General features: G+C 40.7%; 1 protein-coding gene across 1 annotated transcript; it reads left to right on the top strand.

The window, feature by feature from the left end:
- The first annotated feature begins 40470 nt into the window (after nucleotides 1-40470).
- On the top strand, nucleotides 40471-41787 carry LOC145045288 (uncharacterized). Its single transcript, XM_078993624.1, has 2 exons — nucleotides 40471-40681; nucleotides 41108-41787. Exons 1-2 carry the CDS (start codon nucleotides 40471-40473, stop codon nucleotides 41785-41787), a joined length of 891 nt encoding a protein of 296 aa, XP_078849750.1.
- The last annotated feature ends 30302 nt before the right edge of the window (nucleotides 41788-72089 follow it).

The raw sequence follows: 72089 nt of genomic DNA on the forward strand, positions 1-72089 counted from the left end.
TGGTGATATATGATGATTTCCTATTCCCCATTATCAAGTTCATCTTCCCATACTCCACATTCCTACTTCTTCTTAGCCCCCTTCAAATTAAAACAAATGTGAAAACCACATCCTATATCAAGGACCCAAGAACTAACATGTGATGAGTCATTAGAATGAATAGTATAAATACCTACGAAGGAGGACTTTATATTCCCATCCTTGATGTCCTACAAGTATTTTGGGCAACTTCATTTCCAATTCCCCTAATTGTTATAGTAGAAGCACGTTACCTCTTTAGGATCAGATAAGGGAGTGGTAGGACCGTCTTTACCTTTGGATCCATTTGAAGAGGATCCAACATGGGACTTTCCCTTGTGGCTCTTAGAGGGATCTTTCCTCTTCTTCCCTTTTCTATGTACTATAGCAAGGACGGGGGCAGCAATAGTCGGGGTGGAATCTACATCTTTGTCTTAAAGTCCACTTTCAGCAGTTCTCAACAAAGCTTGAAATTTGCTCAAGGTGATTTCCTCCTTGTTCATATGATAAGTCGTCTTCAACTGATCATAACAAGGGGGTAAATACTGGATAATAATATCAATCGCCAACTCTTCATCAAAGTTGACATTCAACTTAAGCAACCGATCCACATACATTTTCATCCTTTGTAAGTGGCCTGTGATAGACTCTTCATCTTTAATCTTGGTTTTTATCAGCAAGGCGACAATTTTGTATCTTTCATGATGCATGCCTTGATGGTACTTTTCCATCAAATCTTGGCACATGTCATAAGGGTAGTAGTCCTCGTAGAACCGTTGTAGCTCAGGAGTCATAGTGGCTACTATTATACACGACACCTTTGTTGTGTCTTTTTCGTGAGCCCTATACTCATCTATTTGTTCAGCAGAAGCTTTGGTTTAATCTATCTTTTTGAGTTATTTATCGAGAACGTATTCTATCTCATCGTATCGTAAGGCCATTTGAATGTTTTGAATCCAAACATTGAAATTGGATCCACCGAAGGTGACCCTCCAACAAATGTTTAAAAGTGAAAAGGAGCTTGATGAGTTGGAGTTCGAGTTAGAAGCGTTGTTTGAGCCAAATATCTAAAAAAGAAAAGGAAATTTTTTTATTAGATAAAGAATCCTTAATATAACACCCAAATGAAATATTAAGGCTAGGACCCAACACAATAATTCACAATTCGGAAGAGGGATGTCGTAATTCGATTTCAAATTATTTGAAGGTAGGTAAATGATGATTTACCAATTCCACCACGAAAAATGAAATGAAGAATTAGGTTTTAAATGAAATGAAATTCCTAGATTCTTTTGGTATTCATTGAACTTTTCAATAACATGTTTAATCTCGATTATTCCCTTTAAGTTTGTGACTAGGATACTGAGGATCACAAACAAAGTCTGAATAACCATGCAAATTAGCTTCGCACTCTCGATGTTATTTAACACCTAATCAATGTGTCAGTTAACCACACATGCTATATTGATCTATGGTAATTTTTGAGATACCCTTTACCACCTTTCTTAGTCTAAGTTAGTGTGTCGTGTTAACCACATACGCTCTACTAATGACTTGAAAAGGTGCAAAGTGCAATTTCATGGACTAGCATCATTTTCACATTTTTCCTAAAGTAACTAAGATTGGGAATTTATAAAAACATTTAGTTACTTTATAATATTCATTATACATATTAATGAGGAATTAATGTTCTATCCTACTCGTTCGGCTAACAACCCTCCACTAGTCAAGAGTGTGGTGGGTAAGAGTGGATACCCAATGGCGGTCATTTTACAGGCCGCTTCCTTAAACATCCCTTAGAGACCAGCTTCGTGAATGACGCCTTCTAACAATACGACTGACTCGTACTATACATATATATATATATATATATATATATATATATATATATATATATATATATGCATATTAATCTTTGAATAATATAATAGTATAAGGGTTTTATTTTAATCTTTGATAACACTAGGGCTTTAGAATGTAATATTTCAAAATTAAAACTTTTAATCAAATTTTAAATTCCAAAATTTAAGGGCAACTTTTGAGACTTTTCAAAACTTCTAGATCAAATTTTAAATAATTGAATAATCACATAATTTTGGAGATTATCTTAAAATTTTAGCATTATCTTTCAATTAGATGAGGATATTCATTACCATAATGTAAAATTCAAATTTAAACGGTTAAAACAATTTAAGGTAATGATCCTTATCTAATTTAGGCTTGAAATGCAAAAACTCTGCCATCTGATGAACCAACGCATCGAGTGAGGGCATGGACTCTGCGAGTTGGTCCAACTTGTCGAGTCCATCTTTGGACTCGTCGAGTTCATCAAGAAGTGAACAAAAAAAGATTTTGCTTCAGCTTTGGCAAAACACAATAGCATCAAATATAATAGAAAAACACTCTAATCGCTGATACCACTTATGGGTTTTGAGCATTATAACATTCCTATGGTTCACATGCAACCCTAATTTCTTTGGAATTAGGTTTTTCTCAAGTTATACATGCAAATTAATTTTCCAATGCAATAACCCTAATTCTAAGACATAAAATTGAAATCTAATCATATTAGGGTTAGAAGAATACCTTTTGTGTTAACTGCTTAATCTTGACCTTCAAGAGCTGAGTGCCTCAAGTGTTGGACCTTTAATAGAGTCACAAACACCACTTAGTAATGAATGAACAAGAGAGAGAGGTGGAAGCTACATAATTTAATCCAGGGTTTCCTTTAGGGAATTAAGTATCAATTTCAACAGCCTTGCGGTTCCTTTTATAGGTGAGGCTACTAGGGTTTTCAACTGGAAACCCAAATTCCCTTGCTTAAGCCCTAAGCAATCCACAGACACCATATGACAGGCCTTGGACGAAAACTCTACGGGCTTCCTACATATTTTCGTCCACCCATATCAATAGGATCCATTAGCCCAAACTATAGCTATTACTGATTTACATAATCAGTCCCCGTTCTTTTAATCAGTCTCTTTTGATCACTAAATTAATTTCAAATTAATTTCTGATCAATACTAATTAATTAATACAATATACTAGTAAATCATTAGATAACCTCTTTCTCCAAAACTCATCCTATCAAATTGCTATGGTGAAGGCAACCCAAAAGCGTCATGCTACTATTGGGTCAAGTACATACCTATTATAGTTATGGGCTTAGACAACTATTCCAACATAATTATTATCCATTTTGCAAGGAGTTTGAGGTATCAAGTTCTTATCTTGATGGCTAGATGTTTATATCTTTCTTTTTGGGTTAATTGTTATGTTTGAGTCATGAATTGGATGGATGTTAGGTTTAGTATGTCCTAAAGCTGTATTCTTTCGGATATGGGGTTTTCAAGGACTCTTTTAACAAAAATGTGCCAACTTTATCGATTCAAGGGCTTCATAAATTCTTTAAGTCACTTATTAAGCCCTTTTTGAGCATTGGAGCCTCCCCTAGTCATGTATGAGCACAAAGTTGGAAACTCTACGTGGTCGTCCAGCCCTAGGGTGTAACACCCAAAGTTTGGAAGGCCAAGAAAAGAAAGAAAACCTTAATTTTAAGGGAGACTCGACGAGTCCAAGGATGAACTCGGCGAGTCCGAGCGGGATCCGGGTCGAGGAGTAAGTGACCGACTCGGCGAGTCGGCCAAGGGGACTCGGTGAGTCTGGTCTGTGCGAGGAAAACCCTAAAATCTGGACTTGGAGCTTATTTAAACGTCTCATTCTCTCCCCTAGGGCTCCTTTACTGCCCCTTTCACCCAGAACATCGAACCCTAAGCCCCACTGTTGCTCATTCAAGCTTCCAAGCCATTTGTAGGGTGATTTGAAGGAAGAATAAGAAGGGGTATCATTGGAGCTTCAAGGATTGGCCTTGGATCTGAAGATTGGAGAAGTTTTCTGAGTTATTGAAGGTATTAAGCCGTTCTCTCCTTTAGATCTAGTATGGTTGTGAGTTATGGGGGTTGTCTAGCCATGATTAGTTGCCTCTTTTGAGTTAGAAGCCAGATCTGCGGTTGCTACTTCAGATCTAAGCTCATTATGGTCTTGAGAAGCATAAAGTAGCAGCCCTTGAGTTGATTATAGAGCCTCTTTACCTTAAACCCTTTTTTATGGTGTATTTTGCTTAGATCTCCTTCTTTACACATAAAGTTTGCAAATTTACGTGAGAAATAGGCTTAGGAAGGGTAGATCTACAGTTTGGAGTCCATGCATGACTCAAAATCCCTCTGCATGTAGAGGGATTTGAATGGACTCGGTGAGTCCTTTGAGTGGACTCGGCGAGTAGCATGAAGGTGAGGAGCAACTCGACGAGTGGGATGAACAGCTCGTCGAGTCAGATGAAGATTGCCTTGTACTCAGCGAGTCAAGTTGCGAAACCCCAAACCCTTCAAGTTGAGACTCGAATCAGTGAGTCGGGTGGAGACTCGGTGAGTTGGACAGGTCAGGACTCAGAAATCGGTAGACTCGGCCAGTCATGGACTTGCTAGTGATAGGCTAGGGATCTTCAGGAATTGCATGATGGAATTGCCTAATTATATGATGCCTTGTCTCTTATTGAATCCCTGATTGTTTATGGTATGACTCTTTTATGTGTGAAGTGGCTATTGAGTGAACACGCTAAGTCACATGTTGCATGGTTTAAATGATCTTAGGGTAAGGGGTTTGGTCCTACTACGCAACTCTTGTTTGAGTCCACCCATTGTGGGATGGAATCTATTAGCCTAATATTGTTTGAACTGTGGGGTATTTGATTGTATCCATGCAATGGTCATCTAGCACAAATGGAGAGTCGCGTGGCAACTAGTCGTATGGTTAGTCGTGTGGGGTCAGCCCACCAATTGTTTAATTAGATGAGGTAGTGGTGGTTTCCCCAGAATGGATGTGGTAGTTAGCAAGTCAGTGTGAAGAAGGATTAGCCACTCTTAAGAGGGTGAGGGTAGGACGAAGGTGCACTTGAAATGCTAGGAATCTAAGATCGTGGATTTCATAGGAGGATTCATCAAATTTTGTTACATTTTAGTGCCAGTCGGCTCCTCTGCACGAATGTTTCTTTGTTTGTTCTTTGTAGAACTCATATGTGATGTGGTGAATATGTCAAGTTGCATGTGAAAAAGGTTGAATAATCTCGAATTTTCGGATTTGGCCCTACTGCGCAACTCTTGTCTAAGTCCAACCGTTATAGGGATGAGTCTGTTACTAGAAGGATTATTTGTGCTTTGTTACATGTGATTGTATTCATGTAATGGCTACTTGACATTGTGAGGAGCTCTTCAGAAGCTGATGGCAGAGAAGTATGGAACCTTAGGATAGCCTAGGGAGTATATTAGTGTAGTTATTCTGATGTAGGCAAGTTCCAGGGGGTATTTATTGACTAGGTCTTAAAGGACCCGAGATAATTCTTGAGGAAAGCATGGATATGTGTGGAAGGTAGTATTGGGACCGCACTACTAAAAGCAGAAGATCTATAGTCGCTTTAAGGAAAATATCAGGGATTCTAAGGACTGTTCAGGAAAGATAGCATGGTTGGTTACCATGGTTCAAGGTAGTGGTTCCATATCTGTCAATCTTTTGGCTTGGGTTGCACAGGCGAGGATGGGTTTCGTGTTTTGTTCAAGCCCCTATGGTGATATTGATGTGGGTTGAGTGGTTCAGACCCAGATGAGTATGTTGGTTGGAATTATCGAGGGTGGTGTTATAGGTCGTGCATCGGGCCTCAATATATGTGGAAGAAGTCGTTGATATGGTCGGCTTGGAAATTGTATATAGGATTTTAGTGGCATATTTTCAAATTTGATTGTGGCTATCTATGGCAAGGATCTTTCCCTTCAGTTTTCCAAATTTGAAGGAGTAGACAGGCTTGTGACCTCTTGATTTAGGTTGGATTCTCAACTTGTGGTCTATTGGTCGTAGTGGTCGATAATTGTGTGCGCAGATGGATTTATGTGGCATGAATACCTTAACGATTAAAGCAAGGGTCGTATTCCTGGGAATGGGAAAGTCGGGTGTCAAATTTTTGTTGAGTTACAAGCAAGGGGTGTATGTTTGGATCCTAAATTGATAGTTTCCTATGCTCTGTAAGTGGTTATTATTAAAAATTCATAGGTTTTCAACTGAAATTCAGGTTTTTTTGGGGTTAGTTTGATCCGTATCTTGAGAACTATCTTGCGTATGTTATTCATTCCATGGTCAAGTATGGTGGGACCTGGTTGGGCCACTTGGGTTATGTTTTGGTTTCACCACTAGTGGGTGCTGGTTTATGTTCTAAGTGAGGGAGAATTAGGAATTCTCAAAGTCAGTGTCAATCATTAAGGAAAATTGTCAGTTTGCTATTCGGATTACTGTTATCAAATTTGTTGGGAAGATGTTGACCGGTGAACCCTTTCCAGAAGCAGGTATGTTTAGCTCCAGGTGGGTTTTTGGTCCTCTGATTTAGGTGTCAAGGTGTTCTAGACCATTATTCGTTTCATTCGTTCATCAGAAGGAATTCTCCGAAGGATCCAAGTGGTGACAGTTAAAGATCAAGGAATGTATCTCCTAGCCTCCAGTGTAGTATGTTATGTCCCATTAGTTCCTGGGTATGTTTACCCGCAATGGTGAAGTGGTATTATGATTCGTAGTAGACTCAGGTTTTGGTAACTTACAAGATCATCTTGGAGGTCTTCTCGAGATAGTGGTGTAGTGACATAATCCGTTATGTCTCAAACAAGTATGGGGTCATGTTTGCCCAATCATGAGGATGTTTTTTGTATTGATTAAGGTGGGCTTTTGATTATCTATGGTGTTTCTTTTCTCTTCGGATAAGAGTATGGGTTTCTTAAGTCTGTGTATGGGGGTTCTCCGTAGGATCTGGGCAAGAGAGCGTTGGAGCACTTGGCTCAAATTATGTGAATGGTACTTTTTAGGTTACAGTTTTCGAATTGGACCAAGAGTGCGACTGTTATCCAATCCGCGAATCGTGTGCAACTTTGTTTTCGTAAGGTTTTGCTTGGTAGCTATTTTGTGGTGGTCAGTCAGCATTGTAAGGGATTTGATTAGGTCCCTTCTAGGTAATGGAATAAGGTAGGTATCTTCAGGCCCGGAGTGTTGGGCGAATGATACGATGACGACAGTGTCGGTAGGTTATCAGGAGCATTCCAGTCATGGGCTAAGGGTAAAGGAGGGCATACCAGACTCATGTTGTGAGCTCAGAGGCAATCCATAACTATGCCGAGGACCTTGTAGTGGTATTCAAGTCCTAGGCTATGGGCCTAGTGATTATGATGGTTCATTTCTACTACTTGTAGTGCTTTCAGTATGAATGCATTAACGTGGGTCAGGTGAGTCGTAAATATTTAGGTTAGATAAGGGAAACATTAAGGATTTAGGGAAGTATCAATCAGGTATCAGAAAGTCTCGGCGGGTTGTATGCATTATAATTCCATTTATTTGCAAGTTGTTGTCAGATTTGTGATTCTCATGTTGGAAATTGCTTATGCAGTCGTATGTCATAAAGTTCTTGATGATTGTATCGAGTGGATGCCCAGGTGGGGGTGCACTGGAGCCGGTAAGGGTTGGATGTATCACAAAAGTTCATTGTTGTAATCTCGTTGCTCGTCGAAGCAGTGGTTGGTAATGGCATAGCAAAGATTCAAGGGTTGTTAATATTTTGGTTCATCATATGGTTTGGTTTTGGGTTAAGTTCGTGGTCGATGTGTTTTGAGTATCATGCTTCATGGTTCTGGTAGTGCCCAATTATGGACTGGGGGTAGATTCAAATCGACATTCATAAGTTTTAGGGAAGGTTCCGTGAGGAAGCATCATGGGTAGCCATTTTCGAATAGGCTTTTGGTGGAAACTCGTGTTAAGAATCGCGAGTTGATCCATGCAAGGTTTGTATCCATAGTGCATGGGGTTAAGAAATTTGTATGTCAAAGGCATTAGTAGGAGGTTTCAGAATTTAGCTAATGTGCTTGCACTCCAGGATGGCTCCATCTTCAAAATCACGAGCAAGTGATGAGGTTTCGGGCTCTTAGCAGTAGTGTATTGGCCCGACAGTCGAGGAAATATGTATTTTGTATCTCTTGTGTGTTTATGGAATTTTTATCATCAAAGTTTGAATGGAATGTGTGACGGATAAGTGTCATGGTTTTAGAAATTAGTTCAGTTTGGGAGGTCTGTCAGGGAGTCAGAACAATTCGATACCTAAGTTCGAATATATAAGGTTGGGTCTTTACATGGGATTATGGGTTGTTCTTCTTCAGGTTGGAAATTTCTATTTGGGTTTGATTGTTTTGGATGGCCTTAACCCGGTGTGTTAAGGAATGTTTTCGCCGCGGGATTTATTGAAGCAACTCGACGAGTTGAGGAGCCTCAACTCGGCGAGTTGACAACTGGGAAGCAAAACCTAATTTTTAGGGTGTTTCATCCTATTTAAAGGCCTTAAGTCCCTTGGCTGGCCTCCATATTAACGTCATTGTTATCAAAACCCTAAAACAATTTGTTGCCTCCATTTTCAAGCATTTGAGCCTTGGAAGGAAGTTTGGTGTCCAATTTGTGCATTACAAAGGCGTTAGAAGATCTTGAAGTTTCTAAGCTTGGACGAGAGGCCGTAATCCAAAATCATTATCCATTTTTCATGGAGTTTGAGGTATCAAGTTCTTATCGTGATGGATAGATGTTTAGATCTTCCTTTTTGGGTTAATTGTTAGGTTTAAGTCATGAGGTTGATGGATGTTGGGATTAGGACATCCCAAAGCCTTACTCTTTCAGATTTGGGGTTTTCATGGACTCTTTTGGCATAAAGGTGCCAACTTTATGGATTCAAGGGCTTCATGCATTCTTTAAGTCACTTATTAAGCCCTTTTTGAGCATTTGAGCCACTCCTAGTCATGTATGAGTATAAAGTTGGAAACTTTACATGGTCTTCCAGCCCCAGGGTATCAGATCTACAATTTGGGACTTTGTCTTTGAGTATTAAGTGGTTAATAGTTAATCCATCATGTTTTAAGTTCATGGTTTCGGCTTGGACCCATTTCGGTGGTTCCTAGCTGTAAAGTTGGAAACTTTACAATTCTAGATCTCATAATTGGTCGTGATTTGAGTTGTGAATCTCTTAGAGTCAATAATGTCAGCTGAATGTATTAAGATGTGGGTTTTTAGTGAACTCAGCGATTTTATGGATAAAGTTGGTGAGTTGGCTCGTTTTTTCCCGACTTTGCAGTTAAATGGTAAAACACGACGAGTTAAAGGAGTTACTCGGCGAGTTTGGTCAACTCGGGCCGTTGGCCTTTTGACTTTTTGAATTTTGTCTTTGACCAATTTGTTCTAAGGGGTACTTGAGGTAATCAGAAGTGTAATGAAGAAAATTATGGTCTTAGGATAAGACCCATAACAGGTTGGGCCCAATTTTGTAAATTGAGCCACTAGTAGGCCTTTGTTGATCTTTTTGTTTTGGACCTTTTGGTTAATGGAATTGGGCCTCAGTTTTGGTTCATGTTGGCTCAGGGGTAAAATGGTCATTTTACCCCAAGTATGGATGGTCGGCCTAAGAGTGAAACCAAATTGCTAATTGGGTGTTATTTTGATCTGATAGATCGGGGGTATCGTCGGGTCAGCAGCTAAGGATTATTGCAGTGAGCTTCAGTATTCGAGGTGAGTTTTCCTCATTATACTTCCGGGTCAAAGGCACCAAGTCCGACCCTTTGGATTCGATATCCTAGTATGTATGCTCTTTTTTCAGTACTGATCTATTAGATAGGTGTCCTGGTTTATAAGATGATGTTATAAGTAGTGATCTGTAGATCTGCCTATTTGCATGTAGACTTTTGATATGTTTATCTGATTTATGTCAACATGTTGTGTTGGGCTGAGGTTATATTGATCTGTTTTGTAGCCAACAAACCCAGGAGCATTCTAGATACGATATGAGGACCGGGTGGTAAGCCAGACTCGTACTGAGGGCTTGAGGGTATTCCATCCCAAGGATGACTGGACTCATTGTGTATTGGCATTCCAACCCGAGGGTTGATTGGGCCTGGGGTATTCCAACCCGATGGTTGATTGGACCTGATCTGATATTATGGATTGTGGTGATACTGGAGTGCTTTGTATGTCAGTCAACAGGCTTGGGGTATTCCAACACAATCATTGAATGGACCCAACACGTTTGGTATTCCAACCTGAGGGTTGATTGGACCAAACCTCTTATGATACGAGGTATTCCATCCCGGGGATGACTGGGCCCATTGTACACATGTCTAGTATTCCAGCTCAAGGCTTATTGGACTAGCCATGTGTATTTAAGCATGTTGTTATTTGTATACATTATCTGTTTGGGTGTTGGTACTTTGGGGGAACTCACTAAGCTTTGTGCTTATAGTTTTGGTTTATGGTTCTAGGTACTTCATCATATATTGTCAGGGTGAAGGTGTGACCGTACATATCCTTGCGTTTTTGGATTTATGATTTCTAGGATACTTTGATAATCTCAAGTTTTGAAAAATATGTTGAGAACGATTCTAGTTTTAAATAATGTTTTGGAAACAATGTGTTTTGTGAACACTTCTATATAAAAAAGGTTGTTTTGAAAATTTTAAATTTTATGAAAATTTTTGGATGTTACAAGGGCCACCACATTCATGGGATTGACGAAGGTTGCAGCCCAATTTGAGGCGAGTTGTAATGTAAGACTATGGTTGGTCTGGTAGCATTCACCTAGAGTGGAATGGATTATCTTATGTTCATGTGTCGCTCGATTATATCACCCGATGAGGATTATTGGAGCCATGATGGTGAGAAGGCTAGGATAGCTTTTATCAAATAGACACTAGGTTGAAGTCTCATTGTACAGTCGGGTGAGTAGCTATCAACTTCAACAATTGGTTGGAAATCCGATACTTCTGTAAAAATGGTGGGTCAGTACGAGACCAGGGAGACCTTAACTCGAATAAAAAATATGAATGTTCATCATTATGATTAGACTTAGATGTTTGTATGGCACTAATGATCGAGACTTGTTGTGGGAGTCACCTGTGTTTTCAAGTGAACGATCCAGTAGAAATGGATGGTCAAGAATTTTGTTTTCTAGTTGTAAGCAAGATAATGCAGAGTCTGTAACGCCTACATATTCGAGCTAGTCAACTTAAAGACAATGAGCATTAAAAATGAATTTTTGATAGAAGGTTATTTATAGTAAACAATCTTAACCATTTTATAGTATATGTCTCAAGGGTTCCGTACATATAAAGAAAGCCAAAATCCGAGTTATAACAAAGAAGCTATGACATGTTGAAGTTTCCCGACAAAGCCGGCCCGACGTTGTGTGATGTAAAATATGAGTTTATGATAAATTTAGTTTTAGCCTTATAGATCTAATCAAAAGTCTTAGTATACGTTAAATTTAGAGCGTGCATAAAAAGAACTTCCAAATCTGACTTCGTATGACGAAGTTATGCGTTTTCTAAGATTTGGGATAGTAGTGTGCAGCCCAGAGTTCGAATTTTAGATCGAGCGATTTATTGCCGACACAACCTAAATGATAATCGTAGATCTCACTAATAGGAGTTCGACGACAAAAATACAGTCGAAAACGAAGTCAAAAATTAGCCGATCGTTTAGCAGTGTAATCTTCTCATACTGTTAAATTTAAAATCAGTCAAGAATTAGCCAATGATATCAAAACAAAAGATGTAGAGCATGTTCCCACCTACATGTGGATATAAAGATCATCAAAAATGGAGTTCGTATGTGAACGTTATGGGGTGTAGAAGTCAGTAGCATGATGCAGCGAAATGGGTGACGTGGTGCAATATGAGCCATTGCTTTCTCGGCACCAGATTACGAAACATGGCACCAAATCAACATTCGGGGGTTAAAAACTTGACAAGTTTGGCTAGAAACTCAATGAGTTCACCCCTTTTTTAGCCTATGAATACCACTCAAGAGTTCCTGCATTTTTCATAAAAAAAATCCAGTCCTTCTTCTCTCTACTCACTCTTTAAATCTCCCAAAACACACCAAAAAGCCTAGGAAACTTCCCTAGAACTTGAAGTAAGCCCCAGAGCACTAGAAGGCTCCGAGAAAAAGTGTTTTTTGGTTTAGAAACCCTGCCCCTGCAGAGCCAGGTTTTTCCAACAAACCTCCCAGTTTCGTCGAAGCGAAGCGCTGTCCAAGTTGGAATCACAACCTTATCAAGTGAGTGCATAGTTAGTTTCATCTTACACATAGATATGAAATATTATTTATAATTTACATGCTATGTGTGCATATTATCTGTTTACTTGAGATATATGCTAGCTGAAATATTTAAACTTGGTTTTTAAGATCTAAGCTGTATATATGTATTTATACTTTGAGATCTATGTTGGATGAAAGATCTAAACTTCTTTCTTCTCAGATCTGAACTTTCTATTCAGATCTAAACTGTATATGTATTTTAAACCTTGATATCTACGTTGGATGAAGGATTTAAACTTGGGTTTTTAGATCTAAGTTGTATATGTATTTTATACTTTGAGATCTATGCTGGATGAAAGATCTACACTTCTTTCTTTTCAGATCTGAACTTTTTCTTCAGAACTAAACTGTTTATGTATTTTAAACCTTGATATCTAGGTTGGATGAAAGATTTAAACTTGGTTTTTCAGATCTAAGCTGTATATGTATTTTATACTTTGTGATCTATGTTGGATGAAATATCTAAACTTCTTTCTTATCATATCTGAACTTTTTTTCAGATCTAAACTATATATGTATTTTATAACTGGATATCTATGCTTGATGAAAGATTTAAACTTTGATTATCAGATCTAAGTTGTATATGTATATCTTCAGATCTATGCAGGATGAAAGATTCAGACTTTATTTTAGATCTTAATTGTATTTTTTTATCTACAAATATGTTAGGTAGAACATGTGTAGATAAGTGATGTGGGATGAAACATGATATAGATGAATATTTACAACTACGCCACAACCTGTAGATATTTTTTTGAAATACGATATACTCTAAACATCCTAGCAGTTGCCTCTATAGGATAATATCGACAATTGTGCCTAATAGAGAACATCATAATCCTGGCAACTGCGACCAATAGATGATATTGGCAGTTGTACCTAGTTGAGAACAACACAATCCTGGCAGGTGCACCTAAAGGATAATATTGGCAGCTATGACTAATAGATGACATTAGCAGTAATGGACTTCACTCGTATTCCTTAGGATAAACCTTAGGAATGAATGAATGAAGGATAGTTGATTCTTAGGTAGATCCTTAAGAATAAAGAAGATAATGGGGATGTGTAATTGGGTTGATTGTTGATGATTAAACATAATACTTATATTATTGTGGATTGAAAACCCTATGTACACACCAGGTTTCCCAACTTGACCCACTCAGTTTATTTGTATCATAGGTTTCGATACGAAGTCAAATAACACTGAGAGATTAGAGAAGATGCAAATCCCAAGTGTAAATGAATGTAAGGTCTGTTTATGCTTATGTTTCTGTATTGACGATGACATCTCAATGTTTTAAAATGAATAAAAAAACATTTCTTCAAAATTGCTTTGATAACATATTTATCATGTTTTCTAGGAACAATTTCCACAACATATTTTTTTAAAAGATACCCTAATTTTCAAAATAAAGCATAAACAAATCGGTCTTTTCTAGCAGTGAAAATGGGGATGTCACAGTTGGTATCAAAACATTCGTTTAAGCAAACTAGGAATTTGTAGGATTTCTAAAGTTAAACTTAGAATGCTAAGCGATGATTGTGAGATGAGTATCTTCTAAAATTTAGACACGAGCACTAGTTTATTTTCAGAATGATGTTTAAAATTCTTTTATGTGCTAAATGCTTTATGTTATAGCTATAGAGATGCCTTATATGCTAATATTTGATTGGATCTATGGTTTGTTGTCGACCGGATCTGGAAATTTTATGTGTTGAGATTTATAAACATTTAATTACAGTAGTAGAACTAGCATGAAACTTTTCAGAGTGATAAGGAGAATTTAAACGTCTATCATAAATAAAGATCTAAATGCACCTACTTTTGTGTATAGATCGACATGGAAAGAACCCGAAGTGGAGTCAGAAACATAGATGGGAATAAGAATCAGCATCCTCAACCCTAAAGGATTGAGCAGGCGCCAATAGTAGAAGCTGCACCTGACCCAGTCACAATGGCTGGAGTACAAGATATGATTCGATTTATGCTGGCCGAACAGAGGGAAGAAATGAGGCAACTATTAGTAAATAGCAGGGATGAACCTTCGATGCATGTTGAACAACCTGAGCTGATAGTTAAACAGTCAGAAGAAGGAAATTACAGTCACATTGTGAGTCAAGCTGGACCCCAATGGGCAAGGAGGAATGACCCAGAGAAGGGAATTGATAGAGATGAGCGTATGCATAAGAACTTCTTGGGTGCCAAGCCACCAAGTCTTTCTCGAAGCCCGAAACCAGTAGAGATTGTGGATTGGATCTCCAAAATGGAAATGGTATTTGAAAGCTGCAACTGTAACGACAAGCATAAAATCGTCTTTGCAGTCAGACAACTATAGACCAGAGTCTTAAGCCGGTGGAAGTTATTGGAAAATATGATGCCACGAGGAGAAGCCTTGAAGATGTCTTGGGAAGCGTTCGTGAAGCAGTTGAAAATGCAATACTGCTCCGAAATCGATCTGATAGATCTAAACAATGAGTTCCAGAACTTAAAGAAGGGGAGAATGAGCATCGATGACTATGCTACTGCATTCACCTAAAAGATGAAGTGGTTTCCAAATTTGGTGTGGACTGAACTCGCCAAGATAGAGAAGTCTTCTAATGGATTGTCGTCAGGCCCAACGGTCAAAATCACGAGCACGTTGAAGGCAGCCGTTAGAGCAGCAAAAAATGTTGACACCCAGTTAAGGGAAAGGGGTCTGGAGAGATCCGAGGTTAGTGAGAAAAGGAAGTTCGATGGATCGTAAAAATCCAACAAGAAGATCAATTATGGTTCAAGGTTCGAAGGAGGAGGAGGTAAGGCAAGATGGTGCGATAAGTGCAAGAAGAAACACATAAAAAAATATGGTGTGAAGGTGACATGTTTCAAATGTGGAAAGTTTAGGCATTACACCAACGAGTTTACATTCACTAAAAGGGTGTGTTACGAATGTAATGCAGAAGGGAACTTCAAGCAAGACTGCCCAAAAAGGGAAGGAGCTGTAAGGCCAAATGTACCACCAAATCCAAATGAAAAGGCATTCCAGATGATTCTTAATGAAGCAGGCGAGGATGCAAGGGATCAGGAGTGAGGATCCATATATCCAAATATTGGGATATGAAGCATCCATGCAGAAAGTATCTTGTAGTGTAGCCTATTAGGGGCATAACGTAGGTTAAACTTGAACATATGTGTAATCATTTCAAGAATTCATATAAACCTTGGTATTGTTATCTTGTGTGTTAGTTGTTATGTGATTTTCTTTTATGGTGACTTTGAAAACTGTGAGACAATACATGGGACAAGTATGAGAAGGTGTGAATGGTAGTAGAGGCATATACTACCGGAAGCATATGACTCACACTTGGATTAGGGAAAGTCACAAGGTTACCAAGGCACTAGTAATTGATTCTGTTTTGTTTAAGTCTGTTGTTACCATCGTTCTGGTAATGACTAAGTAGATGATTGTTAATACTCCCCTAGTGGTGATATCAAATCGAGTCCAAGTAAGATGACTATGTTACGTGGCTCAGAGGACCAAGATCGATTTAGCACTAACTTAAGCCAGGAGATTAAAGTAAATGATAATCCAACTAATCAATAGAAATATTGCAATCACTGTTAGAGTAAGAACTAGTAGCTAGAAGTGCTACATGCTAGAATGTGATTATATTGCATTAGAACATGAAGGAAGGAAACTTCCATTGTGAATCTGACTCAAATAAACCTGAGTTTGGGCATTATATCATATGTTGAGAGGTCATTAGAACATGACCTGTCAGTCTATTATGGTAATCGAAGGAAAGATCTTATCTTGATCATGTAAGAAGAAAAAGGAGTTTTCAATGAGAATCAAGAATGTAACTCAAAGGTTACAACTGAAAGTCCGACATAATACACGGAGCATCTGCAGGATTGAGCACCGCCTGCGGTCGAGAAGTCCAAGAGTTAGATACTCGTTTGAAGGAACAAAGAAGTTTTGATTATTAACCAGGATGAAGAGATAACGTATGGATTTGTTATACAAGCCATTTCTCGTTGATGATTCTAGGACGTAATCATCCTAAGGGGGAGATAATTGTAACATCCGCAGATTCGGGCTAGTCAATTTAAAGACAATGAGCATTCAAAATGAATTTTTGATAGAATGTTATTTAGAGTAAATAATCTTAACTAAGTTATAGTATATGTCCCAATCGTTCCGCACATATAAACAATGCCGAAATCCAAGTTATAACAAAGATATTATGACATGTCGAAGTTTCGCAACAAAACCAACACGACGTTGTGAGACATAAACAGTGAGTTTATAATAAAGTTAATTTTAGCCTTAGTGATCTAAACAAAAGTCATACTATACATTAAACCAAGAGCATTCATAAAAAGAACGTCCAAATCTGACTTTGTATGAGGAAGTTATGAATTTTCTAAGATTTGGCATTACAATGTGCAGCCCGGAGTTCGAATTTTAAATCGAGTGATTTTTAGCCGACACAACCTAAATGAGAATTGAAGATCTCATTAATAGGAGTTCAACGATAAAGAGACAATGTAACGACCCAATTTTCACGTCCAAAAATTTCATTTTTGATTAAGTGATTTGCAAAACAGTTGTAACAAAATATCATCCGATCATATCATTAGATAAAAACATGTCTCGTATCTAAAAACCGAATCGTAAAAATATAATAATGTCAGAGTACAAATCCCATAATAACTCATAATGCAGAAAACAAAGAGTGTGTGTTTGATGTGCCGCTACCGCGCCAGCTCCTTCCCCTTCGTTGAAGAGGTACCTGAAACCAAAATCGTCAACTGTAAGCACGAAGCTTAGTGAGTTCCCCCATTGTACCACATTCCATACAACCACATAGCATACATACTGCCGGACAATTCTAGGGTGCCCGACCTACCCATTACGGCCATTCTAGGGTGCCGACCTACCCATGCGGCCATTCTGGGGTGTTGTCCTACCCATCCTATCATTCTGGGGTGCCGTCCTACCCATGTCAAGCCATTTTCGGGTGCTGACCTACTTGTTGGTCCTAACAACCGAACTTGGGGACTATTCCCCTTCTACTACCGCTATAACATATAACATATCATGCCAGCGTATAAACATATCAGCACATATTATTAGACATATTTGGGGTGTCTGACCTACCCTTCAGTCCTGACAACCGAACTCTACTACTATCACATATAACATATCATGCCAGCATATAACATATCAGCTAGTATCAAACCTAGATCATATCACAAAGATAATCATCTAATCATACAACTCCTACTGGTGGCCCGACATTGTGGTCGTAGACCCTCCGATACTGGAAGTTAACTCACCTCATAGTAGCTGCTGATCTTTGCAGAAATCCTCTGATTGCTGCCGCTGCTACGCTGGAAATCCTCTGGCTATAATTCCCACAAAACACTTAGTCATACACTGCTAACTTGTTCTTAGGGTAAAATGACCATTTTACCCCTGACCAAATCAAAGTCAAAGTCAATTCTAGTTAACCTAACTCGCCGAGTTGGCTCGCCAACTCACCGAGTCCCTATCCTTCCATTTGTCCTTATACTCGTCTCTACTCATCGAGTTAGGAGATGACTCAACGATTTTTCCTTCTAAATGAACATTGACTGAATCCTCATCCTACTTGCTGAGTTGTATGAACAAATCATCGAGTTCATCTTCATCCTAAGAAGTTTTCCTTGGACTCGCCGAGTCTGCTCATGCACTTGTCGAGTCCCATGAACTTCGGAAACAATGATTTAGTCCAGAACGTTGGGTAACTCCCCGGGACCCCCTAAAACCTTTCCACACTCAACTGGGTCCTTATGACCCTCAACTGATATGGTATAGAAACCTTAGACTTGCCGAGTCCAAGAATGGACTCCTCGAGTTGGTCACATCTTCTCACTAAATCTTCGATTTCTAATGTACAATCCTTGATCAAAAGATAGATCTATGCTTCTACAATCGATCTAGCACGTAAAGTTACAACATTTATGTGCTTACATGGGACTTTGAGCTCAAAATGTCCTTAAACAAGCTCCTTCAATGCATGGGGCCTTCTTTATGTGCAAGAGCCACTCCTTTCTACCTTGTAACCTCTCTAAAGACCTAGATCTGAAGCATCAACTCCCAACCATGCTTGCAATCATGGTTGGTGATCAAAATGGCTTAGAAAAGCCCTAAAACTCCACAAAATGGGATCTATCAAAAGCACTAACAAGGCATAGACTTTATACCTCCTGAAGACTGCAAATGATGCTCAAAATCAGATCCTTCTAGCCTCCTCTTGATCCTTCAAGCTTTTCCTTCCTTCCTTGGGTCACAAAACCACCAAAATCACTCCAAATACCTTAGATTTCTTCAAGAACAGCTAGGGTTTGCTATGGGGATCTTCTGGAAGCAAGTGGGATGAAGGATGCCAAGTTAAGGTGTTTAAATAGGGTGCAAACCCTTGGGTTAGGGTTTTTGTCCGGATAGGGCCTACTCGCCGAGTCCGGGACCCGACTCGTTGAGTCCACAGCTTAAATCCCACGTCTCATCCCGCTTCTACTTGGCGAGTTGGTCCTTCAACTCACTAAGTCCAAGGCATAAATTAAAAAAATGTAAATAAATGAATACGTATAAAGAACCAGGTGCTACAAATCTCCCCCACTTATTTTAGACTTCATCCTCGAAGTCTGCTGCTCGATCCTGAAACAGCTCGGGGTAATGCGCCATCATCTCGTCCGCTGGCTCCAAAGTCCAATCCGACCCCTTCAAGTGCTACCATTGCACCTTCGCGAGTTCCATTCTTTTGTTCCTCAAATCCTTCAACTTCCGGTCGACGACTGCCACCGGTCGCTCAATGTAGTTCAGGCTGTCATCAACCTGAATGTCCTCCAAGGGTACCACTGTTGAGGCATCCACCAGGCACTTTCGCAGCTGAGAAACATGGAAATTGTTGTGTATCTGACAGAGTTCGGCTGGGAAATCCAACCTATACGCCACCTTGCCCACCCGGGCTATAACCTTGAACAGTCCAATGTACCTGGGGCCCAACTTGACCCGCTTCCTGAATCGGATAACACCTTTCCATGGCGACACCTTCAGTAGAACCATATCCCCGACCTGGAACTCCAGGTCTGATCGGCACTTATCGGCATAGCTTTTCTACCGACTCTGAGCAGTCTGAAGCTTCCTTCGGACCTGCTGAATCTTCTTTGGCGTCTTGAGCACTACCTCAATGTTCCCTATTACCCTCTGGCCAACCTCGCCCCAACATATCGGGGTCCTGCACTTCCTCCCGTATAGCATCTCGAAGGGAGGACGATCAATGCTCGCATGATAACTATTATTATAGGAGAACTATGCTAATGGAAGGTAGGTATCCCAACTACCTCCGAAGTCTAGTACGCATGCTCGCAACATATCCTCCAAGGTCTGGATGGTCGGATCGCTCTGACCATCATTTTGCGGGTGAAAGGCGGTGCTAAAATGCAGACGAGTACCCAACATGTCATGAAACTTCCACCAAAACCTGGAAGTGAACCGCACATCCCTGTCACATCCCGCTTCAGGAACCATGCTGCATTCCGCTTCATGCAGGGACACCAATAGTCCAGAAGACGATCCCTATACATCTTCGTCGCCCCGGGATGAATGAAGAATCAATATTTATATGCCTCTTCCATCAGAACCTGGCGCACACCCCCGTGGGATGGCACCCACACCCTACGGTGTAGTGTTAGTAATCCTAGGTTGTCGTATTTTAAGGAGGAAACCTGCCCCACAATCCTCTCGCTCATTCAATGTTCCTCCTTCATGGCCTCTTGTTAGGCCTCCCGAATCCGCTTCAACAGCGGAGTCACCACTGTTATCCTCGGACAGATATCCCTGATTGACACTGCCTTGCGGCTAAGCCCGTTGGCCACCACATTGGCCTTACCCGGGTGATAAAGAATCTCGCAATCATAATCCTTTACCACGTCCATCCACCGATGCTACCTCATGTTTAGATTCGGCTGATCCATGAGGTACTTCAAACTCTTATGGTCCGTGTAGATGGTACAACGAACCCCATAGAGGTAATGACACCAAATCATGAGGGCGAATACAACATCCCCTAATTCCAAATCATGTGTCGAGTAGTACGGCTCGTGAGGCTTCAGCTGCCTCGACGCGTAGGCGATGACATGCCCTCTCTGCATCAATATTGCACCCAAACCTTAGATAGACGCATCGCATTACACAACAAAATCCTCCATGCCCTATGGTAGGGCTAAGATTGGTGCCTCACACAATCTCTGTCTCAGTGTCTCGAACGCGGCCTGCTTCTCAGGCCCCCAACGAAATACCACAACCTTCCTCGTTAGCCTGGTCAGGGGTACAACTATCTTGGAGAAATCCTTGATGAATCTCCGATAGTAGCTGGCTAATCCTAGGAAACTCGAAATCTCGGATGGAGACTTCGGAACCTCCCATCTCATCACGGCCTCCACTTTGGCTGGGTCCACTGAGATCTCGTTCTGGTTGACGAGATGCCCAAGGAACTGCACCTTGTGCAACCATAACTCACACTTGGAGAACTTAGCATACAAGTTCTCCCTCCTTAAAGTCTCTAGAACCTCTCGCAGATGCTCCTCGTGCTCCTCCTGCATCTTGGAGTAAACCAAGATATCATCAATAAACACTATCATAGATCGGTCTAACATCAGCTTACACACACGGTTCATGAGGTCCATGAGCACAAAAGGAGCATTGGTGAGCCCGAAGGGCATTACCACAAACTCGTAGTGGCCATAGCACGGCCGAAATGCAGTCTTCTGTACATCCTCATCTCTGACCCTCATATGATGGTATCCTGAACGTAGATCAATCTTGGAGAACCAAGATATTCCCTGTAGCTGGTCAAAGATGTCATCAATCCTTGGGAGTGGGTAACGGTTCTTCACCGTTACCTTGTTCAGCTCCCAGTAATCTATACACATCCGATGCAACCTGTCCTTCTTCCTCACAAACATAATCGAGGCTCCCCAGGGAGAGCTGCTCGCTTTAATGAATCCCTTCTCTAACAGCTCCTGCAGCTGTGTAGACAACTCTTGCATCTCATAAGGAGCCAAACGATAGGGTGCCTTGGCTATCGGAGCCACACCAGGAACTAGGTCGATCCTGAACTCCACCTTCCTCTCCGGTCAGGGAATACATCCGTAAAGTCTCGCACTACGGGCACATCCCCCACTATCACCTTACCCGCCACCCAGGTGTCCATAACATAAGCGACATATCCTGCGCAACCCTGCTAAAGGTAATGCCTAGCTCACGCTGCTGAACATACCGCTGGTCCTTGTTGTGGCCTCTCGCCCTAAACTATCAACTCTCCCCCACTTGGGGTCCTGATCCAAACCAATTACTACGCGCAATCTATCACTGCCCCATTGGGGCTCAACCAATCCATGCCTATAATCACCTTGTTCCCTCTCAACGGAATAGGAACCAGGTCCACTAGATAACGCTCCTCAAATAATCTCAGTACACAGCCTCGGAATACCGTCGATGCTCGCACCGATCGGTCATCTGCAATCTCTACCTCTAAAGGGTAATCCAACATGCCCGAAGACTCAGGAAACTTCTTGATAAGCGCAAGAGAGACAAATGATCGGGTAGCCCCCGAATCAAATAGTACCTGAACTGGGATACTGTTCACATGGAACGATCCTAAACAGAGCACATACATAACATATCAAAATCACAGCATCGCATCATAAAGCATAATGATAAGAAATCATTCCCGTCACCACATCGGGTGCAGCACATGCCTCCTCGGTAGTCAACTAGAATGCCCTACTCCTCACCATTGGAGCCTCTGCCTTTCCCTATCGGCCATCAGTGATCCGCAGGGTTGCTGGAGCTGGCGCCTTCACTGGCGCTGATGCTGCTGACAACTGGGGGTAGTTGGCCTTCTTGTGGCCCTTCTGATTGCAGTGGAAACATAGCAACTCAGACGTCTGAATAACCGGTGCAGGGGCAGTACAATCCCTGCTGAAATGCCCCATCTTGCCGCACTTGTAGCATCCCGACGATCCCAATCTACACGCCCCTCGTAAGGCCTGCCCCATTACCTATAACGGCCCGGTCCTGACTGGCATTTCGACTTACCGTCTGATCCCTTGGGCTTCTTCCTAGAAGCCCCAGTCATCTGACCCTCCTCTATCTTTCTTTTCCTGACATGCTCCAGGTCAATCTCCTTCTCCATTTCCCTGGTAATCTTGGAATCTAGGGTAGGGCATGCAGAAAAACTAACATGCTCCCGAATGTCGGCCCCTAGCTTGTCGTGGTAGCGGGTCCTCCTCATATCCTCTTCTCCTGCATACTGAATAACCAGCAATGCCTTCTACTGGAACTTGGCGGTGATCTCTGCCACAGTCTTCGTAGTCTGTCTCATGTCCAAAAACTCCCTGGCCAGATGCTGAAGCTCTACAGCTGGCGCAAACTCCACTCGGAACCGGGTTACAAAATCTAACCATGTCATAGCCTCAACATCCGAGGCTCCTAGAGAGTCACCAACCGACTCCCACCAATCCCTAGCCTGGTCCCTCAAACACCCTGCTGCAAATCATACCTTCGACCCCTAGGGGCAGAAGCTGGTCAGCTACGCGGACTCAATGTCTGCAATCCATCATCTGGCAGCAATGGGGTCCTTCGCCCCGTGGAAATCTGGTGCACCACTGCCCTTGAAGTCCTTAAAGGATAGTGTATGGTATCCTGACTGACTAGATGCCATATCACTCTTGAACGCCCTGAGGCGATCCTCCATCAGCTCGACTATCCCTTCCTTGATCGACCCGAAGATGATGGGGGTCGACTCAAGGATGCCTCTGATGATCTCTGACGCGATGAACTCATGTAGCCTCTCATCTGCTAGCTTGGAACCTGATCCCAAACCTGATCCCTCTCCTGAACTGCCAACTACTGGCCTCTGTCGTAGTAACACCATTCTACAAAACATAATACCAATCGTTAGTGATACCGATACATCTCGAGGGATCACATCCACTACAAGTTCCCTGGTCTTGTCTCAGCCTTCCTCAATTTAGGTACGGATCCTCTGCTTACAGTAGTATGGGCCCATACTACCTTCCACATCTATTCGTACCTTCCTCAAGGACTGCCTTGACTCCACCAAGTCCCTTTCACTACTATTGATTCTCTGTTATTCCCATCCTAGGATTACCCTAGGGAAAATCTTTAACTCCACCCAAACCGGTCCTCAGCTGTTGAAGGCCTCATTGTAATCCCAATTAGCCATTACCTAAATATCATCGCATGTAGTGAGGCTTAGATAATCCTTCGAGTAACAGACTCGTCCCTACAACGGTTAGACTCAGATGAGAGTTGCGCAATAGGGCCAAATCTAGTACTATGAGGTTATTCAACCCTGATCACATGTGACGTGATGTATTCACCTAATGGCTAACTCCCATCACTTAGAGTCCCACAAAAGCACAAAGCAAGAAGCATTCGGACGCACGAAAAACTACTCAAGCAAATCTGTCCTCATAATGAGAAGTTGAACTAGCATATAATGTTGAGCTCATACTACCAGGCATAACCTAAATAGGCTATCCTACTACTGTCTACTCAATACTAGCATGCAATTCTCATAAGCTAAAGCACATAAAGCATGCATATAAGGCATCGTTCCTAGATCCTTAGTCCTATTCTAGCATGCTGTTCTACTGAAACTAATAAACATAAGATAACTGGTATGGGTACTATGGGGAATACTTACTTGAGCTTGGCCGGTTGAACACATCACACACTTGTACCTTCTCAAAACTCTTTTATCTTAGCTTTAAGAAAGTCATTTTCCTTGTAAAAAAATCTTTTGATCCCTTCGTTTGAGTCCAAACACCCCCGAAGGTGTATCCGAATCCCTCAAACCAGGGCTCTGATACCAACTTGTAATGGCCCAATTTTCACGACCAAAAATTTCATTTTTTATTAAGTGATTTGCAAAACATTTGTAACAAAATATCATCCGATCATATAATTAGATAAAAACATATCTCGTATCTGAAAACCGAATCGTAAAAACATAAGAATGTCAGAGTACAAATCCCAGAATAACTCATAATGCGGAAAACAAAGAGTGTGTGTATGATGTGCCGCTACCGCGCCGGCTCCTTCCCCTTCGCTGAAGAGGTACCTAAAACCAAAACTGTAAACTATAAGCACGAAGCTTAGTGAATTCCCCCATCATACCACATTCCATACAATGACTTAGCATACATACTGTCGGACAATTATGGGGTGCCCGACTTACCCGGTACAACCATTATGGGGTGCCGACCAACCCATGCGGCAATTCTGGGGTGCTGTCCTACCCATGCGGTCATTCTGGGGTGCCGTCCTACCCATGTCAAGCCATTCTGGGGTGCTGACCTACCCGTCGGTCCTAACAACCAAACTTGGGGATTATTCCCCTCTTACTACCGCTATCACAGATAACATATCATGCCAGCATATAAACATATCAACACATATTATCAGACATATATGGGGTGTCTGACCTACCCTTCGGTCCTAACAACTGAACTCTACTACTATCACATATAACATATCAGGTAGTAGCAAACCTAGATGATATCACAAAGACAATCATCTAATCACACAACTCCTACTGGTGGGCCAACATTGTGGTCGTAGACCTACCGCTACTGGAAGGTAACTCACCTCATAGTAGCTGCTGATCTGTGCGGAAATTCTCTAAGTGCTGCCGCTGCTGCTCCGACAATCCTCCGGCTATAATTCCTACAAAACACTTAGTCATACACTGCTAACTTGTTATTACGGTAAAATGACCATTTTACCCCTAACCAAATCAAAGTCAAAGTCAACTTCTAGTTGACCTGACTCGCCGAGTTGGCTCGCCAACTCGCCGAGTCCCTATCCTTCCATTTGTCCTTATACTCATCTCTACTCGTCGAGTTAGGCGATGACTCGATGAGTTTTCCTTATAAATGAACATCGACTGAATCCTCATCCGACTCACCGAGTTGTATGAACAACTCATCGAGTTCATCTTCAACTGATACACAGGTCCTGTCCGTGACTCGCCGAGTTGTATGAACAACTCGTCGAGTTCATCTTCATCCTTAAGAAGTTTGCCTTGGACTCACCGAGTCTGCTCATGCACTCACCAAGTCCCATGAACTTCCAGAACAATGATTTAGTCCAGAACGTTGGGTCACTCCCTGGGACCCCCAAAAACCTTTCCACACTTAACTGGGTCCTTATGACCCTCAACTGATATGGTACAGAAACCTTGGACTCGTCGAGTTGGTCACATCTTCTCACTAAATTTTCGATTCCTGATGTACAACCCTGATCAAAAGATATATCTATGCTTCTACAATCGATCTAGCATGTAAAGTTACAACCTTTACGTGCTTGCATGGGAATTTAAGCTCAAAATGTCCTTAAAAAGCTCTTTCAATGCATGAGGCCTTCTTTGAGTGCAAGAGCCACTCCTTTTCTGCCTTGTAACCTCTCTAAAGACCTAGATCCAAAACATTAACTCCCAACCATGCTTGCAATCATGGTTGGTGACCAAAATGGCTTAGAAAAGCCCTAAAACTCCACAGAATGGGATATATCAATAGAACTAACAAGTCATAGACTTTATACCTCCTAAAGACTGCAAATGATGCTCAAAATCGGATCCTTCTAGCCTCCTCTTGATCCTTCAAGCTTTTCCTTCCTTCCTTGGTCACAAAAGCACAAAAGTCACTCCAAATGCCTTAGATTGCTTCAAGAACGGCTAGGGTTTGCTATGGGGGTCTTCTGGGAGGAAATGGGACGAAGGAGGCCAAGTTAAGGTGTTTAAATAGGGTGCAAACCCTTGGGTTAGGGTTTTTGTCCAGACAGGGCCTGCTCGCCGAGTCCAAAGCTTAAACCCCTCGTCTCATCACGCTTCTACTCGGCGATTTGGTCCTTCAACTCGCCGAGTCCAAGGCCAAAATGCAGAAATGTAAATAAAAGAATATGTACCAAGAACCAGGTGCTACAGACAGTCTAAAATGGAGTCCGTATGTAGAAATTATGAATTCTACATGGTCGTTTAGCAGTGTATTTTTCTCTTACTGTTAAATTTTAAATCGGTCGAGAATTAGCCAATGATGTCTAAACATACACTGTAGCGCATGTCTCCACCAATGTGTGGATATAAATAATGTCAAAAAATGGAGCTCGTATGCGAAAGTTACGGGGTGTAGAAATCGATGATGTGCTGCAGCGAAATGGGTGACGTGGCGCAATCTGAGCCATTGCTTTCTCAGAACCAGATTAAGAACTGTGGAACAAACGCGACGAGTTCGACCGGCAACATGACGAGTTGGGGGTCAGAAAATCTATGAGTTGGGCCAGAAATTCGATGATTTCACCCCTTTTTCAGCCAATAAATACCACTCGAGAGTTCCATCAATTTTCATACCAAAATCCACTTCTTTTTCTCTCTACTCACTCTCTAAACCTCCCAAAACACCCCCAAAAGCCTAGGCAAATTCCCTAGCACTTGAAAAAAACCCCAGAGCGCTAGATGGCTCCGAGAAAAAGATTTTTTCGGTTTGGAAACTCTGCCCTCGTAGAGCCCGATTTTCAATCAAGCCTCCCGGTTTCGTTGAAGCGAAGTGATGTCTAAATTGGAATCACCACCTTATCAAGTTAGTGCATAGTTACTTTCATCTTACACATGCATATGAAGTATTCTATATTATTTAAGTGCTATGTGTGCGTATTATCTATTTACTTAAGATCTTGTAACGACCCCAAAATTTAAGATCAAAAATTTCTTTAATAAATCATTACTTAAAGTAAAGTCATCATTCCAAAACATAATATGAGTATAAGTTTTCAAAACACATGTTCATTATCAGAGTAAACGTTCCCAGGCTGTCTAATCTATGGTGTGTGCCATGCGATCACCCTGAGCTCTTTCCTCCGCTACCAGAAGTACCTGAAACCAAAACTGAAAACCGTAAGCACGAAGCTTAGTGAGTTCCCCCAACGTACCACATACCATACAAACACGTAACATACGTACTGCCAGGCTATTCTGGGGTGCCTGACTACCTGGTACGGCCATTCTGGGGTGCCGACCTACCCATACGGCCATTCTGGGGTGCCGTCCTACCCGTGTCAAGCCATTCTGGGGTGCTGACCTACCCATGTCAAGCCATTTTGGGGCGCTGACCTACCCATGTCAAGCCATTCTGGGGTGCTGACCTACCCGTCGGTCCTAACAACCGACCTTCCACCCCCTACTGCTACTACCACATATATCATAAGATAAACATACTATCAGACATATCTGGGGTGTCTGAACTACCCTTCGGTCCTAACAACCGAACTCGGGGACTCGTCCCCTTCATACTACCTCTATCTCATATAACATAACAAGCCAGCATGCAAACATATCATCACATACTATCAGACGTATCAGGGGTGTCTGACCTACCCTTCGGTCCTAACAACCGAACTCTACTACTATCACACATAACATATCATGCCAGCATATAACATATCAGGTAGTAGGAAACGTAAATGATATCACAAAGACAATCATCTAACATACAACTCTTACTGGTGGGCCGGCATTGTGGCCTTAGACCCACCGCTACTGGAAGGTAACTCACCTGCACTGGCTGAACTTGCCGATGATCTCACTAGCTGCTTCCCGACAACTCACGGAACTCCCGCTCCCCTTGCTCCCCGAACTACCAATATCAATGCAACACTGAGTCTAACTGATCCCCAAAAGACAACCAAGTCCACCCTGGTCCAAAGTCAAAGTCCTGGTCAAAGTCAACCATCCAGGTCAACCCTACTCGCCGAGTCACCCTACTGACTCGCCGAGTTCAAAATGATCAGATTCCTTCCATTCCTGACTCGACTCGCCGATTCAGTCCATGACTCGCCGAGTCTACCGATTCCTGAGTCCAGACCTGACCAACTCACTGAGTCTCCAACCGACTCACTGATTCGAGTCACAACTTGAAGGGTTTGGGGTTTCGCGACCTGACTCGCCGAGTCCAAGAACAGACTTGCCGAGTCCAAGGCAATCTTCATACGACTCGACGAGTTGTTCATCCCACTCGTCGAGTTTCTCCACAACTTCATGCTACTCGCCGAGTCCACTCAAAGGACTCGTCGAGTCCCTTCAGATCTCCTTACATGCAGAGGATTTTTGAGTCATGCATGGACTCCAAACTATAGATCCACCCTTCCCAAGCCTATTCCACACGTAAAGTTGCAAACTTTACGTGTAGAGAAGGAGATCTAGGCAAAATACGCCATTAACTAGGGTGTAAGGCCAAGGGGCTTCAAAATCGACTCAATGGCTGATACTTTATGCTTCTCCAGACCCTAAAACACTTGGATCTGAAGTAGCAACTCCAGATCCGGTTTCTAACCCAAAATAATAACATTATGGCAAAAGAGCCCCAACAACCACACATAGATCTAGGTGCAAAAAGGGTCCAGGAACTAGTTTATTACCTCCAAGTGCTCAGAATGAACTCACAATCCCAGATCCCTAGCTCCTTCTTGCTCCTCCAGGTTCCTTCTTCCTCTTCCAAGCTTGAATGCACCTTCCAAGGCTCAACTAGGAGATATGACGGCTAGGGTTCGATATCCAGGGCTAAAGAGGCAGTAAGGAACCCTAGGAAGAAGATTAAGACATTTATATAGGCCCCAATTCCCGAATTTAGGGTTTTCCACGCACAGACCAGACTCGCCGAGTCACCTTGACCGACTCGCCGAGTCGGTCGCTTACGCCTCGACCCGGATCCCGCTCGGACTCGCCGAGTCCCTCCTTGGACTCTCCGAGTCGGCCCTTAAATTAGGGCTTTTCTTTCCTTTCTTGGCCTTTGAAACTTTGGGTGTTACAACTCTCCCCCACTTAAACTAAACTTCGCCCTCGAAGTTTACTATACTCAACTGTCGGCGATCAACCTCCAAATCCCCACCATCCATTCTAGCACCAGCTGCCTAACTTTGTTGGCCTTCCGTTCAGTCATTCAGACCAATATCAATCCCTTACAGATAATAATCTCAGGTCCATCCCGAGCCTGAACATCCTATAACACAACTTACTCAACCGACAATCTTTTGGTAATTTCCAAATACCGTACTGACCCCGTAGGGTTCACCCTTCCTTTCCCTTACGCGTTTTCCCTGCCTCCCCAAGGCAATGCTCCATAACCATCTATCCCTTCTGCCGCAGTGAAGACCCTTTCCTCACCAAATCTATTACTCCCGTCACTCCCAGTACGGGTCATCGTTGCCAGTAACCACTGGGCATTCTTCCTACTATCATTCGGTGTCGAGCACCCCACGACCGACTCCCTGAATCCCACCATACTCTGCATCCCTGCACTGCTACTGGCTAGAAATCCTGCTATTCTTATATGGCTTCCGAATAAACTGAGACCATCCTGGTCCCTACCAACCTATCAATATCTGGATTACCGACTCTCACCGATTACTGACCCAGCACAACCACTAGTCGCTCCCAGCGATATTCGAAGATACTTCCGCCACCTATACTGCTATCCTCATACGGGCCTCGCCCACGGGTCTCACCCGACTGTATCCTAGAGAGGCCTCTTCCAAGGTCTCAACTCTCCATGGCTATACAGGCAACTCCATACCATTCTCATCCATTCCCCATTCCCGATCTCTATCCGAATGTTAGGAGATAAGGGCCTCGCCCCGACTCCGCCAACGAAGCTACTTCAAAACGCTACAGCTGCCCCGTAGTCTTACATCACTTTCCACCACTAACTGCTGACACGAAAACATCTCCTGCTATTTGACCTCAAGATCCCCGTTCCGACTCACACGAGCTCTACATGTGGCCCTTTAACCTGAATCCGAACCACATACCCACCATTACCCTTCACACGCACGCACTCATGGGAAGTTCTCAAACTCCCAACCCTGAACTTTTAAATGCTGAACTACCCCCTTTCCTTATCAGAAATCATATACCCAATCTGGATTTGCGTTCCCTTACCCTTATACACTCGAAGGATTCTCCCCCACTTGGATCCTGCTTACACCTCGATGATCGATGAGCAGAAGCCCCAATCCTTGCTACCATCATCAATCCGCTGAGGAATCCCAAGCTTACCATAGCTAAGGATTTAACCTGTCCATACTAAACTCACACGGCTCCCAAACCAGCGAGACATACTGAGTCTCACCAAGGCATGCTACGGATACGGCACTCAAGGTAACCTTCTTCGATACAACCCATCCCTTAATTACTAACCAAATATCCAAGGTATGCAAATGGCATATAACTCGATCTCAATGAACCCGCTCGAAAATAAAATGCTCAACCGCTAATGATGCAGAACCATAACAATACAATCATGCACAAAATAAAAGAACTGAAAACGGAAGTCGCATACCTGCAATGTCCGGCGTTGCTCGCATCTCCAAAGTAGCCATCTGAAAAGCCCTGCCTCCTACCGCAGGCGCCTCCGCACGGCCCTGACGGCCGTCTGTGATCCTCAAAGTTGCAGGGGCGGGTGCCATCACCCGTCCTGCTGAAAACAAACTAGGGCACTGGGCCTTCTTGTGGCCCCGCTGATTGCAGTGAAAACATATCAAGTCTGATCCCTGGGTGATGGTAGCAGTACAATCTCTGCTAAAATGACCCGTCCGACCGCACCTGAAACAGCCAAACTCACCACCACTACCATTCCTGCACGCGCCCCCGTGCGTCCTACCACACCTTCCGCATCGACTGCGGTCCTGATAATCCCTCGACCTCGAATCCGCTCCCTTGGGCCTTTTGCCCGAACTCGCGGCTACCTGAACCTCATCCGGCTTCCTCTTCCGGATCTGCTCCAAATCAATTTCCCTCTCCCTGGCCCGAGAAATCATATCCCCCAGGATCTTACATCCGGACCCGCTCACGAACTCCCTGATGTCATCCCTCAGCATCTCGTGATATCGTGCCTTCTTCATCTCCTCATCCGCGACATACTGCGGAACAAGAAGGGCTCTCTCTCTGAACTTGGCGGTGATCTCCGCCACAGTCTCAGTAGTCTGCGTCAAATCCTGAAACTCCCAGGCCAACTGCTGCACCTCAATAATCGGCGAAAACTCCGCTCTAAACCTCGCTGAAAAATCACTCCAAGTCATCGCGTCCAACGCGGCATTGTCACCCAAAGCGTGAACAATCTCCTCCCACCAATCCCTCGCTCTGTCCTTCAGAAGACAGGAAGCGAGTCTGACCTTGTCCTCCTCAGGACACCGGCTCGTACGAAATGCGTTGGCAACATCAGCCAACCACCTGCTGCTAGCGATGGGGTCCCTAGCCCCATGATAATCTGGTGCCCTGCAGGCCCTGAACTCCCGAAATGTCAAGGTACGTGCTCCCAACAAAGCCATCATCTCAGTACGGAAGGCTCCCAGCCTCTCATCTAAAATCTCCAATATACCCTCCTTGACCGTGCCAAAGATGACAGGATTCTGAGCTAGAATACTATGCGTAACCTCCGCTGATATCAACTCTCTCATCCGCTCCTCAAGCTGCTCGGCCCTTAAACCCGAGCCTAATCCCTCTCCAGCGCCTGATCCGCCCGTTGGTCCCTCTTGCAATGTCACCATACTGAAACATACAACATAACCACTATCAGAATACTCCTCGCTACTGCGAGACCAAACATACTCACTACTAGGTTCCCGATCTTGTCTCGGCCTTCCCTGAATCGAGTACGGATCCTCTGCTTTCAGTAGTACGGGCCCATACTACCTTCCACATCTATCCGTACTTTCCTCAGGAACTGCTTTGACTCCACCAGGTCCCTTTCCTACTTCTACTGCTCCCAGCACTACCTCATCCTAGGCTTACCCTAGGGAAACCCTTGACTCAACTCAAACCTGTCCTCATCTGCTGAAGGCCTCCTCGCAATGCCAATTAGCCATCACCTGGATACCATCACATGTGATGAGGCTCAGATAATCCTTTAAGTAAAAGACCCATTCCTACCACGGTTGGACTCAAACAAGAGCTGCGCAATAGGACCAAATCCAACACTCTAAGATTATTCAACCCTGATTACATGTGACGTAACGTATCCACCTAATGGCTAACTCCCATCATTCAGAATCCCACAATGCACAAAGCAAGCAGCATTCAGACAAGGGAAAATCGAACCATAACATACTCAAGCAATCATATCCACATAGCAAGAATCTGAACTAGCATACAACACAACTCATAATCTCAGGCATAACCTAATCAAGCTATCCTACTACTGACTATTCAGCACTATCAGGCAGATCAAAAGCACATATAACAGGCACATAAGGCATCCTCCCTAGATCCTTAGTCCTAATCTAGCATGTTGTTCTATTAACTGATAATCAAAACATAAACTTGTATGGGTATTTTGGGGTACTTACTTGAGCTCAGTTGATTGCATGCACCACACCTCTTTTCTCTTTTCAAAGTTCTTTTCTTTCTGAATTCTTTTTACTTTTCTAAAATCATTTTCTTTCTCAAAACTCTTTTTACAAACTATCTTTTCATTTTGAAAACTTCCTTACCGATTCCTCAGTTTGAGTTCAGACACACCCGAGAGCATGTCCGAATCCCTTAACCCAAGGCTCTGATACCAACTTGTAACGACCCCAAAATTTAAGATCAAAAATTTCTTTAATAAATCATTACTTAAAGTAAGGTCATCATTCCAAAACATAATATGAGTATAAGTTTTCAAAACACATGTTCATTATCAGAGTAAACGTTCCCAGGCTGTCTAATCTATGGTGTGTGCCATGCGATCACCCCGAGCTCTTTCCTCCGCTACCAGAAGTACCTGAAACCAAAACTGAAAACCGTAAGCACGAAGCTTAGTGAGTTCCCCCAACGTACCACATACCATACAAACACGTAACATACGTACTGCTAGGCTATTCTGGGGTGCCTGACTACCCGGTACGGCCATTCTGGGGTGCCGACCTACCCATACGGCCATTCTAGCGTGCCGTCCTACCCGTGTCAAGCCATTCTGGGGTGCTGACCTACCCATGTCAAGCCATTCTGGAGCGCTGACCTACCCATGTCAAGCCATTCTGGGGTGCTGACCTACCCGTCGGTCCTAACAACCGACCCTCGGGGACTATTCCACCCCCTACTGCTACTACCACATATATCATAACATAAACATACTATCAGACATATCTGGGGTGTCCGAACTACCCTTCGGTCCTAACAACCGAACTCGGGGACTGGTCCCCTTCATACTACCTCTATCTCATATAACATAACAACCCAGCATGCAAACATATCATCACATACTGTCAGACGTATTTGGGGTGTCTGACCTACCCTTCGGTCCTAACAACCGAACTCTACTACTATCACACATAACATATCATGCCAGCATATAACATATCAGGTAGTAGGAAACGTAAATGATATCACAAAGACAATCATCTAACATACAACTCTTACTGGTGGGCCGACATTGTGGCCTTAGACCCACCGCTACTGGAAGGTAACTCACCTGCACTGGTTGAACTTGCCGATGATCTCACTAGCTGCATCCCGACAACTCACAGAACTCCCGCTCCCCTTGCTCCCCGAACTACCAATATCAATGCAACACTGAGTCTAACTGACCCCCGAAAGACAACCAAGTCCACCCTGGTCCAAAGTCAAAGTCCTGGTCAAAGTCAACCTTCCAGGTCAACCCTACTCGCCGAGTCACCCTACTGACTCGCCGAGTTCAAAATGATATGATTCCTTCCTTTCCTGACTCGACTCGCCGAGTCAGTCCATGACTCACCGAGTCTACCGATTCCTGAGTCCAGACCTGACCAACTCACTGAGTCTCCAACCGACTCACTGATTCGAGTCACAACTCGAAGGGTTTGGAGTTTCGCGACCTGACTCGCCGAGTCCAAGAACAGACTCGCCGAGTCCAAGGCAATCTTCATACGACTCGACGAGTTGTTCATCCCACTCGTCGAGTTTCTCCACAACTTCATGCTACTCGCCGAGTACACTCAAAGGACTCGTCGAGTCCCATTCAGATCTCCTTACATGTAGAGGATTTTTGAGTCATGCATGGACTCCAAACTATAGATCCACCCTTCCCAAGCCTATTCCACACGTAAAGTTGCAAACTTTACGTGTAGAGAAGGAGATCTAGGCAAAATACGCCATTAACTAGGGTGTAAGGCCAAGGGGCATCAAAATCGACTCAATGGTTGATACTTTATGCTTCTCCAGACCCTAAAACACTTGGATCTGAAGTAGCAACTCCAGATCCGGCTTCTAACCCAAAATAATAACATTATGGCAAAAGAGCCCCAACAACCACACATAGATCTAGGTGCAAAAAGGGTCCAGGAACTAGTTTATTACCTCCAAGTGCTCAGAATGAACTCACAATCCCAGATCCCTAGCTCCTTCTTGCTCCTCCAGGTTCCTTCTTCCTCTTCCAAGCTTGAATGCACCTTCCAAGGCTCAACTAGGAGATATGACGGTTAGGGTTCGATATCCAGGGCTAAAGAGGCAGTAAGGAACCCTAGGAAGAAGATTAAGACATTTATATAGGCCCCAAGTCCCGAATTTAGGGTTTTCCACGCACAGACCAGACTCGCCGAGTCACCTTGACCGACTCGCCGAGTCGGTCGCTTACGCCTCGACCCGGATCCCGCTCGGACTCGCCGAGTCGGCCCTTAAATTAGGGCTTTTCTTTCCTTTCTTGGTCTTTGAAAATTTGGGTGTTACAGATCTGTTCTAGATGAAAGATTTAAACTTGGTTTTTCAGATCTAAGCTGTATATGTATTTTATACTTTGAGATCTATGTTGGATGAAACATCTAAACTCCTTTCTTTTCAAATATGAACTTTTTCTTCATATCTAAAATGCATATGTATTTTAAACCTTGATATCTACATTGGATGAAAGAGTTAAACTTGGATTTTCAAATCTAAGCTTTATATGTATTTTATACTTTGAGATCTATGTTGGATGAAAGATCTAAACTTCCTTCTTTTCAGATCTGAACTTTTTCTTCATATCTAAATTGTATATGTATTTTATACCTTAATGTCTACATTGGATTAAAGATTTAAACTTTGTTTTTCAGATCTAAGTTGTATATGTATATCTTCAGATCTATCCTAGATGAAATATTTGGACATTATTTCAGATATGAACTGTATTTTTTTATCTATAAATATGTTGGCTAGAACATGGGTAGATAAGTGATGAGGGATGAAAGATGATATAGATAATATTGGCAGCTACGCCACAACCTGTAGATGCTTTTTTGAAATACGATATACTCTAAACATCCTAGCAGTTGCCCCTATAGGATAATATCGACATCTGTGCCTAATAGAGAACATCATAATCCTGGCAGTTGCGCCCAATAGATGATATTGGCAGCTGCACCTAGTTGAGAACAACGCAATCCTGGTGCAGCTAAAGGATAATATTGGCAAGTCTGCCTAATAGATGACATTAGCAGTAATGGACTTCACACGTATTCCCTAGGATAAACCTTAGGAATGAATGAATGAAGGATAGTTGATTCTTAGGTAAATCCTTAAGAATAAAGAAGATAATGGGGATGGGTAATTTGGTTGATTGTTGATGATTAAACATAATAATTATATTATTGTGGATTGAAAACCCTGTGTACACACCAGGTTTCCCAACCTGACCCACTCAGTTTATTTGTATCACAGGTTTCGATACGAAGTCAAATTACACTGAGAGATTAGAGAAGATGCAAATCACTAGTGTAAATGAATGTAAGGTCTGTTTATGCTTATGTTTCTGTATTGACGATGACATCCCATTGTTTTAAAATGAATAAAAAATATATTTCTTCGGAAATGCTTTGATAACATATTTATCATGTTTTCTAGGAACAATTTCCGCAACATATTTCTTTAAAAGATACCCTGATTTTCAAAATAAAGCATAAATAAATCGGTCTTTTCTGGCCATGAATATGGGGATGTCACAGAGTTGGAAAGGTTTCGTTCAATTCGGTTTGTGAAGTGGAGTCATATTGATAGTGTATTAGAATGGTTTTGTCTGTCGGGAAGTCACACAAGGTATTGGATTTCAAAATTTCGGATAGAGTAGTGATGGTTACTCTTCATTGGTTAAAGATAGTGGGTCATAGATTCATTCTTCGTTAGGGCATGTGATCTCTTCTAAGAATGAGGATTTGATAACAGTAACATATTAAATTCGATTGATCAGGCAGACTGGACAACCCTAATTGTTATCTAGGAAGTTCTGGCAAGGTTGTCATGTATGGCATATTAAGTTGTAAGGAATTATTTCGAGGATGAAATCTAATTTAAGTGGAGGAGAGTTGTAACACCTGATTCCCAAATTGGTTAAACTTACTTTTATCAAGGAACAAAGATGACATTTTGTAGGAAACATTGTGCCACGATGTGGTGTTGGGATGCCCGTGACGTGGCATTAATTATAAGGAACGCATGTTTTATTTGGATCGCCATGACATGACAAAGGGTTTTCACGGTATGGCAACTGTTACGGCCTAATCCCATGATTTTTTAGGGTTTGATTCATATTTAAACCCATCTAAGTCATTTCTAGAGTTTATTTCCCATCTCCAACACCCTTATACATCAGAGAAACCCTAGTTCTCATTCCCTAGGTCGTGTCGCCTTTTTGGAGCATTGTTGGCTTGGAGAAGAAGAGAAGGGGAAGAAGGTACTTCATTGGAGGAGCTTGCAAGGAACCATCATCATTAACATCTCATATTGCTTTTGGACCATTGTAAGTGTCAAAGGCTCAAAATTTATGGCTTGGAGTGGTTAGATTTAAGATATTGTCCCATTTTGTTCATGTTTAAGCAAGTTTGAAAGGAATAAACACATAAAGTTGGCAACTTTATGTGTCTCGTGCGTCCCATGAGCAATATATGTTGTAGATCTAGACTTTGGTTGGACTTCTTTTTATTTGCTTGAGTTTTGGTTTTTTTAGCTCATTTTGACCTAAAATGGATTCTATAAATATGTTGGACAAACATGTCCATAAAGCTTTCATCTTTATGTTAGATCTGGTAATCGAAACCCTTGTGGAGTGGTTGGTTTGAGCACTTGTCAGATTGAGGGCCTAATGGTTAAGACATTATGGTATTTGGCTTCATTTGGACCTAGGTTTGGAGATCTTGATCTTTTTGTGTGTCTTAATAATTAAAGTTGGAAACTTTATCCTTTTAGACCATAGAATAGACCAGATCTGAGCTTTGGAGCTCTTGGAATCGAAGAAAGCAACTTAATCCATTGAGCTGCTAGAAACTCAGCACCCACGACATGGCCATAAGTCGCCACGGCGTGATGACTGGGAAGTTCACTTTTGTTCGATCGTATGAGGGCCGCGACATGGCCAAGGAGGGCCACCACGTAGTGGTTGACTGAAGTCGATGTTGACCGTTGACTTTTGGCATGGGTTGACTTTTGGTCAAATTTCTACTTTTAGAAGGTAGACTTAAGGTTTGCCTTGTTTGGATTGTTAAGAGGTGTTTGGAACCCATCTTTTAGTGTTGAGAGATATTTGTTGTGGTTGGTGTAACTTTGAGCTAGGTTTTAGTCGGTCCTGTGATTCAGGTGAGTCTACTCACTGTACTTGTGGGTCGAAGACATCAATGCTAGCCCAATAGATTACATATATGGGAAGACCAAGTAGTGGCCCTTGGAAAATGCATGAAAGACCTGGAGGTGGCACTCGTCAAATTGTATGCAAGACCAGGGTCTAGACCCTCGCACTTATATGTAGGATGCTAGTTGTCTTTGTGATACTTACATGGAAGGCCACGGTGGCTCTTGACACTTGACCTAGGGTTTGGCCCCGGATTAGCAAGGAAAGACTGATATGGCTCATGGCATGAAAGTAACTGTATGACTATGGTTAACACATAACAATCTCTATTCTATGTACGATATGGGGTATTTTGGGGAACTCACTAAGCTTTGTGCTTACGGTTTCATGTTTATGGTTTCAAGTACTTCCGGTTCTAAAAGGAAGGGCCCAACATGATTGCACAACATTCCCAAAGTTTCTGCATTGGCTACTTATGTTTTTTACTCTGATTTTTAAATGATGTAATCACTTTGATTGGTTTTCGAACAACTCATTTGTATGGTTTATTGTTTTAAAAATGGAAATTTTACTATGAATTTTTGGGTCGTTGAAGAAAGTATATTATGAAATATAAATAAGTAATATTTGAAGTATGAACTAATTAAAGACTATTAATATGGTTTTAGGTTTTCAAAGAGCTGAGAATCCATCTTAACCACTTCAGTAGTATATTTTGTGTTTTGCTGCTTTAGGTGAGTTTTCTCACTATACATTGTATTGCAGTATGTGTCCTTGTGTGTAGGATATTGTTATATTATAGTGTTCTATTAGACTGGTAGATCTTCTATCATTACACGTGTTTTTTTTTTTTTTTTTTTTTTTTATTTATTTATTTTTTTTTTTATGTATATCTAAACATAATATGGTTGAGTTGAAGTGGTACTGCTTTATGTTGTAAGCCAAAAAAAAAAATTAGGAGCAATTCAGTCATAAGCTGAAGGACCGGGAGGGGCAATCCAGTCTTATGTTGTGGGTTTGGTAGCCAGCCAGTAATGAGCTGAGGGCCCGAAAAGGGGCAATCCTATCTTATGTTGTGGGCTCGGGGGGCAATCGAGTCTTATGTTGTGGGCCCGATGTGCATGCATTGTATGTGTATTGTTGTATGTGTATTTTGGGGAACTCACTAAGCTTTGGCTTACAGTTGTAGATTCAAAAGTTTTTTAGGTACTTATCAGATTGCAAAGGCGAGACTGCACACTCGCACATCAACAGTTTTATGATTCGAGATTCCATTATTCTCCTTATAACTTTGATTTTGAAATATGGTTTATAACCAAATGGTTTGACTTTAATGTAACCTTATAAAATTGAGTGTTTATTTTATTTTAAAAATGGAAAAAATTATTCTAAAATTAGATTATGTTTTATTTAATTTTACGTTAGACTTTCTATGATCTATAACTTTATAATACTTTTATATTTTATTTGTAATGCATGTTGTATTATTAATTTTTTGATGTTTGGATTAGTTTTTCTATAATTAATGTTTCGTATCAGTTTTTGATATTTCATATTTGTTTTTCTATATGTAGAAGGACCTGTTTTAAAATAACATATTAGCGGTGACACTTTTATAGGGAATGTATGTATTAGTGACACTTTAGAGGGAACGTATGTACCAGGGTCGAAAAGTAGTATAGTGGCGACCAAATTATTAGCGATGGAAAATTATATTAATTATTATTTTGTGAATAATAACGGTGATTTGTCGCTGTTATTATCTTACGGTTTTATCTATGCTTATAAGGTGTTGTTTGTTTTTTAAAGCCAAAATATCTGCAGTTTGCGGACCACATCTGCAAACCTTTACGATAAAAGAGAGGGACTAAATGTCTGCAGTTTACAATATGAAGATTGTTTGTTTTTAACATCTGCAGTTGTTGAAATAAATTGATTTTTCAAACTTAATTCCATATCACAAACATTAAAAATGTATTTTCAAGGAAAAAAAAAAAAAAAAAAAACTATGCAGTGTGGCCCATGTTTTTTTTTTTTTTTTTTTTTTTTTTTTTGTTTAGGTTAAAATAGGGTCTAAAAACCTTTAAAGACAACGGTCCGTGTTTGCGTCAAGAAAACTTCGCGCAAACATTTATTGATCTGCGCACTTCCAAAAAACAAACACTATGCGATGACATATGTCTGCGCGTTGTTTGCTTGCGCGTTGACTGCATGGTGCAAATAAAAATGATCTTCATTAAAAAAAATAAATAAATACTCATTCGCGAAAAAGCCATTTCTATAGTGTGCAAGCAATTAAGGCCGCACGGTGTGGTGCAGTTTGTGACCGCACTTTGTTGCCACCTCAGCAGGGAACACCGCCTCCAGGGTGCGGTTTCCTGCCATTGAGACCGCAGTGCGGCCTTTGAAGACCGCAAAATGTGATTGGTTGGTCAAATTTTTGACCGTTGAATGCAATTTTTTTTTTCCTTTTGCTTTTTCTTTGCTTCCTATATATACACATATCAAACTTAATTTTTTTTCACAACACAATCTTCTCTCTCTCAATTTTTTTTTTTTTTTTTTTTTAAATCACCACTCTCCAAAAAATGTCATCTTCTTTATCTTCTGAAGAATTTAAGACTATTTTTGATACCGCTATTGCGTGTGTTCAAATGGCGGAACAAACATACAACGTTGTATGTAACAACGCAGCTGCAAGTTCTCAACAGAGAACACGAAGATACATTTACAGAAATCGTGAAGAAGTCAACCAGCGTTGGTGCAAGACTATTTTGCAGAGAATGCCACTTACCAAAGGTATTATTTTCGTAGGCGCTTCAGAATGCTCAAAGGTTTATTCGAACGTATAGTTGAAGATGTAACGAGGGAGTGCAGTTTTTTCTAACAACGCTACGATGCTAGTGGTACACCCGGTTTCACTCTGTTACAAAAATGCACGGCCGCACTTCGTTAGTTAGCATATGGCATTCCGCCTGATGCGTTAGACGAAAGTTTTAGGATGTCTGCTAGGATAGCACGAGACAGTCTCCATTTTTTCTGCAAAACTGTCATTCAGTTTTATGGTCCAAAATATTTATGTAAGCCTACACGTAATGACATCTTGCAATTGCAAGCTCATCATGCTAGTGTGCATGGGTTTCCTGGAATGCTAGGAAGCTTAGATTGTCTCCATTGGGCATTGGGAAAATTGCCCTACAACATATCATGGGCAATTTACCTGAGGTGATCATGGTCACCCAACGGTGATACTTGAAGCAGTTGCATCACAAGATATGTGGATTTGGCATTCTTTTTTTGGTTCTCCTGGTTCGATTAACGACATCAACGTTCTTAACCGTTCACCAATATTTAACAACATATACGATGGATCCGCACCAAATTCTTCTTTTCAAGTGCGTGGAACGCCATATAAGTATGGTTATTATCTGGTCGATGGAATCTATCCTGAGTATGCTGTGTTTGTTAAGTCGTTTTCAGCTCCACATGGTTCTAGACGAAAGAAATTCAAGAGAGCTCAAGAAAGAGCTAGGAAGGATGTTGAGCGTGCTTTTAGAGCTCTGAAGAAACGGTGTTTCATATTGAAAAAACCAGCAGCTTATTTGGGCGAGGAAAAACTTCAACAAATCATGTATACATGTATTATATTGCATAACATGATTATTGAAGACGAAGGAAGAGCGATATGTGCGTTTGATAAGGAAGAAATAATACCAGAGATACAGCCAATAGAAATTGGTGGCGAAGAGTATATAAACAGAAGAGCAGATATACGTTGCACTGAAACATTTCATAATCTTTGCAATAACTTGGTGGAACACATTTACGGGGTTCAAAACATTAACCTTAATTTGGATCCACCGGATGACCCCGAAGACGAGTTCTCGGAGAACAACTTTATGTAGTTTCCTTTAGTTATTTCATTTATGTTTTTTAAGTTTCTAGGGTTATTTAAATGTCATGTGTGTGGTTTTTTTTTTTTTTTTTTGGTAACGCAATGTACTGTTTTTTTTTTTAATTTTCAAGTAATGAAGAATTATGTTTTTTTTTATTAAAATAGAAGGTATATTAAATTAAATTAGTTAAAAAAAAAGAAGTTTTATTAAATTAAAATACTTAAAAAAAACAAAAAAATAAAAGAAATGAAAAGTGTGGCACCACACCCTTGGTGTGGCAAGAAACCACACTTGAGTGGTAAAAAGTGACATGACGCTGATGTGGCGGGGAAGAAAATGCGATTTCGGTGGCACCATTCCCTTCAGCCTAAGCATCTACTCAAATTACCACGTGGCTTCATCCCTACAATGACATCTACCCATACGACTAATTTAAGGTTGCTGTGTGGCTTCATGGTTTCGGTGACACCTATTCATTGAACATGTATGACATAAGAAATATAAATAAAGTAAGGCCGTTTAAAAAAATAAATCAATAAAATAAAAATTAGTGACAAATGCAATGAGCATTATCGGATTTTGGATGAGAAAAATCAAATGCGATGAGAATGTCGGATGGTTATAAGACGCTTTGCACCAACCGATCACAATTGTTGACCGAATATGATCTATGGTCGTGATTATTTATTATATTTTTTTTTTATAAATGTTTAGATTTTCAAAATAACCTAATCTTGTAATCAATATTTAAATTATAATTCCCAATTAACTATAAAACAATATTTACGCATTGAAAATATTAATTTATTATACATAATATTTTTTATTTATACATAAAAATTTATGTTTTATAAGAATATATATATAATACAACATTTTAAAACATAAATTATTATGTACGGAGAAAAGTTGTTATCTACGAATCAAATCCTATATATTTTTCAAACTAAGCACGTAAGATACCATTATGCAGAAAACAATTTAAAACACAATGATCAAGAAGATTAAACCCAGGTAATAGAGTAAGGACATCTTAACAATAATGAAAACAACAATGAGGAAAAAAGATTAAAAAAAACAAAAAAAAATAGCTAAAAAAAAAAAAAAAAAAAAAAAAAATACAAAAAAGAAAAAAACTACTAGGGATCAAACACAGGTAAACTAGTTACAAGGACGTCTTAGCAAGCAGTTAAGACCCTTTTCACTGATAACATAAAATGATTTTATTATTAAAAACGTCGACATAATTAAAAGTGGGGCTCTCGACGGCATGGGCCCTAGCGGTCCCCAGCGTGCCCCCACATCTTATGCAATACAACATTGCAGCTTAGTCATATGTGAATGTCTAATAAAACCCGGTTATATAACATGGTTCTACCATAAACAACCCGTACCTATCAGTAAAATAGAATCCAAAAAATATCTTCTATCTTTCAATGTTCCTCACAACCAATGTTTTGAAAAATCAGACGATATATCGAATCGACCGTCTTATTAATTTGATGGTTCAAATGGTTCAACCGATTAAATCAATCTTAAAAACCGAATGAATTGGATGCCATCATATATATATATATATATATATATATATATATATATATATATGGGAAAAGTGGATATACCCTTAAGAGTATATAAGGATAGGTGCCCTAACCCACCATAATGTATCGTTTTGTTTGATATATTTATTATAATGTTTTTAAACTTCAACCCTAACTTGATTTATATATATATATATATATATATATATATATATATATATATATATATATATATATATATATATATATATATATATATATAAAGTGAATATGTGGTTGTTATGTATTTAATATTATGTATAGAACATTTTAAACAACATAGTTTTAAAAGAAACAAATTCAATGGTAATCAAGTGAATGGAGAAGATCAATTATAAATCTTTTTAATGAAAAAAAAATCATTGAAGTTTTTTAAAGAAAATAAAAACTAATATTTTTTATCGAATATAAAACAAACATTTTATCATTCAACCGAAAAAATACATCAAATGATTTGTGAAAATCCTGATTGAGTTATTGCATATTCTTCTTATATCTTTTATTTTATTAGTTTCGTTAGAATTTAGTAGAGTTGATTAAATGGTCATGAATTTTAGTGCTTTAAGTTCATAGACAATGAATAAAATGAACATAAATTTAATCGGTTTGGTAGTCACTTGATTGAGGAAGAATAGTAAAAGAGATATCATGATTAGTTTGGATACATATGGATCAAAGCTATATAGTCCGGAAGATTCTATATATAAGCTTAGGTTATATATATATATATATATATATATATATATATATATATATATATATATATATATATATATATATATATATATATATATATATATATATATATAGGGTGATGATCAAATGAGAAGTCAAAAATATTAAAAACCCTAAGAATCATTTTTTAAATGTTTCGTTAAAGTTATTTTAGACAAATCAAACATTAATATTTAATAAATCAAACTCTTCATTCCCTCTGTTTTAACCGGCTGCCATTGGAATAACGTTGGATCGCCTCCGGAAGGTCGCCATATCGTAGCCGGATTAACACCAAATTTAATGACATCTTTTGATCATATTCGCAGTTTAATAAAAGAAACATTTTAGATCTCATTTTCTATATTTATAACTATTTTTACAAAAAAAAAAAAATTAATCCATGAAATAGAACTATTAATTGACAAATTCATTTTTTCTCTTGTTCTTCTACAATGCACCAAAAATCACTCTAGAGGTCCAAAACAAACTTTCAAGGGTTAGAGTTTCAAAATGAGGGAATGAGGGAGTGGAGTCTGAGGGTAAGGAGGGTTCCAAGGCTTAATGTTCTTTAAATCGGGTTCAAACCCTAAAAATTAGGTTTTGTGACTTCTATGAGTATGCCATGCATACCAATGAAGTATACCCAACGTACTCAAAAGAGCCTCGTCATCCAATTCATGAGCTATGTAAGGATCAAAATGTAACTTTTTTAAAAACTTAAGCCGAAATTGAATATTTACCTAGAACACGGATGCTACGTATGTTCTCTTATGTTTTTTATGTTGACCGTTTTAGACATCAACTGCAACATTCTAATGACCATGCGGTCAATCAAGAAAGATTTTTTTTTTTGTAAACTTATCATATTTGCTACCTTTTATGATGTTAGATATTGATAAAATATAAAACCATGATATTAAAATGACACTATTTAATGTAAATATTAGCATCACACATTTTCAACTTAGTTTTTTAACCATTATAAACTTTCAACTTATTTTTTAACAACTATCGGACGCCTCATGAAAAGAAAAATCTTTTAACCCTGTCATGTCAAATAATTTTCATGAGTGTTAGTATATAATCTTACGTTTTAACAGTTACGTTGGGCTACAATGAAGAAACAAAAAAGGAGAAATGGGACTAAGAATGAGAATTGAGAAGAAATAGAACTTTGAATTTTGATATGTAACACTATAATAGAGTATACTTTTACTTGACCATTAGATCGGAGGCTGTACATGTAACGTCTGCAAATCTACGCTAGATATTTAAGGTATAATAATTATTATTATTATACATTTCATCAAACAATTAAAATCATTGAATAGAGTAAATGTTCTTCATATGCGTTTGTAACGTCCCAAAATTTAAGACTAAAAATTTCATTTTTATAATAATAAAACTGATGAGTTTTTGGGGTTACAAGGTCAATTCCATAAGCGGAAAATAATCAAAAACAATTTCAATTAATTAGGGAACATGCAACCAAGTTTGATTTACATCTTTCAGGTAAAACAACATACTATGAACCCTAGACTACAAAACTTTTCCTATGAACTAACAAACTCATAAGAGCAAGAAATACTAATGCTGAAGATTATTGTAGTGAATAACCTTCATTTCTTCTTCCAAACTTTTGGTAGCATGCGTCACATGTGTCGCGCCTCTAATGGTTCACACCCAAGACAAGCAAATTAGGATTATGGAGAGATGATAATGGAATTTCGGCCAGATGTTTCTTAGGGTTAGGAGTACCGAACATGTGAAGGTCAAGGCTCCTTATATTGGTGAGGTAGCTTAGAGCAAAAGCTAGTGTTTAAGGGTGGAAACCCTTCCCTTTGCTTGGTGACAAAGTAGCCCACATGCTTCCATCCAAGAGCCTTTGGACGAAATTTCTAAGCCTTCCCTAGAAGATTTCGTCCAACCTCTCTTAAGGGGTTCTATAGCCTTTTCCTCAACTATCAATAAATTTCCAAACAACCCCTACACTATTTAATTAATCTAGTTAATCCGAAAATTAATTCTGATTAATTTCTTATAAATTATTAATTAAATATTATGATTTGTATTTAATATATTATTCTCATAATATATTAACAAATCATTTATTCTAATTTATTAATCAAATAATGAATCAAACATCTCTTCTAAAACATCAAGCTACTGATGAGTTTACGCATTATCAATGCACAAATGACTTGTAAACAGCAATTCATACATCTCCGTTTCAAGAATATAAGATATTATTGTCTTAGAATTACTCGTGATAAAATCCATGAAGTAATTCTCTAAGCCTGGGTTTATCCAATACTCAAAATCCCTATTTTCTAACTACTCATGAACATTGCAACAAAGCTATTGTTGTCTAATCCCCATAGATAATCTACAATCCTATTCATGACAGTCTTAATTCACTACTTACTTCCAAAAGTACAAGCGACTGTGGATGTTTGAATAATCCAATTATTCAGGAAGTAAAACATGCAATGTGAAACTCCATGATAACTTAATTAACTATGGTCTCAAAACTATTGAGTATAAATACAACTCGTATTATTTAATCACCATATTAATTAAGACTTTATCCATTGTATAATGTTTCAAGTAATCAACTATCCACTTGACTTAAACATTAATCATGCCATGTTATGAACATGCATACTATATCTCTTTATGCACCTTCTTTTGTGAACATATCGCCAAGATACTATTCTAATGATGCTCATTTCACAATTCTAAATTCTTGTTACTACTAAAACGTGTCAAAATTCAAGCTTTACATACAGTGTCCTACTGTGATGTCAAGGCTTTAGGGTCATATAGACTTAGCTAACGATATTACAAAACATTCCATTAGAACTTTTGTTACTAAAAACAATTCCATGGTAATGAAGTTTCAAATTCAAGGTACACTCTAAATGAAAAAAAATGTTTCTAGACATTTCCTAAGCAATCCATTAAATTATCCTAACTCCCAAGTAGCAGGTCCAAGTTCTGATCGTCAAACCATGTGACCAAAATCCATCTCTCACGATCAAAATCAACTCACTCTTCTTAAGCTTCCTTCTTTCTCTTAGATCCAACAATAACATCAAAATGTAATCATCACATCATGTATTAAGAATCTATGAATAGAAACTTATTAAAAAATAATGGAGTTAGATAATGGGTTTACCAAAAGTAGAGTCAAATGACTTGACTTTACCATCTCAAAGATCTTTCAAGTAGTCTGGGCAACTTCGCAACCAATGTCCCTTCAATTGATATATGGAATCTTTAGGGTTAGCACATGAAACTATCTCAGAACTTGCTTTTCTCTTTACCATATGATCAAACAGTTTGACCTTGGCTGATCCCTTTCCATTAGGAAGAGAATTTATTTTTTCTGTATCACCATTGCCACGTTTGTTAATGTCCATAGAAACTTTGGAGTGTGATCCTTCAAACACTATTGCTTCTCTTGTGCTCTTAAGCATTTCGTCTTCAGCAACAATCAACATATGTGTCAGATCAATTAGGGTCACGTCGAGGCTACTCATATAAAAGTTCTCGATGAACTAACTATTGACTTAGGAAGTAAAAGGAGAAACCAATCAATGGCTTGCTCCCTATATAAAACGACACCCGATCTTTCCAATTTTTCAATGTACGATTTCATTTCCAGAACATGCATACACACAAAATTTCCATCTTTATGTTTGATGCCAATAGGGATTGAGTAGTTTCGTATCTATCAACTCGTGCCATGGGGAGAGTTATTAGAGGAGGAAGAGGAGGAAGAATTGGAGAAGCATCACGTCCATTTCCACCATTGCTCGAGGAAGGTAACATACTTTCACCTTCATCAGAATGCGGAAGATCATCTTCAGATGGTAGAGGAATACCATTTCCAAAAGAATTAAGAAGACCATTGTTGTCTTGACTTGACATCTATAATAGGAGAAAAGAGAATTCAAGTTAGTTGATTTTAAATCGTTAATTATTAACCCGTAAATTTAAAATAAGTCAAGGATCAATATTTTCGATTCGAACACTAAAGAGGTAATGCTTTTACCAATTTTAATCATATAAAATTCCTAGATCTTTTGAGATTCACTGAATCTAATCAATGACATGTTTAATGTCGATTATGCTCTCACTTTTGTGACTGGGATGCCAAGGATCACAAACAAGATGTGAATAACCATATAATTTAGCTTGGTACTCTTGATGTCATTAATCATCTCTTTTTAATGTGCCAGTTAGCCACATGTGCTCCATTAATGAAAGATAATTTTCAAGACACCCATTACATCGCTTTATTTGTAACACCCCCAATCCAGCAGATCAAGAAAGTAAAGGAAATCGTAAGTCAAGGAGCCAACTCGTTGAGTCCAAGGAAGAACTCGGCAAGTAGGAGCGACTATTGTGTCGCGGATTAAGTGGCCGACTCAACGAGTCTGGATTGGGTTTGAAAACCCTAATTTCGGAACTTAGTGCCCTATTTAATCCTTATATTCTCATTCCCTCAACCTCATCTTCACCCCCAGACCCCAAACCATCACCCATGAAACCCTAGTGCCTTTTTTGTGATTGTGAGCCATTTTTTGAGTGTGTGTGGTCTAATTGGAAGCTTGAAGAAGGAGAAAAGCTTAGAGGAATCAAGAAGGGGATTGTAGATCTAGAAGTAGCTTCTCAATCTCATCAGTTTTTGGTAATCAAGTCTTAACCTTGCTCATCAACCTCTTAGAATCTCCTTATGTCCCTTTTGTTTGAGTTTTTTTTTTCAAAAGCTAGATCTATGGGGACAAGGACGTCCCAAGCTTAGATCCATCCAAATCTGGAGTCCCTAGGTGTGGCTAAGGCATAAAGGTGCAAGATTTATGCCATTAGGATGTCCCATGCAAGCTTAAAGAGAGTATCATGGCCTTTTGGATCCCTAAAGGGCATGCAAGGACGTAAAGTCCAGGACATTACGTGATTATTGGATGACTAGAACCTAGATCTTGATATTCCCTGTTTTGGTTTGGAGTAATAAGGGTTTTGGATCATAGAGTTATGTCTTAATGAGCTACGGTTTTGTCTAAATCCATTATGAAGGACTTAGGATACGTAAAGCTGGAAACTTTATCCTTGACAAATTTGTAACAACCTAAATTTCCAAAACAATTTTTCGCATTTTATAAAAACATAATTCATTTGTAAATCATAAAAACAACATTGTTAGAAACTCAATTTATAAAATATATCAATCCCAAGATCTCATAGCATAAAAATCTCGTGTGTGTACTGATCAAGCCGGTGCCTTCCCGCGATCCTCACTAGCACCTGAAACACATAACACAAAACACTGTAAGCACAAAGCTTAGTGAGTTCCCAAAAATACCACATATAACACATATTAGCCACTCGAGGCTATAACTCTGTGGGTCCATGCACCCAAACTCTGTGAACCCTCAGGTTCTAACTCTGCAAGCATGCACTACATAAATTACATAGAAGAATGCAGTACAACAATCAATATATATAACACTGTATCACATAACTCTATTTACCTACTCAAGGTAAAGTATAGTGAGAAGACTCACCTGGCATATCTCGGTAACTCGTAGATCCCTGAAATCACTAGTGCTCGATTTTCCCGAACTATGGTCCTCCTATACACAAATATATCTCTAATTAACACTTTCCCAACTAGGGTTGACTAACTCTATCAAGTCAACACCGGTCAACTCTGGTCAATGGTCAACGGTCAACCCAACTCGCTGAGTCTGGCGTGGACTCGCCGAGTCCCTACGAGGACCCGATTCCTTTGAATCCCTCCGACTCACCGAGTCACTCACCCAACTCGGTTACCCAACCCCTAGTTCGAAAACACGGAACAACTCGCTCCAACTCGCCGAGTCTGCCAATGGACTCGGCGAGTGCATTCCATGCATAACCTCAAACGACCTTCTGAGGTCAGATATGTTCCACTAACTCATAGATCCAGTCTTTCCAAGCTTATTTATCACGTAAAGTTTATGTCTTGGCGCTCATAACACACCTATTGACTCATAAATGGTGTTTTAACCTCACACACAATGATCCCAAACCAAAACCTTCATAGACTCATATAAAGCTTGGACAAAGAGGCACTCTGGACCTGCATGGGTCTAAATCCAGAACCTAACTCGCTTAAGGGACCATGCGAGCATTAGATCTAGTCACAAAAGGGCTCAATAAGCCGTAAATCAAGATGAATATCACCTCAACAGAAAATGGTTCGAAAATAGTACCTCAAACGTGATGTTCTGGACCTCAGATCTTCAGGAAGTTAACCCTCTTGCTTCCTCTTGGCTATAGCTTCCTTTCCCTTGCGAGACAACACCTCCAAGGTCGATAATGGCTCCTTCTCTCACTCCAAACGCTCAAGTTCACTAGGGTTTCGCTCTGGGGGGCTGGTGAGCACAAATGACGGCCATAAGGCCCTTTAAATAGGCCACAAACCCAAGAAATTAGGGTTTCATTAAACAACGCGGACTCACCGAGTCCACCAATGAGACTCGTCGAGTCCGGTTGTTATCCGGGTGAGAAATCGTGTCTCTACTCGGTGAGTCTACGCACCAACTCGCCGAGTTCTTCACAAAACTCAAAATAAAATAAATAAATATAATACCTAAAATTCTGGATGTTATAATTCTCTCCCACTTGAATCTGACTTCGCCCTCGAAGTCTCATCCCTGAAATAGCTCCGGATGCTGCTCCTGCATCTCACGCTCTGGCTCCCAGGTCAACTCGGATCCTTTCCGATGTTGCCACTGAACCTGTACCAGAGGCACCTCCTTGTTCCTCAGAACCTTGATCTTCCGATCCAAAATTGCAACTGGTCTCTCCGCGTAGTTCAGGCTCGCATCCACCTAAATGTCCTCTAGCGGCACAACCGCCGACTCGTTGGCTATACACCTCCTCAACCGAGACACGTGGAAGGTATTATGAATCCTCTCCAACTCCGCAGGTAGCTCCAAGAGATACGCTACCCTGCCCACCCTCGCGATCACTCTGAACGGCCCCATATACCGGGGCCCTAGCTTTCCCCTCTTCCTGAATCGAATCATTCCTTTCCCAGGAGATACCTTCAGGAGAACATAGTCACCGACCTGGAACTCAAGCTTGGATCGTCGTCTATCCGCATAACTCTTCTGGCGTCTCTGAGCGGTCAACAATCTCTGCCTGACCCGCTGTATCTAGTCTGTCATCTGAAGCACAATCTCTATGCTACCCATCACTCGTTGCCCTACCTCTCCCCAACAAATGGGAGTCCGAAACCTCCTCCCATACAACAGCTCAAAAGGCGGCATACCAATGCTCAAATGATGGCTGTTATTGTAGGAGAACTCTGCTAAGGGCAAATACGTGTCCCAACTTCCGCCAAAATCCATCACACATGCACGGAGCATGTCCTCGAGAGTCTGAATTGTCCGCTCGCTCTGTCCGTCAGTCTGTGGGTGGTATGCGGTACTAAAATGCAACCTCGTACCCAACTCTTCATGAAATTTCTTCCAAAATCTGGAAGTGAAACGCACATATTGATCTGACACAATCGAGATCGGCACCCCATGCCGCGATACCACCTCTCTCACATATATCTCTGCCAACTTCTCCGCAGAAGAACTCTCACAAATGGTGAGAAAGTGAGCGCTCTTTGTCAAACGGTCTACTATCACCCAAATTTCATCGACACCCCTCGTTGTTCTCGGCAATTTAGTGATAAAATCCATGGATAACTGTTCCCATTTCCACTCTGGGACTTCCAGTGGCTGCAACTTACCATGCAGTCTTTGATGTTCGGCCTTAACCTTACGACAGGTTAGGAACCTCTCAACAAACCATGCTACATCTCTCTTCATACAGGGCCACCAATACTCCTTTTTAAGATCTACAAACATCTTAGTGGCTTCGGGATGGATTGAGAATCTCGATTTATGTACCTCCTTCATCAGGATAGTACGCGTTCCACCAACAAACGGTACCCAAATCCGACCCTAGAAGGTCATAAGCCCTCTGCTATCGGTCACGAACTCTGTCACTTGCCCCATAACTCGCTCTCTCTTGCAGTTCTCCGATCTCACTGCCTCAGCTTGAGCCCCTCTGATGGTGTCCAATACCGGAGTCATCAATGTCAATCTCATACAAATATCCCAAATCAGGGTGTTCTCTGCTCTCCGACTCAGGGCATCGGCCACCACATTAGCCTTGCCCAGGTGGTACAGGATGTCGCAATCATAATCCTTTACCATGTCCAACCATCTCCTCTGACGCATGTTCAGATTTTGTTGATCCATTAAATACTTCAAACTATTGTGATCCGTGTATATCGTACACCGAACCCCATACAGGTAATGGCGCCAAATCTTGAGGGCGAACACCACAGCCCTCAACTCTAGATCGTGGGTGGGATATCTTGCCTCATGGGGCTTCAGCTGCCTCGATGCGTATGCGATCACATGCCCCCTCTGCATCAACACCGCACCCAACCCAGATATCGATTCGTCACAATACACCACGAAGGCCTCCATCCCATCTAGAAGAGTCAACACCGGGGCTTCGCATAATCTCTAGCGAAGAGTCTCAAATGAGGCCTGCTGCTCTGGGCCCCAGCTGAACACCACACCCTTCCGAGTCAGCCTGGTGAGAGGAACAGCAATCTTGGAGAAATCCCTGATGAACCTCTGATAATAGCCGGCCAACCCTAGAAAACTCCTGATCTCAGAAGGAGATTTCGGCACCTCCCAACTCATTACCGCCTCGATCTTGACCGGATCGACCAAAATCCCTTCTTGGTTAACGAGGTAACCAAGGAACTGCACCTCTCGTAACCAAAAATCGCACTTGGAGAATTTGGCGTAAAGCCTCTCCGATCTCAGCACGTTGAGGATCTCCCGCAAATGCTCCTCATGCTGCTCCCTGGACTTTGAATACACCAAAATGTTGTCAATGAACACAATCACTGATCGATCCAACATCGGTCTGCATACCCTGTTCATGAGATCCATGAATGCTTCAGGCGCATTGCTGAGCCCGAATGGCATCACCACGAACTCGTAATGCCCATAACGAGTCCTGAACGCAGTCTTCTGGATATCCTCCTCGCGCACCCTCATCTGATGATATCCAGATCTCAGATCAATCTTGGAAAACCAAGATGGTCCCTGCAGCTGATCGAAAAAATCATCGATCCTCGGCAAAGGATAACGGTTCTTGACCGTTAACTTGTTCAGCTCTTGATAATCTATGCACATTCGGTGCGAACCATCCTTTTTCTTCACAAACAGGATCGGTGCTCCCTACGACAAGCTACTCGGCCGAATAAACCCCTTCCCCAGTAGCTCTTGAAGCTGCGAGGATAACTCCTGCATCTCTGGAAGTGCAAGGCGATAGGGCGCCTTGGCAATAGGAGCTGCCCCCGGAATCAAATGAATGTGAAACTCAACCTGTCTCTCGGGTGGCACACCCGGTAACTCCTCGGGGAAGACATCCGGGAATTCACGCACTATCGGGACCTCCTCAACCGTACTCGGTCTCCCTACACCAACCCTCGTATCCGTCACATACGCTACAAAACCACTACAGCCCAACTGTAGACTTTGCCTCGCTCTAGCAGCCGAACAAAACGCTGAATCGGGATGGGTACCCTCGCCATACACCGTAAGAACTCCCCCACTTGGGTCTCGTATAGTCACCAGTTGTCGCTCATAGTCGATAACGACTTCAAATCTGCTCAACCAATCCATGCCTACGATGACACAGACATCCCCCATCGCAATCGGGACCAAATCAATAGGAAACCCTACACCGAAAATCTCAAGTACACAACCTCGAATCACCTTCGTGGTGTACACTGCTCTCTCGTCGGCGATGTAAACTCTCAGAGGTCGACTCAATGCCTCTCGACTAATATTGATGTGCCGACTGAAAGCCAATGATATAAAAGATCAACTCGCACTCGAGTCAAATAACACCAAAGCAGGTACATAATTCACAAGAAAAGCACCTACGCATATCATAATATAAGCACAAAATCTTAAACATTAAAATAATTACATGAAAGAATACATACCAGCCACGACATCGGGCGCTGCGCGGACCTCCTCCGCGGTCAACTCAAAGGCTCTCCCTCGTGCCTTCAGTACCTCAGCCTTCACTGGACGGCTCTCAGTAGCTCTAATAGCAGCAGGGGCAGATCCCTTTGGTGCTCCCTAGGTAGTCCATCGCAACAGAGGACAGTCTGCCTTTTGGTGTCCGGTCTGGTTGCAGTGAAAACATACTGCAAACACCTTTGGGAAGTCCTTGGCCATATGCCCCTACTTGCCACACTTGTAGCAAGATCCCGCTCTATAGACTCCATCATGACCCTTGCCGTACTTCCCACAAGTGCGGCCCTTCTGGCTCCCTGCCCTGGGATCAGCGGGCTTGGCCCGCTTGGCTGTCGGCTGAGACTGTGCCGATCGCTGATCCCTCCCCTGAGACTCCGCCTCCTCCCTCGCCTGAGTCTCTAGCTCGATCTCCCTCTTCCGAGTATTTGCCTGAAGCTCGGAAAATTTCCGGTACGAGGAGTTCGACACAAATTCCCGAATGTCTCTCCTCAAAATACTCAAATAATGGCTCATTCGTTCCTGCTCAGTAGACACGTGTTCAAGGAAAAACATTGCCCTCTCATGAAACATCCTGGTAATAGCCGTAACAGACTCCGTACCCTGCTTGAGGGTCAAAAACTCCTGTGCCAACCGATCTCTTTCCACCGAGGGAACATACTCATCACGAAACATGGTGGTGAACCTCTCCCAGGTCACCACCGCAAGCTCTGCTGGAGAATAGTGTGATGTCGCGAACTTCCACCAATCCTTCACCCCTAGGCGAAGCTGGTTCAACACAAACCGAACCCTCAAGTGCTCCAGATACGAGAAAGTGTAGAAACACCCCTCAATGTCAGATACCCACCTCATCGCTGCAATCGGGTCCTGCGTCCCATCAAACTCTGGTGGCTTCGTGTTGCTGAACTCCCTGAACAACAACGAGTCACCCCCTTGCGGTTTAGCAGCAGCGACGGCTGCAGTGGCCGCTGCGACAACAACCTCAGAAAGAGCGGCATAACGCTCGTGAAAAGTCTCAATCAACATGGTCTTAATAGACTCGAACATCTCCGGTATCTTTACCCTGATGGCCGCAGCCACCTCCTCATGGATGATCCGACGGATCTCCTCATCACTAGTCTGGCTGCTCTCTGGCATAAGTCGTGTCCTCACCATGATCTACCTCTGAAATAAAACATACGGTATATTAGAAATTCATTCGAGCATACTCGCACTTGATAACACAACCTTCCTTGATCTCTGGCATCCCGAAGATTCTTACTTGAATTGTACACCGCCCCGGTGTTTTCAGTAGTATGGGCCCAAGACTACTATCCGCACCATATCAGTGTACACCCCAAGTCCTCCTCTTAGGATCCCAAGTCCTAAGTATGCCATTATGTATAATCCACTTCCTATAGATCTCTCATAGCTCCTCACTGCTTCTTACTCACTCTCAAGCATCTCATAGCATCTCACCTTCCCCTAAGCTAGGGCATCACAATCAGGCCACCCTAGTCCTAATAGGAACACCTAGCCCACTCTAGCAAGAGAATACATCATATCAATCTCATAAACAAATAACATAAGGGTATTTTGGGAAATCACCGTTCGGACGCTGATTGATCGTACACACGTCTCTGCTCTGTGTTTCTCTAAAAATCTTTTACTCTTTTTAGAAAACTGGTTCTCTTTTGAAAATATTTTCCAAATCCTCAGTTTGAGTTCAAATACTCCCGAAGGTGTACCCGAATCCCTCAAACCAAGGCTCTGATACCAACTTGTAACACCGTAAATTTCCAAAACAATTTTTCGCATTTTATAAAAACATAATTCATTTGTAAATCATAAAAACAACATTGTTTGAAACTCAATTTATAACATATATCAATCCCAAGATCTCATAGCATAAAAATCTCGTGTGTGTACTGATCAAGCCGGTGCCTTCCCGCGATCCTCATTAGCACCTGAAACATATAACACAAAACACTATAAGCACAAACCTTAGTGAGTTCCCCAAAATACCACATATAACACATATTAGCCACTCGAGGCTATAACTCTGTGGGTCCGTCACCCAAACTCTGTGAACCCTCAGGTTCTAACTCTGCAAGCATGCACAACATAAATCACATAGAAGAATGCAGTACAACAATCAATATATATAACACTGTATCACATAACTCTATTTACCTACTCAAGGTAAAGTATAGTGAAAAGACTCACCTTGCGTATCTCGGTAACTCGTAGATCCCTGAAATCACTAGTGCTCGATCTCCCGAACTATGGTCCTCCTATACAAAAATGTATCTCTAATTAACACTTTCCCAACTAGGGTTGACTAACTCTATCAAGTCAACACCGGTCAACTCTAGTCAATGGTCAACGGTCAACCCAACTCGCCGAGTCCCTATGAGGACCCGATTCCTCTGAATCCCTTCCGAGTCACTCACCCAACTCGGTTACCCAGCCCCTGGTTTGAAAACACGGAACAACTCGCTCCAACTCACTGAGTGTGCCAATGGACTCGGCGAGTGCATTCCATGCATAACCTCAAACGACCTTCTGAGGTCAGATCTGTTCCACTAGCTCATAGATCCAGTCTTTCCAAGCTTAGTTATCACGTAAAGTTTATGTCTTGGCACTCATAACACACCTATTGACTCATAAATGGTGTTTTAACCTCACACACAATGATCCCAAACCAAAACCTTCATAGACTCATATAAAGCTTGGACAAAGAGGCACTCTGGACCTCCATCGGTCTAAATACAGAACCTAACTTGCGTAAGCGACCATGCGAGCACTAGATCTAGTAACAAAAGGGCTCAATAAGCCCTAAATCAACATGAATATCACCTCAACAGAAAATGGTTCGAAAATAGTACCTCAAACGTGATGTTCTAGACCTCAGATCTTCAGGAAGTTAACCGTCTTGCTTCCTCTTGGCTATAGATTCGTTTCCAATGCTAGACAACACCTCCAAGGTCGACAATGGCTCCTTCTCTCACTCCAAACGCTCAAGTTAACTAGGGTTTCGCTCTGGGGGGATGGTGAGCACAAATGACGGCCATAAGGCCCTTTAAATAGGCGCCAAACCCGAGAAATTAGGGTTTCATTAAACAGCGGGGACTCTCCGAGTCCACCAATGAGACTCGCCGAGTCCGGTTATTATCCGGGTGAGAAATCGCGTCTCTACTCGGCGCGTCTACGCACCAACTCGCCGAGTTCTTCACAAAACTTAAAATAAAGTAAATAAATATAATACCTGAAATTCCGGATGTTACAAAATCATTTTCATAGTATTTATGAAGATTGGAGTTCAGATCTGGAGTACATTGGCTTAATCCTTTAAGATTTTCCAACAGGTCGAGGAACTCGACGAATCCACGAAGGGACTCGATGAGTTTAAGCGAGTTGTCTCGTTTTATAGTTATGGGTGAAATCGGCGAGTCAAGGGGGATGACTCGGCGGGCTAACTCGGTTTTTCACGAGTCAGGTTAGCCAGGGAACTCGACGAGTCAATCGCTAACTCGATGAGTTGGTTTGCGATTGTAGGATTCTGAGATTTTGAACTCGACGAGTTAATGGAGCAAAACGGCGAGTCAGGTCAACCTGAAAGTGTTGTCTTTGACCATGGACCATTGACTTTGACTTTAACCAGAATTAACTTAGTTTGAATCCTGGAGGCTATTGTGGTACTAAGTATTATGTTGGTATTGGCAGCTCGAGGAGCTAGGAGAGCAGCAGTTCATGGAATTGTCAAATAGAAGCTAGAGGCTTCAGCCAGTCTTCAGTTGTGCAAGGTGAGTTTCAGTCCATTAGGAGTGGGTATACGGCCACAATGCTGGCTTGTTTAGATGATAGTAATTCCGGACTTAGGTCCGATGCCGGGGTAGTCCCGAGAAGTAGTTTGTATGCTTGATGTCTTTGTGATTTATGCATGTATATGTGATTATGTTATATGTTACGATCATGTTTATGTTATGATTAGTTTATTCTGGATTCAGTCTGATGCAGCGGGCAAGGACCTAGTTATTCCAGACTTCGGTCTAGTGCTGGGGGCGAGGCCCTAGTTAGCCCGGACTTTGGTCCGATGCACCGGGAAAGGCCCTTGTTATTCCAGACTTCGGTCTGATGAAGTGGGGGAGGCCCTAGTTAGTCCGGACTTCGGTCTGATACAGCGGGCAAGGCCCTAGTTATTCTAGACTTCTGTCTAATGCAGTGGGCAAGGCCCTAGTTAGTCCGGACTTCAATCCGATGCAGTGCGCAAGGCCTAGTATTTGCTTTATATATTATTGTATGGCATATGGTAGTCTGGGGGAGCTCACTAAGCTTCATTCTTACAATTTTCAGTTTTGATTTTAGGTACTTCCACTAGTAAAGGGGAGGACTCAGGATGATCGCATGACACACACCACAGTCTTCAGCCTGGGATTTTTACTCTAATATTTTGATATGACATTTGACATGAGATTTGATATGTGATAGATATTGTCAGATTTTGAAACACATAGTTTATGATTTTATACTTTGGTGATGAAATGATGGTTTTAATGATGTTTTAAAAATGAAAATTTTAGGTTGTATTTTTGGGACGTTTTCAAGTTGGTATCAGAGCCTTGGTTTGAGGGATTCGGGCACACTTTCATGTGTGTCAGAACTCAAACTAAGGAATTGGTATAGAAATTTTCAAATGAAAATCATTTTTACAAAAAGGATTTTGAAAAAAGAACTTTGAAAAAAGAAAAAGGGTGTAGTGTATGCAATCAAACGAACTCAAGTAAGTACTCCCAAATTACCATACACGTTATGTTATGATTATCAACTTTATTAGAATAGCATGCTAGATTAGGACTAAGGATCTAGGGAGGATGCCTTATGTGTCTGCTATATGTGTTTCAGCTTTATGTGAACTACATGCTAGTACAGATTAGTCAGGATGATAACATGCATAGTATATGCTTGATTATGTGTACTCAATGTCCGAATGTTGCTTGCTTGGTGCTTTTAGGTCTAGCTCTATTTTAAAGCTCTCGTCTGATTCCAACCGTTGTAGGGTAGGATATTTCATTTGAAGAATTATCTGGTCTGAGTAATATGTAATAGTATTCGCAATTTAGTTAGTGGAGGAAAGTAGGGACTTCTTATGCAACTGATGGCGGAGAGTGGGATGGTGATTACCTTAGGGAAATCCTAGGATGAAAGTAGAAAGGAGAAATAGTAGTAGTGAAAGGGACTCGGTGGAGTGGAGGCAACTCTTAAGAAAAGTATGGATATATGTGGAAGGTAGTATGGGCCCATACTATTGAAAGCAGAGGGTCTGTGCTCAATTCGAGAAGGGCTAAGATAAAATCGGGGAACTTGTAGTGAGTGTGTGATCCCTCAGTAGTAATGAGTATTTTGATGATAGTTATGTTATGACTCATGCAGTATGGTGATGCTACGGGGTAGGCCAATGGGTTGTTCTGATGCTAGTGAGGAGTCAGGCTCGAGTTCAGGAGTCGAGCAGCTCAGGGAGCAGATGAGAGAGTTAGTATCAGCAGTGATTACACACAATATACTAGACTAGACTTCTATGATCATTGGTACGGTCAAGGAAGGTATTTTTGAGATTTTGGATGAAAGGATGGGAGCCTTCCACACTATGATGGTGGCCATGTTAGGAGCTCCTCTGGGGCTCAATGTCTATGGATCTCTAGGATCCCTTGGAAAGGAGGGTCCCATTATTAGCTCTTGTCATTAGGGATTAGAGGTGGGTTACACACCTTGTCTTCAGGAGAGTCCACTATAGGATTGTATCAATGCGGAGGTTTCGCTAGATGTACGTGAGGAGTTACCCAACATTATCATGTTACAGATAGAGTAGATGCTAGGTTCTAGGGTCAGACAATGACTGTTTAGACGATTGATGGGGTAGTCGGAGTAGCTCGGGAACAAGAGATTGTTTTACATGGGTAGTTAGGGAAGAGGAAGCAGACCCCTAGTCAGGCTTAACAAGTTGAGCAGCCAGACACTGCAATAGCTAACACTAGAGACCCAAATGGTAGTAGTGAATGCAAAAGGGGTAAAGGGACACATGAGAAAATTCATGATAGATCTAAGTGTGAAAGGTGCGGGTGGAAGGGTCACAATCTTCAGGAATGCACAATAGGGGTATAGTTGTGTCATCATTGTCATCAACCCGGACATATTAGGGCAGGTTGCCCCCGTGATAGGTGCGGTTGGAAGGGTCCTACTTGTGATTAAGTCATATGCCATATCATACCTTGGATGTTAGAGTAGTAGTTGGAAGATGTTTCCTTTTGAGTAGGTTCTCAGGATACAGTCACTATAGCAAGTGTGAGAGGGGCTCAGGAGGTATTCTATTAGTCTTTCAGAGTGGTTCAGATTCGTTATTGGTTAGTTTTGGAGCACTAGCAATAGTAAGTATTGGTTGTCAGCAGATCGACCATTAGATGGAGAAAAGGATTGAGAATCCTTATCAAGCTGTAAGCTGTAAGGAGCTAGTGGAATCAAAGCGAGGGAGAATCACCCAAGTGGTCAGAAGCAGAAGTAAGTGCGAGACTGAATTAGGTTCGCATCATTGTTGGGGAGAAAAGCAGCTCAAGTGGTTGTTTGGATGGATGAGCACGTGAGCGAGGAGTTAGGGAAAAATTCCTGAAGTTGAGTTCGTATATGCACGATTAGCTGATGATTGGTTGGGAAACAAGCCTTGAGATTTTCCCGTTAGAACGGGAGACAGTCAAGCGGTCGTCTTTATTAAGAATTGTATAAGCGGAGAGTTCAGAAAACGTTCCAACAATTGGTTTACACTTCTCCTAGGCTTTGGTACGTAGGTTTCAAGAACCAGGTTAGAGCCCCAGTTAAAACTTAAGTGCAGTTGAGTGTTAGGTTGAGAGTGTTGTAAGTCTAGGGTGTAGCCATAGCATTCATGTAATGTCCCAAATTTCGTGTTCAAAGATTTCAATTTTGATATATCGATTTAGAAAACATTTATAATAAAACATCACCATGTCATATCATCTCATAAAACCATAATCTCATGTCTGAAAATCATATCATAAAAGTAGTAACAACGTCATATTACAATCCCAAGAAATCTCATGAGGTGGAATCCAATGGGTGTATGATGTGCAGCTACCGTGTCGGCGCCTTCCCCTTCGCTGAAGAGGAACCTGAAACAAAACTGAAAACTATAAGGTGGAATCCAATGGGTGTATGATGTGCAGCTACAATCATATAGCATACATACTGCCAGAAAATTTTGGGGTGCCCAACCTACCCAGTACGACCATTCTGGGGTGCCGACCTACCCGTGTTAAGCCATTCTGGGGTGCTGACCTACCCATGTTGAGCTATTCTAGGGTGCTGGCCTACCCTTCAGCCCAACAACCAAACCTCAGGGACTATTCCACCCCTTACTGCTACTATCACATATATCATAACATAAACATACTGTCAGACATATCTGGGGTGTCCGGCCTACCCTTCGGTCCTAACAACCAAACTCTACTAATATCACATATAACATATCATGCCAACATGTAACATATTAGGTAATAGAAAACCTAGATGATATCACAAAGACAATCATCTAACATACAACTCCTACTGGTTGGCCGACATTGTGGCCGTAGACCCACCACTACTGGAAGGTAACTCACCTCATATGAATGAATGTTGTCAATCCGGGAGAGAAGTCTCTGCATGCTGCTCCGACGATTCCCTAAATATAATTCTGATAAAGAAACTTAGTCAAAAGCTGATAACTACTCTTAAGGTAAAATGACTATTTTACCCCTGGCGAAAGTCAATATTCTGGTCAAAGTCAACTTCTAATTGACCTGACTCGCCGAGTTGGGCCGCCAACTCGCTGAGTCCCCATTCTTTCATACGACTTCTTCCCGACTCTACTCGTCGAGTTTAGCAAAGACTCAACGAGTTCCTTTTTCATAATATCATCGAATGAACCTTCATCCGACTCGTTGAGTGGTATGAACAACTTGTCGAGTTGACCTTCAAGGGGTTAGGATATTTCCTTGGACTCGCCGAGTGTGTTTATACACTCGCCGAGTCCTATGATTCCCAGGTCCATGGCTAAGTCTAATCTGTCGATTCACTCCCTTGGACCCTTCTAAGACCATTCTAAAACTCAATGGGTTCCTTCGAACCTCAACAGATTGGGGACTCGAGCGGTGGAGTCTCCAAGTTCTAAGAACAACTTCACGAGTTGGCGCAATCCAAGTCTTATATTTCGATTTATGATGCACAATACTCATCCAGAAGACAGATCTGGACTTCTAAGATTGATCTAGTATGTAAAGTTATGAACTTTACATGCATGCATGGGAGTATAAGCTTAAGGGACCCAAAAATGAGGTCTAAAGGTGCATGTGGCTCTCTATGCCTACAAAGTTGGCCACTTTAGATCATGCAGTCTGCTAAGGACCCTGGATCTGGAGTCTAAACCCTCAACCATGCTTACACTCATGATTGGTCACCAAAGTGTTGGATATAGTGTCTAAGTCCATAACTTTATTTAGTATGAACTTGACCCGACCCGGCATGGTCCATTTGGGTTGCATGACATTGCAATACTTGGATAGACTAAATGAGAGAATAAGGCACTTATGATTATTAATATATTATAAGTTCTAATATATTAATAAGAGTATTATTTAATTAGTATTTGATAAAGTATTAATCTAGTATTAATTTGGCAATCAAAGTGAGACTAATTAAATATATAGGGTTGATTATGCAATCATCAATTCTTTTACGGTGGATTAATGATCCATGGTTTATGGGTTTGGTGATAACCATATGGAGCTCCATGGATAGTCCATGGGAGTTACAAACCCATGGGTCATGAGAAATGAAGAGTCATGACAATTAGGGTTTACATTTGTAACTCCTAATTATGACACACTATAAAAGAAACCCTATAGCATGCAAAATCGGCACGAGTGTTACTAGAGAGGGCATAACCGATTTTTGAGTGTAAGAAATATTCTCTCAAGTTATTCCAAGTCTTGTGGTGTTGTGTGAAGCATTTGAGGCACAACATTTGGGGTGCTAGGTTCACAAAGTCTTGAAGGAATCCAACCAACAACAAGGTATGTATTTCTACTAGTTCTTTATGTTTTATGTAATCCCTATGCCATGCTAGTTAGGAAATAACCTTGAAAAGGAAATTTGCATGTATATAGAGAAAACATAGATTCAAGGTTATTAGGGTTGCATGTACACTTAGGAAGTGTTAGAATGCTCAAAACCCAACAGTGGTATCAGAGCCTAGGATTGTTTTCTGTATACTTGATGTAAACTGCTTGAAAAAGTTAAAAATCTGCTGTCTGACGATTGGACTCGTCGAGTTCATGGGGAGGACTCGCCGAGTCCATGAACAAATTCATCCTACTCGTCGAGTAGGATAATGAACTCGACGAGTAGGTGCGTGCTGGGCAGTCTTTTCGTGTTTTGTTGCTGTAAATGGATTAAAATCATTATCCCAATCTGTTTTGGACTTGTAAAATCTATTTTTCAAAATGATAATGATTATATTAACCCATTTTACATGACTTTTATTAATTTTCAAGTATTGTATACATTTATATGATTTCTTGAAAATTGCTTGGCTTGAATTTGTGTTCTTATGAATTTTTAGAAGATCATAGGAATTATGTGTAACCTCCATGTGTGTTTAATTCATGATCTTAATGACAATAATGGTGTACATAACTTGTCCTCAAGTTATGGATAACCAAAGGTCACTTTTTTAAATTGTGATTAAAGAACTAAAGAGGCTTCATAAAATGAAGAGTGTTCATTTTTATGAACCATTAAAACTCATAAGTTACAAATTGAAGAGACTTGGAATAGTTTCAATTCTTGCCATCAGATTTTGGAATTTGTAAAGTCTTACACTTTAATTCCATTTTTTTAAAGTTAAAAAAAAATTCAAACTTTATGGACTTCATTAAATTAATTAAAGTGTTTAATTAAAAGAGTTAATAATTCCATAAAGACATGGTTTAAGTTTAATTAAATTAAGAGTATAGTTTAATTAATAGATTAAACCACCAAGTATTTTAATTGTTTAAAATACACCCTTATACTATTATTATAATTTTAATTACATAGATATGTATAAGAATATGTCATTCTTACCGTTAGTAGGCCTCATTCACGAAGCCGGTCTATAAGGGGGTATTAGGTTGTTGCCTATAAAATGGTGACTTAATGGGTGTCCACTCTCACCCACTGCTTCCTTGATTGGTGGAGGGTCGTTAGCCGAACGGGTAGGATACGACTTTAAATACTCATTAAAAGTATAATGAATTGTAAAGTAACTATAAATTATAAATTCCCAATCTTAGTTACTTTAGGAAACTGTGAAATTAGTGCTAGCCCATAAAATTACACTTTGTACCTTACCAAGTCGTTAGTAGAGCGTGTGTGGTTAACCAGCACACTAACATGGACTAGTAAGAGTGGCAAAGGGTAACTTGACTTTATTATAGATCGGTGGAGCGTGTGTGGTTAACCGGCACATCGATTAGGTAATATTGTTGAGGGTACCAAGTCAATTTGTATGGTTATTCACACCTTGTTTGTGATCCTCGGCATCCCAGTCACAAACTTGAGAGGGCACAATCGAGATTCAAACATGCCATTGAAAAGTTCAATGTATCTCAAAAGATCTAGGAGCTTCAAAACCAATAAAACTTAATAATAAAATATTTCGTCATTTACCTACCTTTAACTATTTTATAATTTGGATTACGGCATCCCTCTTCCAGTTATAAATAGGTTATTGGGTCCTAGCCTTGATATTTCATATTGGGTGTTATATTAAGGACTTTAAATAAACTAACTTGAATTTCTCCCATTATAGATGTCTAGTTTAGACACCTATGGTCTTCCCAAATCTTTAGGAAGAAGCTTCCTAATGAAGATGATATCCCGAATGGAAATCAAGGTGAAAGATCAATCCCTTTGTTGTGTATTAGTGGGACTGAAAATCATACTTCACTTCCTTCACCTACTCCAATAAATCTCCCTATGCCACAACTTTCAAAACCTAAAAAGTTCTAAGTCACTCAATCCCTACTGGAAAACAAAGTCTATATGTGCTTAGGTCTTAGAGATTAAGTCACATATTGACAAGCCGGGAGAGTCGAGTGTCAAAGTCTCAAGGTAGCTGGCTATTGACTTTGTCACTCCCTGATGATAGATCACAACATGACCCTTAATGATCTTACCTATTTGCTTGATGATGTTGAATCAACGATGATTTGGAACATTGGTAAAGCAAAATTTGATTGGAAGATCAACTTCCCAAACTTCCATGGACATTGACAATGGTAACATTGGAAGTCCATAAAACTTTTCTCTTCCCAATTGAAAGGGATTGGCCATAGTCAACTCGGTTGACCAAATGGTAAAGAGAAAGGCTACGTATGTGATAGTCCCGTGTACTGTTTCCAAAGAGTCCATATGTTTCTGTTGCCAAAGGAAGGGCATTGGTTGCGAAGCTGCCAAATTTACCTAAAAGTCCATAAGGATAGTAAAGTAAAATGTTTGACTCTACTTCAGGTAAAGTCCATTGTCTAACTCTATTAAGTTTCTATTTTGAGATTCTTATTGCATGATGTCACTGGGTCACATATTGATGTTTAAGAATCAAAGAAGAGTGAAGAAACTTAAAGGAAGTATATGTTGATTCTGATCGTTCGGTGATCAAAATTTTGAGTTGTTACTTAAAAGTTAGATATATTGCTTAGGAAGAGACAACAACAAGTTTTCCATATGGATTGTAAGGATAAGTTTTCCGCAAAGTTTTAAAATAAAAGAAAATGGTTTTGATTTTATTTATTTTAAGTATCCTTACAATGGCATTTGTGAAAAAGGTTGTTGCTTATATGTTTCCATTGATAAGCAATATGGGTAAATCGATTTGATTCTTTCATTAGTGGTAGTGTCATAATTTACCAAATAAGGAAAGATTCTCATCACCCAAATTTCAGTTGGATAGAAACTTGGAATCATGCAAGTTGTATTGTGTGATGAATGAGAATTTTCATCTTTGGTAAATTAAGACTAATTCCTTGTTCACATTCACATGTGAGTCAATCAAAGGACTAAGAGATTGGGTACACTTGGTTGTGTGTTGGTCAGGTCCACCACAAAGGTTGATAAGATTATTCATTATGATTTACGAAAGTTTAGTATATATGGTTATGCTTACGAGTTTAAGTGTAATTTTGAAACATTGGAAAAGTTTCAATGTATGGCAGAATGAATAAGAAGAATCAAATAAGGCAGAAAGATAAAAGTTTCTCCAATCTGAAGAGATGGGAGAGTACTTGTGTATTTTGTTTTATGATTACCTTAGTGATTATGAAACCAAATCACAATTGATCCTCTAAGGACACCTTAGTTCATTTGTTTGGCTAAGGAGAGGAATCATGATTTGTTGAAATGGTTAAATCAAAAGATAAATCATACATCAAATCTTTGAGTCATACTCCAAGATTGAGCCATTGAGTGACATAATCTTTAGAAAGTTTATAACACTTATCAAATGTAGAGTAAGATGTGTCATACTCTTGTACATTTGAGGTTGGTTAGTTGTGATGTTTTGGATACAACAAGGACCAACTAAGTCCAATTATGGGAAGTGTTTAACTTGATAAGAATCCTCACTAGCTCTTGAATATTTGTATTGTCAAGGAATGGTTCTTGACAAAGATAAGTCTTATATGCCAAGAGGACAGTGGGAGTCTAAAAGATTCTGAAATAGTTTCAAGAACTAATCAAGAGTTTTGTTAATCACTAGCCTACGACTTGAGGTTTGTAACCTATCGTGTTGACATATTATGTGCTCATCCCAGTTAAGGTTGGCTTTGCATTGGAGTTCTAAGAGTTCTCGACTGTTTGCATAACAACTTGGAAGCAATGGTAGGCCCTTGTGCTGCCGGGTGGCAAGAAATTAAGATTGCACAAGTTCAATTCATATGAATTTGGAAGTGTCACTAACTTAGTCTTGTGATTATGGTTTTGACAAAATTCACATGGAAAAGAACACATACACCATAAAATCTAAGTGTCATAAGGTTTCTCTTCGATTCATGAAAATGATGGTAAGGAAACGCTTCCACTAAGAAGATTTTAAGTAGATAGTGGTTGTGGTATTTGCATTCTCATATAGTTAGTGGAGTGTGTGTGGTTAACCAACACACTAACTAGTGAGAATTGAAAAAGGTCTAGACAAACATGTGAGTTATCTAAGGAAAGGTGTATGTTTTTGATAAAGTCTTATCAAAGCAATCTAGTATCAGAAATATGAACTTTGGTAAGAAATTTAATAAAGTATTGATTTCTAGAAGTCCAGTTGATTTCTGAGTACATATCAAAGCTAGTGGGAGCATAAAGTGTTATGTTGGTAATCATTATGCTAGTGGGAGCATGATGATTATGTTAAGTATTGCAAGTTAGCAATGTTATTTATAGAAAACAAAAGTTTCAAGTTGCTTTGAAAAGTTGTTTTGCTATAATTAAAGGAGAGGATTCTATACTTCACTCCAATTCTACAAGCTTAGATTGAGAATTTAATCCACTTTAGTCAAGAATTTATATGAATGTTATGCTGGAATGGTTCAACATAAGGAAATTCTATATATGTTGCATTCTCAAAATTCGATTATGATTATGGCATCCCTCTTCATAGTTCGAATTTTGAGAACATGGCAGATAAAAATTTTATAGCATAAATCATGTCCCATATGCTTTGGGTATAGGTTTGATTATATGTGCTATAATATTCATCCATTCTAAATTTTCCAAATGCCTACGGCATTAAGATGGAAAAAGGAATAGAACTGGAAATAACTAAAATGATTACGCAAAATTGTTGAGGACAATCTGAGGTTTACCAAAGATTGGTTGCTCATGGACAATTAGAAGTATAGAGTAAGGACCATATTGACGTATTTTGTAAAGAGGTAACTCTTGTTCAGAAGTGATGGTCAAAATGGTAATATGGAATTGTCTCCATAGGTGGAAGTTATTCTTTAAATCTGTGTAAGATTAAAGAACTTAATGCTAAGAAGGATGTTCAAAGGAATGTACTTTGAATTTGAGACTTCATTTCCATGGAATTGTTTCCCATTGGAATAATTTGTAATGTTTGTTGCCAAGTCTCTGTGACTTTTGTGCATAGTCGTTACAAGGGGATCATTGCATATAAGTTTAGAATCTAACAGATTATAGTAAATGGCAAGAGTTTTGTACTCTTGCATTTACAACAAGGATTGGAATTGTGAAATGAGCATCATTGGAATATTGACAATTGACCTATTTCACAAAGAGAAGACCATATGTAAACATAGTATGCAAACTTGGAGTATGGCATAATTGTTGTTTGGAAAAACATAGTGTACGTGCTTGGAGCATGGGATAACTAATGTTTTAATTCAAGCATAAAGTTGATTAATCAAAATATAAATAATGAGTAATCAATATGGTGCTTAGATAAAAGTTGTTTTATTTACACCCAAGTGTTGGGGCCATATAGGACTAAGTATTATTCTTGTGTTTCACTTTGCATGTTTTGACTTCCAGAATAATTATGTTATGGTATATATCATATTATTCAAACCATCCACAGTCAGTCATATGTTGGAAGTAGATATGAATCAAGACTGTCATGAATTTGGCTTGTATGATTTGTCTAAAGTGCTTTAGACAATGCAATGGTTGCTACAACATTCATGAGTACTCATAAGGGCTGAGTATTGGATTCAACCCATGCTCACTTGCATCACTTCATGGAATTTATCTCGAGTGATCGTGAGACGGTAATATCATATAAATCTTCAAACCTAGAGATATGAGTTGTTGGCTATGAGTTGGTTATTCATTGATTGTACGAAAACGCATTGGTAACTCGATGTTATAAAACGTGCCTTTGTGAATAATTCAACAAGTAGTTAGTACAAGCATATCAGTCGAAGTTTATCTGTTCGTTCTAGAAATAGAAGCGATATCTGGGCCCCTCGATGATTTGGTTTTGACCTATGTACCGGGCCCGGTCAGAACCTAATTGATGTGTTTAATTTAGTTCTATGTCGAAACAAATCGGAGATCAAGAAACAAATGCTGGACAATAAGTAAGATCATGTTCGATGTGTTTGTTCGGCTGATATCATGAGAACAGAGGACTATATGATCAATTATCTTAAATGGCATATCATCATCATCTCAGTTCCGAGAGACTTTGAAAGAGCAAAAATTGCTAGTCGGATTTTGAAGTCATATTTGCAAATGTAGTTATTAGACTTATCCAAGTGGGAGACTATTGGATATAGTGTCTAAGTCCATAACATTATTTGGTATGAACTTGACCCGACCCGTCATGGTCCATTTGGGTTGCATGGCATTGCAATACTTGGATAGACTAAATGAGAGAATAAGGCACTTATGATTATTAATATATTATAATTTCTAATATATTAATAATAGTATTATTTAAATATTATTTGATCAAGTATTAATCTAGTATTAATTTGGCGATCAAAGTGAGACTAATTAAATATATAAGGTTGATTATGACAATCATCAATTCTTTTACGGTGGATTAATGATCCATGGTTTATGGGTTTGGTTATAGCCATATGGAGCTCCATGGATAGTCCATGGGAGTTACTAACCCATGGATCATGAGAAATGAAGAGTCACGACAATTAGGGTTTACATTTGTAACTCCTAATTATGACACACTATAAAAGAAACCCTATAGCATGCAAAATCGGCACGAGTGTTACTAGAGAGGGCATAACCGATTTTTGAGTGTAAGAAATATTCTCTCAAGTTATTCCAAGTCTTATGGTGTTGTGTGAAGCACTTGAGGCACAACATTTGGGGTTCTAGGCTCACAAAGTCTTGAAGGAATCCAAGCAACAACAAGGTATGTATTTCTACTAGTTCTTTATGTTTTATGTAATCCCCATGCCATGCTAGTTAGGAAATAACCTTGAAAAGGAAATTTGCATGTATATAGAGAAAACATAGATTCAAGGTTATTAGGGTTGCATGTACACTTAGGATTAGAATGCTCAAAACCCAACACGAAGATGGTCCCTAAAAGCCCTAATTCACCCCAAAAGGGATCTAGAACATGAATGAACAAGGTATTAGCTTTATACCTCTAAGGAACTGTTGATGCTGCACAAACTCGAAATCTTCTGGTTTCCTCTTCGCTCCTCAAGCTTTTTCTTCTTTCTTGTGATCACAAACCACCAAAATCACCAAAAATAGCCTTAGAGCTCACAAAATGGTTAGGGTTTCAGTATGATGTGTTATGGGAGCATAAGGGATGATGGAGCCTGCATTAAGATGTTTAAATAGGGTGTAATCCCTAGGATTTAGGGTTTTGTCAAAACAGTGCCTACTCATCGAGTCGGTTTGCCGACTCATCGAGTCGGTTTGCCGACTCATCGAGTCGGTTTGCCGACTCGTCGAGTAGGTCACTAAAATCCTGTGCACAAAGTCGATTCTACTTGACAAGTTAGACCTTCAACTCGCCGTGTCTCAGGCTAAAATGTTATAATTAGATGAAAATATGTAACAGGAACCGGATGCTACAAATCTCCCCCACTTAGTTTAGACCTCGTCCTTGAAGTCTGCTGCTCGATGCTAAAAAAGCTCTGGGTAATGCTCCATTATCTCGTCCTCCGCCTCCCATGTCCATTGCTATCCCTTTCGGTGCTGCCATTCACCTTCACCAGCTCGACCCTCTTATTCCTCAGATCCTTCGACTTCCGGTCAAGGATCTCCACAGGCCGCCAATGTAGTTCAGGCTGTCATCCACCTGAATGACCTCCAGAGGTACTACTACCGAGTCGTCCACCAAGCACTTCCGCAGTTGGGAGACGTGGAAAGTGCTATGGATCTGATTGAGTTCCGCTCGCAGATCCAAACTATACGCCACCTTGCCCACCCGGGCTATAACCCTGAAGGGTCCAATATACATGGGGCCCAGCTTGCCCCGCTTCCTGAATCGGACTACGCCCTTCTGTGGAGACACCTTGAGGAGGACCGTATCCCCGACCTGGAACTTCAGGTTCGAGCGATGCTTGTTGACATAACTTTTCTGCCAAATCTGAACGGTCTGAAGCCTGCTGAATCCTTTTTGTCATCTTGAGCACCACTGAAGTTCTCCCCATGACCCGTTGGCCCACCTCACCCCAACATATCGGGGTCATGCACTTCATCCCGTATAACATCTCAAAGGGAGGATGATCGATAGTCATGTGGTAGTTGTTGTTGTAGGAGAACTCAACTAATGGAAGATAGGTATTCCAACTACCACCGAACTCCAACACGCACGCCCACAACATATCCTCTAGTGTTTGGATGGTCCGCTCGCTCTACCCATCCATCTGCGGGTGAAAATCGGGGCTAAAGTGTAGACGAGTACCCAACTCATTGTGGAATTTCTTCGAAAATATGGAAGTAAACCGCACATCTCTGTCGGAAATCACAGAGACTGGCACTCCATGCTGAGCCACCACCTCTCGAATGTAGATGCCGGCCAAATTTTCAGCCGATATACTCTGCTGGATTGGTATGAAATGGGCACTCTTCGTCAATCGATCCACGATGACCCATATGGAATCTACTCCCCGCGCGGTCCTGGGAAGTTTGGTGATGAAATCTATAGTAATATCTTCCCATTTCCACATGGGAATATCTAACGGCTGCATCTTTCCATGAGGTCTTTCATGCTCAGCCTTGACCTTCGTGCAGGTCAAGCACCGCTCCACATACCATGCTACACCCCACTTCATGTAGGTCCACCAATAGTCTAGACGAAGATCTCTATACATCTTCATCGCCCCGAGATGAATGGAGAATC

The sequence above is a fragment of the Lactuca saligna genome, chromosome 5 (assembly GCF_052625555.1).
Source record: "Lactuca saligna cultivar CGN05327 chromosome 5, ASM5262555v1, whole genome shotgun sequence".
Taxonomy (NCBI): Eukaryota; Viridiplantae; Streptophyta; class Magnoliopsida; order Asterales; family Asteraceae; genus Lactuca; species Lactuca saligna.

Excerpts from the sequence above, each read along its gene's own strand:
- LOC145045288 (XM_078993624.1), top strand. The coding sequence starts at position 40,471 with ATGTCATCTTCTTTATCTTCTGAAGAATTTAAGACTATTTTTGATACC. Across the intron at positions 40,682-41,107 it reads GAGAATGCCACTTACCAAAG|GTGATCATGGTCACCCAACG; the intron begins GTATTATTTTCG and ends AATTTACCTGAG.